The 72,089-nt window shown below is 42.1% G+C and overlaps 1 protein-coding gene across 1 annotated transcript; it reads right to left on the bottom strand.

Annotated features, from left to right (window-relative positions):
• Nucleotides 1-20,321: 20,321 nt before the first annotated feature.
• LOC147863218 (uncharacterized) lies at nt 20,322-51,841 on the bottom strand. The gene is made up of 24 exons (XM_087321448.1): nt 51,513-51,841; nt 36,392-36,794; nt 36,166-36,317; nt 35,856-36,065; nt 34,433-34,542; nt 34,270-34,347; nt 34,079-34,185; nt 33,771-33,865; nt 33,573-33,691; nt 33,393-33,496; nt 33,214-33,315; nt 33,054-33,132; nt 32,747-32,912; nt 32,606-32,676; nt 32,440-32,520; nt 32,285-32,355; nt 32,094-32,190; nt 31,957-32,016; nt 31,814-31,868; nt 24,185-24,612; nt 22,051-24,072; nt 21,391-21,975; nt 21,225-21,283; nt 20,322-21,140 (listed from the first exon to the last, which is right to left on the bottom strand). The coding sequence occupies exons 2-24, from the start codon at nt 36,766-36,768 to the stop codon at nt 20,954-20,956; spliced, it is 5,415 nt and encodes a 1,804-aa protein (XP_087177574.1). The 5' UTR covers nt 36,769-36,794; nt 51,513-51,841; the 3' UTR covers nt 20,322-20,953.
• Between the last annotated feature and the right edge of the window lie 20,248 nt (nt 51,842-72,089).

Raw genomic sequence — 72,089 nt, 5'->3', positions numbered from 1 at the left:
AAACATATTCACAAATATGTCCCCGCATCCGGATCTCTCTCCGGGTACATTCATCATCCGGCTCCGTAGCCGGGTCTTCATCATCCGGCTCCGTAGCCGGGGTCTTCATCATCCGGCTCCGTAGCCGGGGTCTACATCATCCGACTCCGTAGCCGGGTACTCTTCATCCGGCTTCATGCCGGGTACTCTTCATCCTCCGGTTCCGTAACCGCAACCGGGCTTGCCGTCATTCATCTCCGGACATCCCATCCGGAGGGACCGAAAATCCCAACAATCATAACATGGCTGGTTCTCCAGAAAATATTCATAAAAGAAGGATGAAGCTTCTTCACTTATGGAGGAAGGTGCCTCTCTTTGTAATGAAAAACCAAAGACCTCAATGGAATTATCATCTTCCATGGACCTTTTCTTGATATAAAACCAACATGTTAATGTATCGTTTAAGGCTCAACAACCCTATATAAGCTATTTTTGTATGTACAAGTTTAGGTGTACATACATTATGTTGTAAACCTAGGGGCACATAACTTTCCCTTGTACTTTCTCGATGTTTTAATACTATTGAAGAAAATCTTTCAAGGAAAAAAAAAAGGTGCACCAGTACCTGCTCGAACACGGTTACTGGAGTTATGTTGACAGAACTAATGATATGACAGCGGATGCGGCACAGAGGGACTTCCCGGCTTGGGAACAAGCGACAAGAAGGGTAATGTACTACCATATCCGGGACGCCAAGACGCCAAACGAAGCTTGGGGAAACCTGAAAAAGTTCTTTGCCACAAGCACCACGGCCCGTAAGTTACAACTCCAATAGGAATTGAGCAATGTCCGATAGAAGGACATGTCGGTAGCTGACTACACGGCCCGGATCAAAGACATCTGTGATTCACTTGCCTCTATCAACGTGACCATCGAGGAAGATGAGATGATGCAGGTCTGTCTCGAGGGCCTGACGTCGAACTTCGTAGCATTCCAGACAGTGGTTTTTACAAGGGAGAATACGCCCTCATTTTTCGACTTACAATCGATGCTCCTAATAGAGGAGAACGACGCAGGTGTGTCAACAAGCATAGATACCAACAACAAGATGTTGTACACAGAGGAGGATCAGCCCCGTGGTCGTGGCGGCGGATCAGCCAACAAGAACCAAACCGAAGGCACCAACATGGTTCTAACAACAGTTCCAAATCCTCCAAAACCAGGGGGAGTCATAGCGGTACCGGAAACTGGCAAGAGAAGACCACAACGGAATGTTGGTACTGTGGCCGGAAGGGCCACCAAGAGAGCGAGTGTTGGAAAAGCGCGCTGATTCAAACAAGTCTAGATCCAACAATGCCAAACGAAGAAGCTGACAAAGCTCGCACTACACGGAAGAAGTAGAAGGATCCGGTTCCGGAAATGGATCGGGCCCAGCCTTTGTGATGAAACACAAGCCTAACTCGATAAAGAAAAACATATCAAAACCGAACAAGGTATGGTACGTTGATTCCAGAGCATCATACCATATGACAAGCCACATAGAGTGACTTTCTTATCTAGAAAAACCGGAACAACTAGGGGTGGTCGAAACCGGAAATGACACCCCGCATACTATCGAGCACATCGGTGATATCCCCCTCAACCATGTCGAGCAAAAGGGAAATCTGATGAACGTCCTCCACATCCCGACAATCACGAAGAATTTGGTGTCAGTTGGATAGATTGTCAACCAAGGGATGGAGGTCTGGTTCACACATCTCGGATGCTTCATCGAAGAATAAGGCAAAGTCATCGCACAAGGGTGTTGTGGCGGGAGGATGTTTATCCTCACGACGAATGATGTTGGCACCGCTATGTTCGTGAAAGGGTAGAAGGTCAAGTCGGACATCGACTTATGGCATAAGCGGGTCAGCCACATCTATTTCCGGAATCTTCAAGATATGCAATCCGAACATGTTGTTTCTGGATTGCCGAAGTTCAATGGCTGGAAAGGCCAAATTTGTGAAGCTTGCCAGCTTGGGAAACAACATACGCTTCCCTTCCCCAATGAGAAGAATTGGAGCTGGATTCGGCTTGATCTCATCCATTCGGATATGTGGGAACCAGCACAAAATGTGAGTATCGGCGAGAGTCGGTATTTCGTCTCCTTCATCAACAATTTCAGTTGACGCACTTGGATCTATTTGATCAAGAAGTACAGTGAAGTCTTCACATGCTTCCGGAACCTAAAGAATCATGTTGAACGCTAGACCAAAAGAAAGATCAATTGTGTGAGATTGGATTGGGGAAAAGAATACTTTTCCAACCAATTCACGACTTATCTACAGACAAAGGGAATTCACCAGGAGCTCTCCTACAGATACACGTTGGAGTAGAACGGTGTGGCCGAATGTTGGAATAGGACGTTGGTAGAAGCGGCAAGGGCGATGCTTGAGGAGAAAAGCATGCCCAAATTTCATTGAGCCGAAGCAATTCGGACAACCGTCTACATCCAAAATTGGATATCTGCCTTAGGGACAAAGGTGTCGCCACACGAACTGTATTTCGAGTGGAAGCCAAATTTGGCACACCTTCGGGTGTTTGGTAGCATTTCCTTATGTGCATCTACCGAAGGAAAAATGGAGGAAGTTAGATGCAAAAGCTGAGAAGATCATTGGTTACTCGGATGAACAAAAGGGTTATAAGTGTTATAACCCCTGATCGAAAGCATTCTGAATTAGCCGAGATGTCGTTTTCGATGAATCGGCATCCTGGTAGTTCTCTCCACCCGAATCCAAGCGGATTGTTGTTGATGATACGGTGGGATCCATATCAGAAAGAAGCGTCACAGATCGTACTCCGCAATAGTGAGAACCAGTAGGGCGTTGGAGCCTACGGTTCGAGCCTAGTGCGTAGGCATATTCCTTGGAGTTAGTATCAGTCACTCGTATGAGCATTGCAGTACATGTCAGTACTTTTGTTAGTGCTTTTAAGGACTTGTATAAAAAGTGTTTTGTAGGATATTTGTATACACAGAGTGTAATTATTTTGAATTGACTTTACTGTTCTGCTCTGTGTGTGTCTCTCCCGTGTATTCAAGCTTTCCTTTGAACCTCTGTTCTGTGTTCTAGTGTTATCCGGACTAGTCGGTTTGTCTTAGATTCCGCACATTATCTTTTACAATGTAACACCAATAATCATGCCCAAGCTGGTACTTGTGTATCTTGTATTCCCAAGATGCGTAGTCGTTTCTGTCCAACTTCTTTGTCCGAAGAGCACGACCCATTCCTCTTTCCATGTTCCTGTCTTCTTCTATTTGGAAGGCGTTTTCTTGGTCAGTGTTAGAAGCTTTGTTGGATGCAGAGGACTCTTCTAACCCTCAGGCTCTGATACTATTTAAAGAAATAGATGTTAAAGCTCAACATAGTATCACAGAAAATTATATTACCACAGAGATGGAGGAATGAGAGGGAGAGAGCATACACAAAATAATTGAGAGTACTACATTAAAAAAGAAGTCAACATATACAATGTGCACACAGAGCACCATACATACAAATAGTACAGACACAGTACTAAAATGCTCATTCATGAGCCCCGGCATCTGACTATCCTAAGATATGCCAAGGACTATGCTAAGAAGACTAGGTCCTAAAGACTCTATGGCCTTTCGGCATGTCAGCCCTTACAACTTCTAGCCAATCTGGCTTTCGGCTTCTTCAACCGATCTTCCTAGCTGATCTGGCTATCGCCTTCTTCAATTGGTCCAGCTTTAAGTTAAGCTTGTCTCTCAGCAATAACCCCAACATATTGTATATCCATGTAGAGTAGTCCTTTTACGGGGGCGTTTGTTGGCATAAAAGGCCAAACCCACCCAATTTGTATCCTTAGTGTGAATACGTTGTCGCGAAGATTCGCGCGTGCGTGTGCTACTCGAGCGACCACCGGGGTCTTGGACTGGGGAGGATGTTCGCGGAATTGTCGAAGAGATGACGATCAATGTAAGATTAGATGAAATTGGTTTACTTGAGAAGAAGAAAGATTGTACACTTGAGAAGTAGAAAAATAAGAAGAAGATAAAGACAAATATAATTATATTGATGATAATGGTGTTGGTGATATCACATATTGAGCCCCCCCTTACACAAGCCCAACTAGAGGCTTTTATAGGTCTTTCCATGCTCGTGACATGCACAAAACTATGGGCTAAAACCATGGTTTTGTGCACACGGTTTTGCTTATGTCATGCACAAACCATGGGTTTAAAACCATGGTTTTGTGCACATGGTTTTCTATGGTTGTTTCGTCTATAATTTGTATATGAAAAGGAAATACATAAAATTTACACTATATGATAGTTGTCCTAGTGGTAAGGCAATTGTCTTGTATCTTAGAGGTGCAAGGTTCAAACCTTGCTTGCACCCCTCTATATGAACTCAAGTGCCACTAGGCCTTAGGAGGCTTATTTGCTAAGTGTATGTGCACATCCTTGGTTTATTCATCTCACTCGGTTTCACACCGTAGCCGAAAATCGTCACGACATCCACCCCCACCAAACCCGCACATCCTCCGGTATGTGCCGAGAAAGGTGAAGAGGTGAGATCTTTGGCAACGGTGATCAACCGAGTTCCTCTACACGCTCGTCGACTTCGTCTTCCACTTCGAGTATGCGCAATCTTTCCAACCGAACCACCGTAGCCACCCGATCCACCATATCCGGCGCTCACACCTTCTTCCCCGATCGGTTGTAGTAGATCTACCGAACGATGTCGTCGATACGACCGCTCTTCCTTCGTCCACCGCGCGTGTCCTTCGATTGGACTCCTGGCCACTCCTCACGCTCACCATCTTCAACTGGGTATTGTAGATCGTTCGTGTCGATCTCCGATTAGGCCGGGTTTGCCCTTGTCCGGATCGGTCTCCACCGATCGCTTCTTGGCTTGGTTGGCCTTCGTCTGCATTCACATTTCCCCGAGTCGGGCTCGACCGATTGATTCTGGCTGGGTCGGCCTCCTTTTGGATCGGAATCGTCCGATCGATTTTCGCCGAATCAGGTTTCGGCCGGGTCGGCCCCGGTCGATCGGCTCCCATGTGGATCTTCCTTCGTTCGGGTCGGAATCCCGGCCGGATCGTCTTCCGGTTCAACCGGTTCTCGACTCTTCCTTCCTTCCCGCATGCAACCTCTCCATCGAACTCAACCGCAGCTTCATCCTTGGCCTCCACGTCGGCCATATCCTTCCCTCCGTGTATGCTCGCCTCGAGCCATATTGTCTCCTCTTCGCCACCTCCTTTATCTTCGGTCTTATGTCGACACACGGTCTCGACTGCCGAAGTCTCCGGAACCAGTGTGAAGGAATCCCTTCGTTCATTTACATTTACCTTGTCTTCTTCATCGCCCTTCCGGTCGTCCTCTTTTTTGTCCACACATTCTGTCTCTCCGGTCTCACGTTGGCGCACATGCACAACCGCCGAAGTCTCTAGAATAGGTGTGGGGATATCCTTTCTTCCTCGATCTTCTTCCTCCTTGTGTTGGGCCTTCGTCTTCCCGTCACCACCTTCCGTCTCTCCGGTCTCACGTTGGCACATGGGCGCAACCGCCGAAGTCTCTGGAACAAGCGTGAAGAAAGTCTTGACATGGCTATCCGTTGTCGACTCGTCCATAGCCACCTCCGACTCGATGTCGTTTGTCATGGCTACCTCCTCAATCTCTTCAGACTCAAACACTTTTTCTCCCTCGATCATGCAAGCTTTTCTCATGCTTGCGCCGTCATCACCCGATGTTTCATACACAATGCGTGTTCCGAAACATTTATCCTCCCTCGAAGTGGCGTTCGCCGTCCTCGAGTCATCGGCCTCCTCCTTCGCCGTCGTTTCTTTGTAAGACAAGAAGGTGACTTGTTTCACACCTTCTCTCTCGGTACCGTCATACCGAACTAGAGCCTTTGTATCGGCCACTTCATTAACCCACATTTGTTGGGAGGTCTCTTCTTCCTCGATCACCATTCGCCTCGGTTTTGTCTCCCTTCTAAGCTTCATTTCTTTTGTTGGTGGTGCGTTGTTGCATCTCGTCCCTCTTCGATCGTCCCTCATGGGCCGTCTTGTTGTCATCGATATTCTCGCTTGCCCCTTATCGTGTAGTCGGCATACACTTTCCACTTTGCTCCAATCCTCGATGAGTCCATTTGCACCATCATCTTCTTCGAGTTTGAGGCCGATCGCCATCCTTTCCATTCGATCGATTGACTTCACGAACATAAGGACCTTATCGACCCCCACCAATCTTTGTTCCCGCTCCGACAATTGAGAAAAATGATGCTCGAAGTCTACGAATGCTTGTGTTGCGCCTTGGTGGGTCTTCGCTGATGCCACCCATTGGTCGAAGTTGCGTCGATCTTGTCCCTTTAGTCTCTCATAGTCATATTCCTCCAATAGAGCCTTCTCGAAAGTCGCCCACGAATCATGAGCTTCTAGAAGCTCTTTTACATCTTTGAAGATCGGTTGAGACAACACCCGACAAAAGTACTCTAGCCTCATAGCTTTGTCCACACCTCTTGAATCCATCTCCGCATTGTAGACTTTTAGGAAACTTTGGACTTCGGCACCGTTGAAATAGCTCATTCGTTCGACTACCTTGTCGACGGCTTGTTGGGCTTCATTTCTTCTTTTCCCTTCTATCAGAAACTCCATCATCCTTTTTGACATTGCCTCCATGAGATATTCGACATCCATCTTCGTCCTCCCCTGCTGCTCTTCACGTCGGGTTCACCAAATAATGTCGCGAAGATTCGCGCGTGCGTGTGCTACTCGAGCGACCACCGGGGTCTTGGACTGGGGAGGATGTTCGCGGAATTGTCGAAGAGATGACGATCAATGTAAGATTAGATGAAATTGGTTTACTTGAGAAGAAGAAAGATTGTACACTTGAGAAGTAGAAAAATAAGAAGAAGATAAAGACAAATATAATTATATTGATGATAATGGTGTTGGTGATATCACATATTGAGCCCCCCCTTACACAAGCCCAACTAGAGGCTTTTATAGGTCTTTCCATGCTCGTGACATGCACAAAACTATGGGCTAAAACCATGGTTTTGTGCACACGGTTTTGCTTATGTCATGCACAAACCATGGGTTTAAAACCATGGTTTTGTGCACATGGTTTTCTATGGTTGTTTCGTCTATAATTTGTATATGAAAAGGAAATACATAAAATTTACACTATATGATAGTTGTCCTAGTGGTAAGGCAATTGTCTTGTATCTTAGAGGTGCAAGGTTCAAACCTTGCTTGCACCCCTCTATATGAACTCAAGTGCCACTAGGCCTTAGGAGGCTTATTTGCTAAGTGTATGTGCACATCCTTGGTTTATTCATCTCACTCGGTTTCACACCGTAGCCGAAAATCGTCACGACAACGTTACCTAGTTAGGGCTTTACAAGATAAACCCAACTAAGACATTGTAACGAGAGAGACGGAGTTTTGGAGAAAATAAATTGAGTCTACCATTGAAGCTCAACTATGTTTTCAACTACGTTTTTCTTGCCTATTGTACATACCCTACTTTCTTAGTTTATTTGTGGTGTTTGTCAGACACGATTCCTGGTCTAATGGTACTGACAGATTTTATTGCATTTCTAGATGGCATATTCGGGGTCTCCATGGCATTTTCTACACAATGTTGGGTACGAGTGCTATGTACGGAAACGTGTATGGATCTGTAGTCGGTATTGGACAGCAAACAACACATACAGAAAATAGAATAGGCGTGAAGACTTACGCAGATGGAGCTTTAATGGAAAGCTTCTTATTACTTCGTTCTTTCTCAGATACGATACTCTGTTCGTCATCACTCATTACAATGTTAGGTATTCGCTTATATACTAAGCCCTAACTTATTAAAGAGTTCACACTCGAACGGTTACAATTTGGAAGGAGTCGGCCTTTTATGCCAACAAAATCCCCTGTAAAAGGACTACTCTTTCTTGCATGTACAAGTGCTTGGGGTTATCTCCCCCGTAAACCTAGATTACAAATTTAACTAGATCTTATGTTACAAGTCTGTCGGCAAGTAGTCGAGTCGGTAGAGGTATAGTATGAGTGTCGGTCAGCTCTTACCTTCTGCTCCTTGTTCGGCTTTCTTATGCTCGGTCGCTTGTCGTAGCCCCATCTTCATCCTTAGCGTTCCGAAGCGTTGATCTAGGAGTGGCTTCGTCAAGCAATCGGCGATGTTCACCTCGGTGTCGATCTTCCGGACTTCGCGTTTCTTCTCGGTCATGAGCTCCCGGATATGATGATATTGCACCTCAATGTGCTTCAACTGAGATTGTCAGTCCGAAAGTCAGTTGTGCATCCGTGGTTCCTTTTAGATACCTAAGGATGTGCTTGATGGCCTCCCAATGCTTCTTTCCTCAGTTTGACATGTACTGGTTGACCACCCCTACGGCATCGGCTAGGTCGGGTCGGGTCGCCACCATTGCGTACATGATACTTCCTACTGTCGATGCATAGGGTATCTTTCCATTAAGCTCTCTCTCCTTGTTCGTTGTTGGAGAGTCTCTATGCGATAGTCAGATCAACATCAGAAGCGGTGTCGGTGTTTGCTTCGTGGTCTCCATGTTGAAGCGCTTCAGCACCTTGCGGATGTATTCAGACTAGGAGAGTCGGGGAGTTTTGGTCGTCCGATTTTGCTCTATCCTCATGCCCAGTATGTGTCGGGCTTCTCCGAGTTTTTTCATCGCGAACTTTGCGTGAAGGCTCCATTTTAGCTTACCGATCTCTACTTGATTGCTCCCTGCAATCAGCATGTCATCGACGTATAGGATCAGATAGATCCTTGACTCGTCGGCCCGTTGCCGAACATACATGCATGGGTCAGAGTATGATCTGTTGTATCCAAGTTGTCGTATGTAGGAGTCAAACTTCTGGTACCACATTCTTGGCGCTTGTTTTAGGCCATATAGACTTTTCTTTTGTCGACATAGGAGGTGATTGTCGTCCCCCATCGCCTCGAAACCTGCCGGTTGACACATGTATATGTCTTCTTCTAGATCTCTGTGTAGGAATGTCGTCTTTACGTCCATTTGCTCGAGCTCTAGATTTTCTATCTCCACAACTCCTAGTAGGAGTCAAAGGGTGGTCATCTTGACTACTGGTGAGAATATCTCGTCGTAGTTGACCCTATATTCCTGTTTGAATCCTTTCACAACAAGCTGAGCTTTGTACTTGGGTTTCTCTGAGTCGGATACATACTTGTATCGGAACACCCATTTGCAAGGTAGCGGCTTTCTTCCTGCTGATAGCTCGACCAGCTCCCATGTCTGATTCTGATCAATCGAGTCCATTTCGGATTTCATGGCCTGTAGCCATGTTTTGGCGTCCAATGCGGCCATAGCTTCTTCATACGTGCTTGGTTCACTTGCATCCGTGTATTTGACGTAGTCGAGGCCCAGTTGATAAAACTCAGTTTGCCTTCGAGCTCATCCAGATCTCCTATGGTTGTTGTCGACTCTTTTCTGACTTGTCCCTTGTTGACTCTGCCTTGATCGACCGTCATCAATTCGGCTTTGTCTTTGATGACTTTGTCTTTGAGTTCGACATTGGGACTTATTGCTAATTCGGTGTCAGCAGGAATGTTGTAGGTTGGTTGGAGTTCAACTATCCGTTGACTCTTTGATTCGGCCCGGTGGGTCGATCTTTCTACGATGTCGTTGTCATCTTCAAATGATACCTTCTTGCCCACTATTTTCTACTGGTTCCTCTAAGAGAAGATAGAGTCTTCATTGAAGACCACGTCACTGCTCCGGATTAATTTCCAATTCTCAAGGTCCCATAGCCTATAGTCGAAATCCCCATCAGTTCCATAACCGAAAAATATGCACTTCGTTGCATGGGGTGCCAACTTTGTCCTTTTCTCCCTAGGGATGAACGCGTAGGCTTCGCATTCGAATATATGAAGCCTATCGTAGGTCGGTTGTTTGTCGGACCAGCTCACTACAAAATTAGTGGGAACTAATGATCAATCCACCACTGTGTAAGAGAGTGGATTATATTCTCTATTTTGTTTGAGTGTAACATTAAATGTGCATGTCAGTTGATAGTAGTGGAGATATTCCATTTCTATCAACTGACTTGTCATTTAATATGACCCAACTCCCTAGATACAGGCTAGTGTTAGATAGTATTTATCTTGAAGTCAATGGCACATACTTCAAGACTAAGTACATTGTAACTTGCCCACATAAATTTCTAGTTGACTTGATTAGCCAATCCTATTAACTATTTCGCTCTTTCCTAAATCCATTGTGTCCTACGCATTTACGATTTCCTAGATTAACACCTTATCGACCCATATGGTCGAGTTGCACACTAGCCGCTCCTCATTTGGGGGCTATCACAAAATGTGCACTCTAAGAGCATATATGGGGATAGATTTACAACTTGGGGCTAATCATTGATTATATCTAACAAATGTGACATATTACATATTTCAAATGTCCCGGTGTTTTTGACAGTTTTGACTTGTGAATTGTGAATTTTGAATAGTCTACATTTTTAGAATTGTGAATTTATCAAAATTGTTTATGAATATTGTCTACAGTTTTGGATTTGTGAATTTATGGATGTTGATGAGCACTAAATTTATAGATGTTCATGACATTCAAGATTAGAGTGTTACCTCTTATACATAAAATATTTTCACTAACAATAGATGTCACTTCCACATCTAGAACCTACATCTCCTGAAGATGGTGAAACCATTAATCTTAACTTCTACTTTCAGTTAACCATTGTGATTTGCTTGAAGTTAACTACATTTCATATATGTAGGCCATCAACGTTTAAACATTTATCTTAAAACTAATACAATTTTAGAAAGTATCGTTTTGACACTTGTTAAATCTCAAAAAATCAGCAAATTTTATATGCTTTTAAAAATATGTGATAGTGGTACATCAAGTTTCTGAAAATTGCCTAAAACCGCAAGGTTATAAAAAGAATCTACAAGTGGAATGCACGATCCTTCCACTTGTGAACGCGAACATGTTTAAAGAGGAAAGTAAGATTTCCTCTTAAAAACTTGAAGCCAACTAACAAAACGAAAAAGACCATCAAAGACTGACAACATGTGACTAGTGACAAAGGTAGATATGTCTAGAAATGTTGGTGTTCGATGTACTTAGAAGCATTGATGGTGAAAGATAAGAAGCTAAGTATGAGCTCCTCAAAATTTTGTTCTACCCTCTAACAAAAATTTGCCCATTTTCCTCCCTTTTCTCACTTTTAAAAAGTTAGTATAGATATGTACATTGTATGAAAAATAATAACATTTGGGCGTCCATGGCCCATCTACACACCTTGATAGTGTGGCCAGAAATAACAATAATGTCTACTATCAAACATGAAAGAAATGCACATTTTGACCAATTCTTAATATAATCTTTTCTCTCTCTCTCTCTCTCTCTCTTTGGTGAAAACACATAATTATATTAATAAATGTGTGTAAAAGACACTACTTACAATAGGTGTGACAATGGAGTATGGTCACCCATTAACTACACTACACGGGTAGTGGAACATGTTGAATTGCCAATAGGCAAGACGAACACTCCACCGAGGAAAGAATTTCCACTTTCTCCAATAAAGAAAATTGCCACATTAGTAGTCCCTTCAAATTTCGTATATATGCTTTCACTCCATGTCTACCGTCGAATACAAAAGTGTTGCGCATATTCCAATTATGACACAATCCCCAATATCTCAAAAATAGAAAAACAATCTCCATCTCTGATTTTGGGCCAACCTGTGTAAATTGTGCAAACACCCACTGTCTAGGTGTCAAATAATACCGTGATAAAACTTGCCAAATTTGAGAAATGTAACTCTAAATCTGACAAGCAATCAAACATTGCATAAATCGATGAGTACTATCTTCCATTTGAATAGTGCAAAAGAAACAATTACATGTTGCTAATCCACGACGCTTTAGAGCTAATCCCAAAGGCAATCCTCCAATCAAAACTCTCCAAATGAAGACCTTTACTACACGTGGCAATTTAGAATGCCAACTACGTTGTAAGATCTGCCACCACCCATAATCATATTTGTGTAATCTCCATTCTTCTTCAACCTTAGATGATAGTCATCCAAGAGACTCAACAAAGCAATGATACAAAAGATTAGTAGTCACTTGTAACAATGACGTTTGACCCTTTAAACACCAATCAAGCCATGGTTGTTCTCCCGTTTGTAGAGGTATGGGACCTTGCATCAATGCAATCTTTTGTAGTTGTTGCCAAATAAACCCATAATTAGGCGGAATGCATAATAATTGTCGCGCTTCATCAAACTCCAAAATTCTTTGAGATGGAGCCTCAACTATATCTCCCACCTCTTTGACCTCAAAACGAAACAAACGATTAAATTGAGAGCGCAATCTCTCCTTTCCTGGCCAACATAATAACCGAGAAGACACAAGTAACTCTTTGTGCAAAGAATTACAATGCTCTCTACTAGATGATGGTTTCCATGCACATAACAAGAGTGCTTCTTGCCATGAGGTAACCAAGTGTGAAACACATGTAGAGCCCGAAATCCTAAGTGAAATACATCCATTCAATAATTGCCACCATGAAGCCTTAATCGTTGTCCTCCCATGTGTTAAACCCTTGTTCTCATTGAAATATTGAACAATAGATATCCATGGTTGTGAGTTTGAACACATATCTTGTAGTAATGAAAATCTACGAGCCATCATATGCTTAGATAAGTTCAATATTACTCTCTCTCTCTCTCTCTCTCTCTCTCTCTCTCTCTCTCTCTCTCTCTCTCTCTGGTGAGAACACATAGTTAAATTAATATATGTGCATGAAAAAACATTGGAATGGTACCACAATTTAGTGTCATCAGCACTTCAAGCGTAATGGGATATAATGAATCACTAATAGGAAAGATGAACACTCCACGAAGAAAACAATTTTTACTGCCCCAAAAAAGAAAATTTTCACATTAATACTCCCTCCAACTTTCGTGTTTATGCTTTGCATCAAATACAAAAGCATTGTGCATATATCAGTTATGACGTGATCAACACTATCTCAATAAAAGGAAAATGATCTCCATCTCCGATTTTGGGTCAACCTATATGAAATGTGTAAATGCCCACTATCTTGGCATCAAATAATGTGTGCCAAATCTAAGAAATGTAGCTCCAAATCTGACGAACAATCAAACTTGTACGAATCAATGAATATTATCTTTCACTTGAACAATGCAAAAGAAGTGAGTGCTTGTTGTGAGTCTATGTTGCTTTAGAGGTGTTGAGATATTAAGCTCAACTAGGTTTAGTTATTTAATCAACCATGTAACTTACTAGTTACATAATTAGAATCTAGTTAGAAGTGTTGACCTTAAAGCCTTAAATAAGATTTTGTACTTAAGTGAGGATACATTTTAGATACTCCACTAGCAAGTTCATTGAATATAGGACTTAGATCCTTGTACCTATATTCTCCTCACACATGTGCACCCTTGCACATGAGATGTATATATAGAGAAAGGTCTTTGGCTACACTCTTGTTAATCATCCCCCATTTATCTTATTGTTCATAAGTGTAACTTCCTCTGTCTCTTTCCCTCTCACATAGGCACACACACATCACATAATCTTCCGTTGCTTAATCATATATGTGATCAACTACTTACAAAATTAGACACTAATTAACCCTTAGTTAATTACCTAATTATTAACATAGTAGTTGAGCGTGTAGTTTAGCATATTCACTAAGCCCACCCAACTCATTGTGATTGTGTGTTCGATAAGCCGACGACAAATTCGGTTATTCGCAACCATAGTGCTGCTACGTAGCACATGTATGTGACCAAAGGAAGAAAAATAAAAAAGGAAGACACTACATGAACATGAACACACAAATGGGTAGCTCACTCCCTAGTGAAAAGCGAGATCAGAGCAATTCCTAGTCAGCCAAGGGTATTGGAGCTACATCAACGGTGCACTCGAAAATAAACCCGACATCACAAATGCCAACTACCCAACATGGGAGCAAGGAGCAAGTCAGGTAATGTATTGTTTGGCAATATGTGTCCATGATCACATGCTTAGCCACATTCGAGACTCCAAGACACCTAAAGAAGCGTGGGAAAAACTTGAAGAAAACCTTCGCCGCTAACACACCCGCTCGCAAGCTTCTGAAGAAAATATGCAGAATAATCTTCGGCCACAACCTAGACTTAGATCACTTAATGATAATCAAACACAGAAGAAGTGAGAAATGGAAGTAAGTACACAAATAGAAGAGAATGCACAAGATGTTAACGTGGAAACCCTAAACGGGAAAAACCATGGGAGCCCCAAGACTCCGAACTATCACTATGTAAGGAGAATACAACAAGGGAACATAGAGGCAATGACCTCATGTTCACAATCTTCGCTTGGCGGCGGTTACAACAAAGACTCTCTCTCTCTCTCTCTCTCTCTCTCTCTCTCTCTCTCTCCCTCTACAACGCTCTATACAGCAGTTACACCAATAACTCTATACAAAATAATAACAACGCACACACACACACACAGATCACTGTTTTCCCTAGGTCATATTTATACTAATATGACTTTCGGGCTATTTACAAATATAGCCACAATGGGCTAACAAAAGCATATTTACATATATGTCCCTTCATCTGGTGAGAGGTTCTCACCGGGCCTTCATCATCCCATCCGGAGGGACCGAGATCCTAACAAACTCCCCCTTCACTCCGGCATGGGATGTCTGGTTAGTCCAATTCGCTTCCGGCATGCGTCTAGCTTGTCGGGCGTCAGCACCTTGGTCAGCATATCTGACCCATTCTCCTCCGTGTGGATCTTCGTCTGTACGAACTCTCGATCTTCCACTCGCTCCCGAATAAAGTGGTACCTCCGCTGGATGTGTTTCGTCCTGGAATGATACGCTACATTCTTCGCAAGGTGGATGGCACTTTGACTGTTGCAATAGAGCCGGTATTCCTCTTGTCGGATCCCTAGCTCTTCGATGAAGTCCTTCATCCATAGTATTTCCTTGCCGGCTTCCATAGCCGCCATGTACTCCGCCTCCGTGGTTGACAACGCAAATGTCTTCTGCAGCCTCGACTACCACAAAACAGCTCCCCTTGCATATGTCATAACATATCCCGATGTTGACCAGCTGGTATCCGCAGCAGCCGACATATCTGAATTGGTGAAACCATCAAGTTGGGGTTTACCAGAGCCGAATCGGAGACACATACTTGAGGTGTCTTTCAAGTACAAGAGTATCCATTTTATCGCATTCCAACGCTCCTTGCCGGGATTGCTCATAAACCGGCTCACCACTCCGACTGCGTATCCGATATCCGATCGGGTACACACCATTGCGTACATTAAGCTCCCGACGGCAGAGGCATATGGTATCTTCACCATATCCGCCTTCTCTGCCTTCGTCTTCGGGCTTTGCTTACCTTATAGCTTGCAGTTTGCCGAAAGTGTCAATCCGACCGGTTTCACGTCTGACATGTTGAACCGCTGAAGCACCTTTGTCAAGTATTTCTCCTATGACAGCCACAATTGCTTCTTTGACCGGTCCCGGATGATATGCATCCCCAGTATCTGTCTTGTCGGACCCAAGTCTTTCATTGAGAAGGTCCGGTTCAGAGCCTTCTTCAACGTCCATATCTTGACTTGGTCTTGTCCAACGATCAACATGTCGTCCACGTACAGGAGGAGTATCAAGAAGTCTCCACCTTCAAACTTCTTCACAAACACGCAGTGATCGTCCTGCGTCTTGTGGTATCCTTGATCCATCATGAAGGAGTCAAACTTCCTGTACCATTATCGGGGAGCCTGCTTCAAACCGTAGAGGCTCTTCTTCAACCGGCAAACCAGGTGCTCCTTCCCTTTCTTCACAAATCCCTCTGGTTGCTGCATGTAGATCTCCTCTTCGAGGTCGCCATGGAGGAACGTCATCTTCACGTCTAACTGCTCTACCTCGAGGTCCATGCTTGCCGCTATGCTCAGCACCGTCCGGATGGAAGTCATTTCACTACCGGGGCAAATATCTCGTCGAAGTCCACTCCCTTCTTCTGCTGGAACCCCTTCACCACAATCCTGGCTTTGTACCTTGGGGGGTTGCCTGCATCTCCCAGTTTCAGCTTGTACACCCACTTGTTTCGGAGTGCTCGCTTTCCTTTCGGCAACTCCATCAATTACTACGTGTCGTTCTCATGTAGGGAATCCATCTCGTCCTGCATGGCACTCAACCACTTGCAGCTATGGGTGTCATCCTTCGCTTCTTCGAAGCTTTCTGGCTCCCCCTCATCGGTTAGCAACACGCACTCTGCATCCGGAAATCTCTAGGGGGCCCTTCTCTCTCTGAGAGGATATCTGTTTCTTTGGTTTTCAGCAACCGGCTCCTCTGTTTGTTCTTCATCCGAATCTGATTCGGGGTCTTGGCCGGTTCCGGTTTCAGCTTCCTCTTCTTCTTCTTCGGTCAGTTCGGTTTCGTCTCCGTAACCGGCCGGTTCTTAGAGTGTTAACCGGCTCTTAGCCAGGTAGGTTCGTATCTCATCGAACCGATCCTTACCGGTCGACTCGGAGTTCATTATCTTCTTCTCCGACTACCAGTCGGCAAGGGTCTTGTCCTCCATGAAGATAATATCTCATCTCCAGAAAACCTTCTTGTCGACGGGATCCCACACTCGGTAACCGAACTCATCAGTGCCGTATCCGAGGAATATGCAAGGCCGGGACTTTGGATACAACTTTTCTCTCCGGTCCTTTGTAACATGGAGATAAGAGAGACACCCGAACACCTTCAGGTGCCGGTAAGACACTTCCTTACCGGTCCATACTCTCTGCGGCGTGTCTCCGTCCAAGGGCACCGAGGGTGATCTGTTTATCACGTACGTCGTTGTCGCCAGCGCCTCAGTCCAAAACGTCTTGGATAACCTTGCATGTGTCAGCATACTCCGGACCCTCTCCATTATGGTCTGGTTCATCCTCTCGATCAGCCCCTTTAGTTCCGGTGTCTTCGGCACAATAAATTCGAGCCGGATTCCCTTCGAGCGGCAGTACTCCTCGAACTGCCCCCGGTATTCTCCTCCATTATCTGCTTGAACCACCTTCAACTTCCGGCCGGTTTCTCTTTCCACTCTCGCGTGGAGCTCCTTGAAGACGAACAACACCTGATCCTTCGTCTTCAACGGTGAGACCCACAGCCTCCGGCTGTGGTCATCTATGAATGTCACGAAGTACTGCGATCCGGCATGTGACTTCATGTCCACTTGACACACATCGGTATGCACCAATTCCAATGGTGCACTACATCTCATCAGTGGCCTTGATCGGAAGGAGGTTCGGTTTTGCTTACCGGCCAAGCAGTCGGTGCACCTCTCAAGATGCACGTCCTTCACCGGAATGAGGTTTTCATCGGCAAGCCTCCTCATCCCCTTCTCGCTCATATGACACAGTCTCTTATGCCACAGCTCACCGACAGTGTCGGATGCCACGTTCACGTCTTCCCGGCATAACCAGGCATTCATTAGGTACAGACTGTTGACTTTTCGGGCCCTAGCCACTATTAGGCTCCCCTTGTTGAACTTCATGACACCGTTCCGGATGCTACCCATGAAGCCTTCATCATCTAGCCAACCGGCTGATATCAAGTTCAGTCGAACCTCCGGAACATGTTGGACATCCTTCAGCAGCAACTTGCATCCGGTTGATGTCATCAACAACACATCTCCTATGCCGATAATTCAGCATGTCCCTTCATTCCCCATCTGGACACAACCATGCTCACCGGCTGTGTAGGATGAGAAGCATTTCTGGTCCAGGGTGAGGTGGAACGATGCTCCAAAGTCAACAACCACGTTTTCTCATCAATGGCAAGGTTCAACTCACTCTCCTCGGTGATGAGCATCAACTCTTCTTCACTTGCAGCGATTGTCGTCGTTCCCTTCCGGTCCGGTCCTCGCCGATCCGATCCGTTTTGGTCCGGTGACTTCTTCGAATCGGTATTGTCGGTTCCCTTGTCTTTCCGGAAATGCCGACAGTTCTTCTGGAAGTGCCCCGGCTTGCCGCAATAGAAGCAAATGGGCCTTCCCCTTAACTTTGATCGTGTCCCCGACTTTTCCTAGTTCTGGGGACTCCGGTTCCTTTGTCTTCCGCATTCTGATTCGGTAAGGAGTGCTTTGGAGTTGGAGCTCGTATCCTTGTCTTTCCGACGCACCTCCTCATCTAGCAAGCTCGACTTGACTCTTGCTAGGGATAATTGTTTCCCTTCCGGCCCGGCGTTGCCCAGAGTGACAACCAACGTCTCCCAGCTATCCGGGAGGGAACCGAGCAGGAGTAGTGCTAGTACCTCATTGCAAGAGGTACTTCCAATGAGGTTGCTTGATGTATCAGCCCCTGGAAAGCATTCATGTGCTCCGCCATACTGGAGCTGTCTTGGTATCGGAGCCTCACTAGCTTCCAGAATACCGAAGCCCGATTCACAACATTTTTGTTTTGAAACATAATGATGATCTTCTCCCATAGCTCATGAGCCTTACTCTCTTCATTGAAGTTGTTGTACAGGCTCATGTCGATGAAGCACCGTATGTACGTCGTTGTCTTCATGTGCATCACCTCCCATATCGTGGCGTCGATCTTGTCCGGTCTCTTGTTCCCGAACTGAACCGGCAACCAGAGATCTTTGACCACGAGCCTATCCCTCATCTTCGACTTCCACACTGAGTAGTTGGAGCCGGTGAGCTTCAACATGCCACCCAACGAATCTTCCATTTATTTTTGTGTCGTTTCGCTTTGATACCAGATTGAAGAAAATATGCAGAATAATCTTCGGCCACAACCGAGACTTAGATCACTTAATGATAATCAAACACAGAAGAAGTGAGAAATGGAAGTGAGAATGCACAAGATGTTAACGTGGAAACCCTAAACGGGAAAAACCACGGGAACCCCCAGACTCCAAACTATCACTATGTAAGGAGAATACAACAAGGGAACACAGAGGCAACGACCTCATGTTCACAATCTTCGCCTGGCGGCGGTTAAAGCAGAGACTCTCTCTCTCTCTCTCTCTCTCTCTCTCTCTCTCTCTCTCTACAACGCTCTATACAGCAATTACACCAATAACTCTATACAAAATAATAACAACGCACACACACACATAGATCACTGTTTGCCCTAGGTCATATTTATACTAATATGAATTTCGGGCTATTTACAAATATAGCCACAATGGGCTAACAAAAACATATTTACATATATGTCCCTTCATCCGGTGAGAGGTTCTCACCGAGCCTTCATCATCCCATCCGGAGGGACCAAGATCCTAACAACTTCAACTCTAGCAAGAGTTGAACAACAACATACACCATCAAGATCAAGAGCATTTGCAACCTCTACGCCGCTAAGCCTCTTTAGCCAAACGGTTTAGGCTTGAGCCGAGTTGTTGCTGATCCCTAGTATGAACCTGATTCAACTCCATCCAGCCCGACTGAGGAAGAGTCAGACGTCAACTCGTATGACGATATTCAGCCAAGTCCTTTACGAAAGGATAGTCCAAGCTCTACCGAGCTAAGTGGACCACACGAGCCTTCAAGCATTCTAAGCACGTCTCAACCATGGGCCAGATCGGACGAAGGCAAAGGTAAGATGCCCAAGTATGAAGTTGACCACCACGACGAAAGTGACATTGAAGCAATGATACAATATATTAGTTGCACTTGTAAAAACCACATTGGAAGTGACATTTTGCAAATGTTGTCTAGTAAATCCACAATTGGGTGAGACTCCAAGCATTTACGGGTTTCTAAATGGTTGCCGATAACCCGTTTGATTCCACTTTTTCCCTCTTCCTCCACAATAAATATCAAAGGTTGAAAACGAAATTTGTTTGTGGTAGCAATACTAGATAATATAATATCACGGCTTCCATAATATATTGTACAACCTTGAAGCATACAAGAAACGGCCATGATTGTGACTTCCTAATACATGACTCAGCCCTTAACTTGCTGGTCATACATTTAATCAATTGGACATTTGTAACATTTACTCCCATCGGTCATTGTTTAACAAATGATTTTCAGATAGGTTTATCATGAGAAATCAGTGGAAGAATTTCAATGCACACTAGCATTTCTCTCTACTGCATATATTAGTGGATTTCATCTTTCATAATACTATCACAGGCAGAACTTCAATGACCATTTGAAAAGTCATGTTATGAGGTAACTCAAAAGAACAGGACCTTAAGGATTCAAACCAATAAAGAAACATTAAATAATTTTACTTTATATATATTTTTGATAACCAGGTTACTTTATATACATTTTTGAAAGAAATAAAATGCTATATTAAAAAAATCAAAGAAGAAAAGTCTGTTATACAATGATATCCATTTGCAGAAATTCGTGTAATGTAAAATACTGATTGTGAAGTTGAAACTATAAAAGGAAAAGATGTGGTTCAACTGACTTTAAATGTTTCTCTGAAGTGTACACAGAAGCATAAAATATAATGCAGTGTTCTAAGCCACAGAGGGGAGAGCAAGGTGTAAACTTATTTTTCTGCATGGCTTATTTGTTATGAGACGAGTCTCCTGCACTGATCAATGATTCAACAGCTGTATTCTCATGTCATAAAGTGCAACCTTCACTTCACCATTTGTAACTCCATGTGACTCTCAATGCTCTATACAATTGTCAATATTATAGAAGAGCACCCTTGGAATGCCAAGTGCTGATGAAATCTTTAGGAGCACATAGACATCGAAGGAAGTTCCTTATTGCCATTGGCCACAATCCCAGTTTTTTGAGATATAGGCAGAAATCCTGATTATAGTATGGCTTTTCATAAAGTATGCAGTGTTTAGTAGCTCTCTACAAAACTGCGGAGCTTCAATGAAGAAGCTTCCGTGCAGGAACACGTAAAAATTCCATGGTAAGTTCAGGTTATTTGAACTCACCTTTCTTCTAAAATCCAATCAGCTAACCTTTGAACTTTAGTTGTAAGTTCATTTTCATGGGAAAGATAGTTTTCCACATTAGCGGCCAAAAGCTGGACATCATGCTGCAACGCAGCAAAGCTGCGGTAGTAATTGCTATTTACCCGATCTCTGATTGTGTCCAATGACACTGGAACAAGCGTTCTGCACATGAATTTAAGATGTGGTCAGTCAGATATCATATTTTCTCAAGGATACTTTCTTATATGAAGGGACGAGAATACTTACTTGCTTAAAAAATCTACCTTATGAAGCAGTCTGTTCAACGCATGGACGCCATAGTCATCCTTACAAAACAACAGAATCTATCATGTTAACCATGTTGAAGTGCTAATATCATCATTAAGTACACATGTCCGACACAGAAAGCCCAAACAGAAAATCTACTATATACCTGGCTTGATACCTCAACTTTCTCGAGGATAGAAAGAATTCTTGATTTGTTTTCCTCATCTATGCAAGAATGTGATGGCTCAACACTATCAATATCAAACAGCTCCCATGGACTATGCCTATGTGGTCCTGTAGAATCACCTTTGTACTGAACAATACATTCTTCCCAAGGGCTATCAGGAAATTGAGGTGATTTTGCCTCCACAGCAACAACTCTCCCAGGATACCATTCTCCTGTTTTTGTCTCTCCATTTTCATCAACAGTGTTTGTTCTCCACCATACTTTGCATCTATCTCTTTTTGTCCAGTTTCTATTTATGCCAGCTTCATATCTACTCCTCTCAATTATAAAATCTGGGAAATCTGTGAGCTCTGGAAAACTCAACTTAAAAGTCTTTCCAAAGGCTCTGCAATCTGGACTTATTAACCTTAATGTTAGCTTGCAAGTTACACTACTGAATCCTGGGATCGTTGCGTACTCAATTGCGACAACCTGACATAATTCTACTGCACGCAATCTTGACCTCAAACTCTTTGGGGTCCCTTGGTCTTCTAATCGTTCTAAATCAGGGAATTCATCCTGTCCCTGTATAGAAAATAGCTATTACAGTGGATGTAAAGGAAAATAATATATGAGCATTTGAAATGCATAGAGGTATACCTGTATTACATATGCGACTTCATCACCCAATTGAGGAATATAACGAGCTCCATCCTCCACCTTCGTTAGCATCAACCAAGAAACTCTGTTCTTGTTACGCCTTTTCCCCTTCCAGGAGACATCATCTATGATTCTGCTGTGTTCGGCATGGCAGGTTGTGCTCCTTGGTCGTACTGAACACCTCAAACCCTCTCGTTTTTCAATTCTATTGTCATTATGATTACCCTCATTAGATTTTTTCTCTTGGTCTTCAACCACATTACGTCTTGTCCTGACATATGTCAAAGTTACTGGCATTGCACATGAGAGTTCATTATTCCCTACTCCATTTAAAAACTCTGGCACAGTGAGTTCTGGTATGACTTCAACCTCAGAAACAGGATCAGCAACCATATCCAGCTTCTGCCTGGGTTTTATCATTTTCCTCTTGCCCCTCTTGAAAGTAAGAGTTAAATGACAATCTTGACTCTCCTCAACATGCTCTTCAAGGACCTCATTAGTGTCATTATCTGAGCTTTTATCCTCCGATGAAGAACAATCCCTAGCCCTAGTATCTGTATTGCATTGTCTTAACCAGAGACATGTTGGAGAATTATTTTTCCAGCTCATTCCCATTGATTGGTGCTTTCGAGAACTCGCTGTGACTTTTGGCCTTCCCTGTGAGCTAAGCAAGGACTCGAGATGAACATCTTCCTTAGTCTCTTTATCACTGTTGATCATGTCATCATCAACACTTCCTTCTTCAGGATGATGTTTCAGGTAGTCTTCATCAATTCGTGTTACACCCTTATTGGTTGAAGGGTCATTGTCTGACTGATTTACTCGGATGTTATCACAGATATCGTATCTTGTAGAGATATGGTTCTCTTCAAAATTCTTCAATGCGTTTGTATTATTTAGCATCTTCGCAGAGCTCAACTCTTGCTCATCACCTTCTTGGTCTTGCCAGGAGTGGCTTGAAGTTTCTCTTTCAGCAGTCCTCTCTACATTAGAGATATTTCTACTACTAGACTTGCTTTCTCTCACCACATATTCAATATTATTATCTGGTTCTGATTCATCTAAATTTCTGTCCAAATCACCTCTCTGTCCATCGAAACTTGCATATACACGATCACTCTGTGGCATATAAATGATTGCTCTATCATCTCCAGTTCCATTCCTTTCTTGATGAGAACCAAGGTGTAGCCTCTTGTCTTCTGAACCAATAGGACCAAGACAAGCATCATTTGATTTAACTTCCATGGAATCCTGAACATTTACTACTTTCCCACCATGTTTCTGGTTTGCATCACTTTGAGCAATGTTGCCATGTTGATCCAATTGGAGCACTAAGTCCTCCATACTTACGGAATTATATGCATTTACAGTTTTCCCTTTCTGCCTCTGTTTGGCATCAAGGGAAGAAACCTCATCAACCTCCACCCTTCCTTGTATATCACCTGATTTCTGTTCTCTAATAGTAACCTGAGTGGAGCTGTTTTGCCTGCTATTGACAGTTTCAGCAAACTCCTCTCGGCAAACAGATTCATCATCTAGTTTTTTGCCTCCAGAGGGAGAGGAATATCTACGCTCCTCCAGGTGAACTGCCTCTTCTGTATTATATAGAGGTCTTCTTGATGGAACACGAAACATTTCTGACCGATGTGACCGGGTCAGGCGAATCTGACTAACCATAGATGGACTGTCCTCCAACTTTTCCATCAATTTATCCTCTTCTTCACTGTGAAGACTTTCCCTTGAAGACAACAGCTCTTCTGTGTCACTCTCCACTTTCTCTGATGAATATGGATCACTTTGATCTTCTTCTTCCTCTGCACTAATGCGTGAAAAGATGAGGCGGGCATTTTTGGCAGCCAACCTCTTTGGTCTCCTCTGAGGCAGTTCCCCTTCAACTGATCGTTTTGATGATCTTGATGAGACTCTATTCTTTCGGTGACGCTTGGAACTTCTTAAGGAATAATCTCTACTTCCAATGCTGTGCTTCCTCTTATTGGGCCTTCCACTAGATGTGCCAGCTTCCTGGAAAGATAGTCAAGAGTACAATTAGAGAAAAAGAAATTGTCCACCTAATTACAATGCATTTTCGGAAACGGTCTCTCCAACGCATGAATGGTTGAGTTAGAGTGTGAACCTCTTCTTTTTTCTTGTTCCTTTCTGAGCGGCGTAGGCTTGCTCTTTGATCATCACATGAATCTTCTTCCTCAAGACTGTCCATAAGTTCTTCAGAAGAGGTGAGACCGCCCTCTCTTTCTTCTTCATCACCTGGATTATCAAAACTAAGGGTGTAGTCTGAACCAGCATCATCAACTGAATCTTGTTCCCACTCCATCACATCATCATCAACAGGTTGTTCCACCCATCGGGTACCTCCTTGCGGAGCTTCTGCTATGTCCTCTTCGTCTGGTGGTAATAACAATGGGAATCCATTGTCTAAGTAACTACTATCTTCAAATGAGCGAGCTGCCCACTGTGGAGGTGGCGGTGTCCAATTGATTCCTATTGCTCCAAGACGCCTTTGTTGGTACATTGTTTGGTAAGGCTCCGCATAAGGTATCATGTCTGCAAATTCAATTGAGAATGTTAACATAAGAAAAAAATATGTCTTAAAGGATCACATATTTGATTTAATTTTCAAGTTAACATACTTCACAATGTTAGCATAAAAAAAATAAGTTTAGCTTAGGGCTGACTATAGTAACAATACCTTAAAGGGTCACATACTTCATTTGATTTTCAACAATCACATTGACTTTTACAGGTGAATTTAGAGTGATCCTGTATGGATTGAATTATCAGACCAGTCTGTAACGTTTTCTTCAGTTGTGTTAGCATTACATGTAAAAGATACAAAGTTGTGATTGTTCTCTGTTGATGAGTTGTCATATTGTTGTCCTTCAACAACGTCTCTGTATGTCTCTTAAGAAAATTCTATGCATTAGAAAAAATAAGATATAAAAATAGCAACAAACTTATTGCTCTGAATCTATTGTGCTAGTGACGATAGATCTGGTATTTGTTTGCAGCTCCATGTAGAAAGACAGGAAAAACGCTATAGTTTCACATGATTGTTATCTCATAAGAGGGGTTAGATATGTGATTATCCCTAGGATTAAGCCAATACGATGTGTTTGAAACTTCAGTGTGAACATGCTACTTAAATGTGTGTGTGTGTGTGTGTGTGTGTGAACAGAGTCCACTGATCGTCATGGTGATTGGACTTTAAGGACCTACATGCAACATGCATGTTTGCTTGGACTAATGTTGGGGGTGATGGCATGAATACATTTTGAAATAGATTCATGTGAACCCCAGTGATAAAGTTTAATGAGGACATTTATATCATGGGTAATCACATTAATAATTAGAAGCTACTGAAAGGTGTCAATAATTCAACATCTCATGCTGTGGAGGCTATTTTGGGAGTTCAGTGGAAGACATTTGAGGGCAAAACAGGCTAATGAGAAAAATGTCTCGAGAAGAGAATACCAAGATCGATCATGTATCTCCTTCCAAATTACATAAATTAGGTATTCTGTGATCAAAAAAAAATTAGGGTTACTGAGATGTTCATCACATATTTCAGAAATTCCTTAGAACCTTTATGGTTTCTGATATTAAGATTGAAGGTGTTGGGGGTGAAGATTCCACGGACTCTCCTCATATGCACTTTAACCTTTCCTCCTCATAGCTATACTCCAGAGATTTCTAGGATATTTTTTGTACAAGCATTATACTTCGATTGTTTGGCCTTTGGGCCATTGTTACAGTTTTAACCTGTTCACTGTCCACGTGGCCATAGTATCCATCTTAATAAATTATAATCCAAAACCCTAGATTTTGGGCTAAAAACTTGCTTGAGCTGTCTGTCTTTCACAGCTTGCCTCAGGATCAAGAACTTGCAACCCTTTCAATATTGTACCCCTCTCAGAAATGATGAAAGGAACAAGGTATTGCCACAAGATCTATGGCAGCTCTATACCCAAAAGACTCGGTTCACACCAAGTCACTTCCCTTATAGAAAAACTTGTATGAGCCATTTTGACCTCTTAAAAAACATTAATATATCTTTCTTCTTTCTTTCAGCTTGCCTCAGCATCAAGAACTTGCCAACCTTTAAATATTGTACCCCTCTCCAAGATGATCAAAGAAACAAGCTATTGCAGCAAGATCTATGGCAGCTCCATACTGACACGATGGGATTCACACACAAGACGAGCCACTTCCCATATAGAAGGCCTACTACAAAGATAATTTCATGAATTTTCCAGATGGATTCATACAGAGACCCAGGTACATGGATGTCTATATGCCCAATACTGCTCACAAAGCAGTAGGCCAACTCAGAGTTTCTTCCCACCAACTAGAGATTGGGGGAAGCCCAGCACTCTGCATACCTAAAGCTGAAACATTCTGCAACTATGTGAAAAACAGATCAGAAGCAAGGAACATTTTGTAAGTAGATGCCCAGCTTTCAACCACATAAGAAAGAAGTATGTACCCTCTACATGGACTCCATAGCCATTCAATAAATGATGAAGAAAGCTGACACACAACAGTTTGACCAAATGTTGCCCAAGCTTCAAAAGCATAGGGAATCAACCCTTACACGACCATGTGGGATGCAATGACAATCACACATCACTGATTTCGTTCATAACTCTTTACCTCCATTAACAATGTGCTGAGTCGTCAAATTAGAACGAGCAGATGAGTGCCAATGACAAAGGAGATTGAAAATATCAGGATATACAGCATGTGGTCATACCATCGCCAAATCATGGAGATAACTGCTCGCCATATCCAATCCATATGAGAACATCCAGATGCAGTTGTTAATTTTCATCATAGCATCACTTCTCCGCACCAACCAACCTTGAATACAAAAGTCTACACCTCTACTCTCATACATAATAGCTATGCACTTCATGCTTGTAAAGCATCTCAAAAAATCATTCCACAGCATGCATTCAGATAATGATCATGGAGCTTTAGGGAACCTAGACCTTTTATTTTTTTAGTATGGATAACATGAATTCACCAGTATTTGTAATCATGATTTGTCTCTTTGACTAATTTTAGCCTCTAATAGACAAAGACCAATCTCATCACCCTTTTCATCGACAGATAAAAGGCCATTATCTCCTGCCATCACTGGTGCTTCCCTTGCTTCAGAAATCTCTCCATTCTGGATTGGCTTATGCAACAGAACTTTCGGAGACAAAAATTACAATCTAACTTCAGAATCATACATGCATAGACAACAGGATTCTTTAATTACTATATTTCATTTACTTTTTTTATTAAATTACATTTATTGCCATTTGTTCTCAACGAGACAAAATTTAAAATGTTATCTCTTGTTTGGTCTAATAGGACATTTTCGCCACTTAAATGATGTTAATATATCTTTCTCTCAGATGCACTTGTTAAACTTCATCATTGCCTCACTTCGTCATAGCCTCACTTCACCACACCAATCAACATCAGATACGAAGTCCAATCACCACTACTCTCATAAATATTAATTATGCACTTCATGCTCGTAAACCATCTCCAAAACAATTCCACCACATGCATTAAGATCATGTTCATGGAGCTTTAGGAAATCTAGCGGTTTTATTTTTGGTTCAGTATGTATGACATGAATTAGCCCATATTGGCCTCTTGTTGACATTAATATATGTTTCTTTCTTTCTTTCCCCCCAAACTCGGTAGAGTAATACAAAATAGTTGGTATGATGAGGAATGCCGTGATACAAGGAGATGCTTGCAGCGTGATGTAACTCAGGGCATTTATACACACAACCAAGCGAGAGCAACCTTCCAACGCCTCGTGAGGAAGAAGAAGAGATTGTATTTGGCTAAATTTGAAGATCATTTGTATTGCTTGTTTCTAGGACAAGAGAGTAAAAGAGCATGGAAAATGTTTAATGAGAGGCAACCCACCACACAACTGACCTCACCTCAGGTGTGGCAGGAATATGCAAAGGTTCTATATGATATCCCGGGCCAACCTCCTCTTCCTCACCCGAATGCCCCACGCCCACATGAATCAACCTTCTTTACACCACAATATGTAAGAAACGCCATTGATCGGCTACAATTTGGGAAGGCCCAAGATCATGATGGATTGGTGGGTGAGCACTTTATCTATGCCAGTGACACCTTGCTCCCATTGCTAGCACACATCTTTAATAGAGCCATGTGTGAAGGTTTTCCTACTAGATGGACTCAACATACCATTGTGCCAATCCTCTAGAGTAGAGACCCCCTGATGGCAAGCAACTATAGGACAATCATGATTGGCCATTACTTGGCTAAACTATATGGCTCGAATCTAGAATCAGAATTGAGTATATGGGCAGAGCAAAATGGCTGCCGTTCAATTGGACAAGCAGGCTTTCAGAAGGGGGTTCACAACTTTGGATCACATATTCACCCTCCGGGCCCTTATTGAGGAGGGCAGAGCCCACAATAAGAGGATTTATTGCTGCTTTTTGGATTTCCGAAAAGCCTTTGACACTGTGCCACGTGCTCAGCTTATGCAACAGCTGGTGTTCCTATAGATATGCAATGGGGAATCTATGCACTCTATGAATATGTGTCAGGAAAAGTGCGGTCTTCTAAGGGCTTGTCAGAGGCGGTGGCTAGCACAATTGGCGTCAAGCAAGGATGCCCACTATTTCCCACACTCTTCGGTCTCTATATAGATGAGGTATCACACTACATACAAAGATTTGGGGGTTCCGGAGCACACCTAGCAGGTATAGCTATACAAATATTACTATATGCTGATGATATTGTTCTGATTTCTGACTATCCGGAGGGACTACAAAGACATCTAAATGCCTTAAAACTATTTTGTCGGGGCAAAGGTTTGTCAATCAACATGAATAAAACTAAAGTGATGGTGTTTAACACCACCCAAGCATGGGTAACAAGATCAGAACCCAAATTCTTCTTGGGAGAGGACAAGGTGGAATACACACACTCCTACACATACCTAGGAGTAACATTTACAGGACTTAGGTTCTCCTTACAGGAGGCCGCTTGTGCCCGACTTTCTCATGCATATGCAACCCTTGGTGCTCTCGAGAGACAATGTGCACATTTGCAGCTCCAAGAGCCACGGACTAAGCTATGGTTATTTGATACACTTGTCACACCAACTCTTCTCTATGGAGTAGAGACATGGGGACCGAGTCTTAATAAGCCAAATCATTGGAAAGATTTAGAGAGACCTTTAGTGTCAATGATTGCTCGCATGATAAGGAGCAAAGCATCGGTGCCCCACGATATAATCCGGGCAGAGATGGGAGCAGCACCTGTAATAACCGAGGCGTTGTTCCGATCAGTGACATTTATCCAACGTCTTTGGGAGCTCCCTAAACGAAGGTACCCAAGGTTGGCACTTATGTCATCAAAACAACTCGCTGAAAATGGAGACACTCATTGCTGGTATGCTGAAATGCAGCAATGGTTCGAGTCACATGGCATGAGTATAAATGCACTACCCCCGTTCCAATATAGCTTGGACTGTCCCCATCTTTGTACCAAGTGGTATTTTGGGGCTGATCCATATTATCTTGTTTTCCAAGTTAATAATATTAGTTCGGATCACTCTATTCTTTTCCACTTTGTTCATATTTACATGGCATGAGTATAAATGCACTACCCCCGTTCCAATATAGCTTGGACTGTCCCCATCTAAATATGACCAAAGTGGAAAAGAATAGAGTGATCCGAACTAATATTATTAACTTGGAAAACAAGATAATATGGATCAGCCCCAAAATACCACTTGGTACAAAGATGGCCCACTATAAGACACACTTCTTACATACATCGGAGGATGGATTTGTCATTAGGCCACCTTATATGGACATACGTCTATCCTATGCGTTGCGTAGTGTGATAGGGCAGCTGCGAACTTCAACACATCAGCTACAAATTGAGGTAGGCAGATATACACGACTACCTCTAGAAGAGAGAATCTGCCAATTATGTCATCAAGGAGTGGAATCTGAAGAACACTATATTTGTCATGCCTAGGACTTTTCTTGCTAGAGCTCAAGAGACATCGGGAAAAGTTGTTGAAGAATACAGCCACACAAGCTCATCCACAAAGAACAATCACAACTTTCTTTAGCCCCATCACTCCTAATGCTAGAAGTCAACCCCGGGATACACAAATGGGCTTCAGACCAGGACATAACAAAGGGGTTACAATTGATCGGGCAATGGCAATTTGCCGTGCACCTAGGCCTCGGCCCCATGGACCACGACCTCGACACCCTTGCCATCGACAGATAAAAGCCATTATCTCCCACCATCGTAGGTGCTTCCCTCGCTTCGGAGACATTTCCATTTTGGATCGACCTATGCTAGACATCTTTCGAAGACAAAAGCTACAATATACCTAACTTGAGGATCTCACATGTGCCAAAAACCAGATTCCCTCATTTCTTTTATTTTCATGTTATTTACTTTTATATTTACTATGTAATATTTATTTTATTTTGATTTGTTCTCAAAGACAAGAGAACACTTGAGATGTAATCTCTTATTTGGTCTTATAGGCCATTTTGGCCTCTTAAAAGACGTTAATATATCTTTCTTTCTCACTAACCTTTGGTCACTAAAAATCTATCTTACCTACACCTGGTTTGTTTGGTCTCACCATTTTCTTTTAAAAGTTCAGTGAGGAAACTCCTGCCGCTTGTGTTTACCAGGACTCTCGTTGATTGGATGAAACACTTTTTCCTTAAAATCTTTTGATTCTGGCTGGGTTTCTAAGGAAATGCCTCTACGAACGCCAACCTTGGGGCAATTGGTATGAATTTCCTAAACTCTTACTATCTTAAGAACATTTTTTAATGATTATTGATTGGGAGAAAGATCATTTGTAGGCTAAGAAGCTAACTACCACCCTCAGATTATTCAGGCTGATTTCAATAGTGATGAAGAAAACAAATTGGCAGGGATATGCTGTAGTGGAAGAAATAAGGCGACAAGAATAGTGTGGAGAGAGATCTGACAGGAAAAATTAGAGAGATAAAGACGAAAGGAAGTTATTTTTACGCCTACTGGGTGCCTTAAAGCCAATGGTACCAAAGTTGATTAAACCAAATTGCAAAACATAGTTGTAATCACTTTAGTTTTAGCTCTGATGCATATGATAGTAAACAAAGAAAGAAATACTGTAATAATATGTTTGACAAATCAAAACTAGCTGTGAGATCCCAAAAAGTTAAGAAGCCTTAATATCACATCATAGTTTTTCACCAAACAACAAACGAAAACAAATCAACTTGCAGCTTGCCCACAAGACAAGCAGATGTGTGAAATTGAAGATATGCACATCAAATGAAATGTGAAATGACTGTGAAAATAACATGATATAAACTCAAGTCAGAAATCCCGAAGGCTATTGAAGAAAGAAAAGGAAAAAGGGCATAACAGCTTAAAGATGGCATAAAATGTCAAGTGAAGCAACAGGAAGTTTATTATCTACCATTTGTTACAGGCTGAATCTCTCCATGAAAAAATTTTGCTACCCAATGTGAACTCAGTGCAAAATAATACAAAAGAAATTAGATGAACTAAAAATTGACAATTCTAGACTACATATAGCCCACAAAAGATATAAATGTCTTCTAAAGGAAACTTTTGCCAATAAGACACTGGCATCAATTGAATTATAAATGCAAGCCTGAAAAAGTATTTTACAATAAGTGAGAAAAATGAAATGTTTCCTTACTTGAATCACAGAGCAAATCCTGCAAATTCCTTTGGTGTGGAGAAAGTTGTGTTTCCTAATAAAAAAAGCTTTCAGATACCACAAACCACAGAAGCACGTGATGTAAACATGAATAGAAGCAAAACAGAAGCATGTTATTCTACCGGATCTAGGACATTTCCATGGACATCTCGTACCAAAGGCCGATAATCACCTAAGAAGAACTGCATAAGTGCATGTGAAGCATCAGTAAGAAAATAAAATCAGCATTAGTTGCTCCATAAATGTATTAAGCATGTACCTGGTCATATTTAGCATCTTTTTGTGACCTCCCCTCTCCAGTAGCAAGCAAATAAATTTGCCCCACTTCATCTGAAATCACAATGGAAGTGCCATCCCTACGGAAATGACCATATTTAAGTTTAAAAAACATTAGGACATCAAGAATTTATGCATTCCCAGTACTAACACTAGTTAAGGATTGACATTTACGGTGAAAATTTCCCATCAACAAGATGAAAATCGCCTATTTGATAAAAATGGATCGAGCATCCTTCCCAAATCTGCAAACAATATTCTAATCACTTATCCCATTCAATGGCATTACATAGATAAAATTTCTGTTTGAATCTTCCTATAATACTCACATCCCATATAATAACACGACCATCATATCCTGCACTCATCGCTATCCTTGGGTCATAAGGATGCACATCCAAGACATATGTCTAAAGGAGATTGAAAAAACACATCATAAAACAAAACGTCTTTGATTATCATACATGATAGGACTCAGAAATTGTCTTTACATACTGATTTCGTATGTCCTGTTAAGGAATGAACTAGACTTCCATCCATAGCATTCCAAACACAAATACTGCAATCTGAACAATTGAAAACATATTAGACCTACATCGAGACACTGGAAACAGAATTCACATGCTCAATAGTTACCCATAATTGCAGCCAGCACATAACGATTGTCCAAGCTCCAAACAATCATGTTCACAGTTTGAGGGGTTGGTGGCAACCGTTGGCGTGGAACACCTCTAGGTGGTGGTGGTGGCGTTGGTGGTGGTGGCACACGCAGATGATATGCCTTCACCCATCTATTCTTGCCCTATAATGCAAAGTTTGCCAACCTCATAAGGAGTTAAAAATGAAAAGTAAACTACCCTAGAAGGAAACATTACCCTAGTGGACACCCAAGATGTGAAATCCATTGATTTTTCATCTATCAAGTAAAAGCAAAGATACCCACATGGTATTTCCGAGGTCGAAAAACCCAAATTATTGCACTGCCATCATGGGAGCAAGATACTATGCTCTCATATCCAAACCTAGCAAAATAAAGGAGAATGCTGATGATTTCTTTGATCTGCTTTAGGTATTAGAATATGCCATTACAACACTCCACCAACCAGGAATTCCCGAACCTTGAGAACCGGTCATTCTTTGTTAACCCACACATATGTACTGACCGCATATCGACATTTACAGGCCGTGACGGAGCTGCACAACCACTTGTCAAAGAAAATTTTGAAATTAGCTTTACAGTACAATGTATAACATTCAATGGCTCAAAGTCAATGTCTTTTACCTAAACTGTACATAATTCACAACATCTTCATGACCTTGTAAACGGTCAATTTCATGGTTAGGTGCCCCATGCATTTCATCTGACCATTTGCAAGCATCCCAAACCTGTGAAAATTTGCCAGTAAGAACTGAGCGAAATTTAAATCACACTTCTCTACCGACTTAAATAAGATGGGCGCACCCTTGCAAGCTTGTCAGCACTTCCAGTGACAAAAACAGTGCCACTAGGATTGAATGCACAGCAAAGGATTTGTGTTTTGGTCTGATCATTTGCTTGGCCATGATCAGGAATATTTGTTCCTGTTCAGAAAGCCTCAACTCATAAATATTGATGGTTCATAGTTGCTAACATTTTGTAGAGATCAACACAAATACTTGCCAGTTTCTTGGATTTCCAATTTTGGTGCATAAATACGAGCATTAATTGTGGAATCTCGAGCATCCCATATACGACAAGTTCCATCATCAGAAGCCCTGTAAGGGAACACGAAAATAAAAACCCATCTATGCAAATAACAATGCCTATGGCAGGCAAATCTAGCAAGTTGACAAATAATATCTCTCACCTGTAGCAGAAGAGATTATAGGGCATACAAAACAAGGCATTTCATCTTTTATCTATGAATGAAAACTACAAGGGATAACCAGTCCTAAATATGTCAGAATTTTCTTCAATGCAGCACTCACGATAAAAGATGATGCTCGCAGCCATGACGAGGACTAAACGCAATTGCTGTAACTGCACCTGTGTGACCCTTCAGAACTGACACAGGTAGCCCATCCGGGAAGCGCCACTACAAAGGAACATGTAAATGATATCACTTATACCATTTCCAAAAGAATGTGAAATCAAATTGGCAATATCTGATCGTGCGTACAACGCGAATAAAGAAGTCATTGGAAGCAGACGCCATTAGCAGATTGTTTGCACTCACTGCAAGATCAGTAATGTCTCCCTACAGTAATATTGCAAATGCAAGAAAACATTTAGAACACTTGAATAATCAAACCCATATGTCAGCCAACACCATGTAGACATACTTCATGCCCACGACAACTGCAAAGGCAAAACCCTGTTGTTGTAGACCATATTTTGACAAGGCGATCATCTGATCCTGTAATAATGTGATCTCCAGATTTATCGAAGATTGCTGCAAGAAAATAGAGCCGAAATCAACACATATAGGTTAGAACATAATAAAAGAAGCTTTGACCTGCTAATATGCATTATTACAGGACAGTTTCTAATTTTATTTTGAACTTTGTGACATATTATTCAAAAGCAAGACTTATTCAAGCAAAACACTAATATTAGATTACATATAACTACAAATTATATAAGGAAGCAGATAAATTAACTGCTTGAAAGAGAAAACCCCTTCAAAAAATTATCTCTGTTCCAAAAGTCATGAGCTGGGGTAGTCTTTCACTGGGCCAATGAGCTTGTATAGTCATTCAGTTCTAGTATAAAGTGAAACCCCTTCAATTTTTCACTCTTTTCCAAATATGATGAGCTCAGATAGTTTTTCATTGGGCCAATAAGCTTGTATTGCCCATTTAGTTCTAGTAAAATAAAGGGGAAACCCATTCAATTTTTCACTCTTTTCCATATATGATGAGCTGGGGTAGTGTTTTATTCGGTCAATGAGTTTATCTAGCCCATTCAGTTCTCGTGGAATAAAAACCTGACTTCCAAATGAAGGATAAACCCATAAGAGGCTATGTTGAAAGTTACTTGTTATACAACCTCAGAATAATCATATCTATATCTACAAAGCTTCTCCTATGGAATGATTGACTGCAACTTATAGGAACCATTTTCAGGAACAGTTTGATTTGTACTCAACTGCATAACATTGACAAGATAAAAAGCTGATGCCAAAATCCTTAAGAGTAGCTTGATGGCCAGATTTCCAAGAAAAACACATCAAGGAAGATACCCACTTGTATATCCAATATAATTATCCCTCCTTAACCTAAAAAGGAGCATATTACCATATCCATTGCAGAAGATTAATCTAACAGATACATTCAATTAACATCTGCGAAAATTAAACATTTACAGATAGTATCTTCTTGTTGATAGGCATTATGATTTGCATGCACGATGCACCATATTTAATTTATGCATGGGGTCATGCAAACATGCATGATACACTAAATTACACCAGAGGACGTCTGACTAGCTAAATTTTCTACATTCCTGGTATCTTGTGCTTGAGATATAAACCTCATATAGAAGGAACTCATATATAGATAACTGAAAGCATGTGGTTTAGTTAAGAAGTCTTGTATTATCACGGAGAGGAAAAATACAAAGAGCTTTATAAATACATTAAATGATTTGGAGTACACATTTAGTTCTTTTCCTGTCCTAGTTCATTGTTGATTGAATGATAACATCGGTGCATATATTTTACTGATTTTGCCACCTTTGGCTACACTATAGATTAAGGGAAATTACCGCAGTATACAGCATTGCGATGCCCTCTCAAAGTTTTAATCATCTGTATCCTATTCACTAGTACTGACGGCTTAACAATATGATAATTAGCCCCACGAATGGATGGTGCTCGATGATGATGAGGCAGTCCTGCTCCCATTTCTCTTACAGTTAATCCATACATCTGCCCTTGACTTCTGAATCCCTGTGTTTTTTTTGTCACAAAACTGCCTGTTACAGAAACATAACATTTTAATCAATATTTGTGCTAATCAACATAGATTTATAGACAACGGAATACAAGCACCACAAGAAAGTAAGAGGTTCATACTCTTTAACAGAGAGACAGAACCAGTTCCCAATATTGTAGATGCATCAGCTGCAGTAGGATTTTTCGCATCACCATTAGGCCCACCTTCAGAGTTCCTATTAACCAACTCTTCCAGCAATTTTACCAAGTGGTTTTTCTCAATCAAGGAAAACCTGGTCAAATGTGAATCAAACAAGGGTAAATAATTTGAACATTCAAATGTTATCAATAATCTGCAGTATCATACCTCTGAAGTAATTCTGGGTAGCTCAATGGTACTGAAATACCATCATCTTCCTTGTCACCACTACATAATCCTTCCCTCGAGTACCACGCATGATATCTTCGAGGAAGTAGTTTGTATTCTTCAAGTTCTTCCCTAAGCTGGGCAAATGTCTTACGACAGGGCCCATCTGATAGAAAATGCATGATCAAGAAGTAAACTTCCTTGACATCAATATCTACCTGTGTCTTTTTATTAGAAGGGCCACAAACATCCCCATGTTCTCCTTCACAATTCATTGTGCTCATTGGAACATGCTGAGTATTATCATTACAATGTATTTCTGAGACGTTTGACACCACAAGCCCTGAAACAGATGTTTTTGTGCACTCCAATGCCATTTCTTCTTCTCACATAGTAAATATTCCTGTTAGATTCCAAACCTTAGAATTGAGGAATATATATATATATACATACGTGTATGTATGTATGTATGTATGTATGTAAGTATGTATGTATGTATGCAATATAATATATTGGATATATAAATTGCAATATGAAAACACAGATAGAGAAAGAAAGCTAAATTGATGTCCTTTCAGAGCCAAAAATGGCCTAAGAAAAGAACAAAATATGATAAATTAAAATGTTCTTGTCTATGAAAGCAAAAAAACAAAATAAATATAACTAAATAGAGTGTATAAAACACTCTAGTTATCTAAGTACTTAAGATTCTGAAATTCAATATTGAAATTTCTGCCTTAAAAAAATCTCTAACATGGGCCTCTCCAAGATGGAAAGATCTCTGAAGAGAGGGACATACCTTCCTTCCAGGGTGGCAATGGCCTTTATTTTTCCATGAAGAAGGCGGCAGGGCCATGGTTCAGATCATCGTGGCCTATGTGCATTACACATTGCTAATATCCAATCTATCATAACCTATCTCAAGTGTCTTGATCGAGACCTCACTTGTGTAGCCCTTGATTGACTTGTAGCATAATGGATCTAAAGAAACTCGTGATTGTTCTCTATTAATGAGCTGTTGTATTTGTATTGCTGTCCTTCAACAACATCTCTCTCTATCTCTTCTGTCGTGACGAGAATACCCCCAAAAAACATTGTTTGTCATATTCCATTACCTTATTTGAAGAGGTAATGGCATCTCCCTCTTATTTCACAAAAACATCATGATGGAAAATATAGTCTTCTTCCAATGGCATAATTGGCAAATCCCCTCTTCCATAGATTTGATTGCATCTCTCCCAATGTCCATTTCTAACTGATGTGAAGACTTCCTGAGCTGCTCGATCACGATAAGGAGCATGTGAGATAAATATGTATCCATATGAGAATGCCTAATAATAAACCGATCTTACAAGAGTAAAAAGAGCGCCTCATAGTGGTCATTACTACCAACAAATGTTGTGGGACTAATCCATGCTCTTTCACTACCCAATTTAATGATATTGGCTCAGATCACTCTAATCTTTTTCACATTAGTCATGTTCATGTGTGGACCCCCAAATACATTGGATACTAATCATTAATGCCTTGGTCACTATTGGGGCTGCTTTCATCACAGCCCGAATCATCTAGTGGGCCACCATTGCTTTGATCTTTCTCATGCAGGCAATCCAGACTAAAGTTCTCTCCAAATTTGTCCAGTTACATGCCTGTTGGCTTCCCAAATTCCTACTCTGCAAAAGAACAATTTGGGTTGAGTAACAAGACCTTAGTTCGTGGTTTCTTGAAGCTGGATATGTACACATGGTTTTCCAAGGGCACCAAGGGGCTGCATGTCCACTAGAAATTCGAGCACAAACACCTCCTATAGGGAGAATTGAGGACTTGTGAATGCATAGGATCATGCCAAGAAGAAATTCAGTTCTAATCTCATTAACCATGCCTTGAGTGGTGTAGAACCCCATCATTTTAGTTTCAAGGTTCCCTTTGTCAAGAAAGGCTCAAATGTTTTTGAAAGTTTTGTGGCTCAAAGGGTCAAAATGTCATCCAAACTCATGAACCCCTAGACTCTTTGTACCCAAGATAGCGTGCATCTCTCTCTCTCCCTTTGTGTCTCACTCAGACTCTCTCCCTCTCTGTTTTTGACCTAAACCCTAATCCTCGTGTTGCCTTCAAACTGGTATCAGAGCCAAGTTTAGGGTTTTTTGCAAAGCAGGTCACATTTTCTACAGAGCAAGTTTGGTCCTCCATTTGGGCTAAGAAATCATGACTAGCAGCAGTGACAGTAGCCACCTTATGCACATCCAGAAGCTTGAGGGTGCACATAACTTTGCAGTTTGGAAAAAGCAGTGCTACAACATCCTGTTGCAGAAGAAGCATGCAAAGCCTATTAAAGTCAAAGTGGTAAAGCCTACAAATATGGACCAAGATGATTGGCAAGAGTTGAACGAGCTTGAACGCTCGACTATTGACTTGTCGATTTCTGATGCCTTGCTGTTTAATATTGAAGGTTTGGACTGTGCCTATTCTATATGGACTAGACTACAGGAACTGTATGCCCAGAAGACGGCAGCTAGCAAAGTTTATTGCCTTAAGAAACTTATGGATTTGCGTATGACAGAGGGCACACCCATGTCAACTCACCTGAGTGAGTTCAATTCCATTTTCAGCCAGCTGGTTGCCTTGAAATTCATCATTGATGATGAGTTTAAGGCCATGTTTTTACTTTGCACCCAGCCAGCTGATACTTTCAGGACTGCTATGAGCAATTCAAATGCGATGCTTCTTTATGCCGATGTAGAGAGTTCTCTACTCAGGAAGAGATGAGTCGGCAAAACAATGCATCCAATAAGTACTCTACTGCGTTGCATATGGGGTAGGTCACAACAGAGGCAAATCTAATAGTTATGGCCATAGTAAATCACATGGTAAAGATGTAGAATGCCATCACTGTGGCAAAAAGGGTCACTTTAAACGTGATTGTTTCAAATGGAAGAAAGAGAAAGGAAAGGGCAAGAAGATAGATGATTTCATAGAAGAAAAGAGAGACATTCAACCGAAGAAAAGGCAATACTAAAATTGAAGAGGTGAATGTAGTCACTCATGATAGTGACAGTGGAAATGATGCACTCTTTGTTTCATCATGCCATAGAGAACATGCTTTACTGGCAGATACGGATGATGACATGCACACTTGGATACTCAATTCCGGTGCTTCTTTTCATGTCACCCCTCATCGTGAGTGGTTTTCGGATTACACAGGGGGTCGACATGGTGTTGCCCATCTTGGGGACAACTATGCATGTGAAATTGCAGTTATTGGCACTGTGCAATTACAGTTTCAGCATGGTTCTGCTTTCACACTTCAGCATGTACGGCATGTACCTCAGCTCAAGAAGAGCTTGATTAGCACAGGACAGCTAGATGATGATGGATTTCACACAACCTTTGGTGATGGGAAATGGAAGATTTGTAAGGGATCTACAGTTATTGCCAAGGGTAGTAAAAGTGATACTTTGTATCCTCTCCATGTGTCTAGTGTGAGTGACCATGTTGTTGCCATAACCGAGCAGCCTAGTGTTTCTTTGTGGCATGGCCGGTTGGGACACATGAGTGAAACTGGTATAAAAATCGTCTCGTTTGGGTTACTTGCCATGTCTTTGTTATGCTGATTTTGAACATTGTGATCATTGCATTTATGGTAAACATTTACAAACATCTCATAAAAAGTCTCTTTTGCTGAAGTCGTCCCCACTTGAGTTAGTACATTCAGATGTATGCAGTTCAGCTTTCTACATACTTGGACTTAGCTGACTTTCTTTTTCTTTTCTTTTTTCTTCTCATGGCACATTGCCTTTTGGTGGGAGGTTGTTGGGAATAAAGGGCCATCGTGCCTTTTATTAGTGCACGAGTGTGAACGCACTCATAGCACACTTTTGACTTGTATATACATAATATCTAAAAACCAAAAAAGAGGTACACTCTTTGTACCCAAGACAGCGTGCATTGCTCTCTCTCCCTTTGTCTCTGACTCAGACTCTCTCCCTCTATGTTTTTGACCGAAACCCTAATCCTCGTGCTGCCTTCAACCCATGATGCCAAACAACTATAGGACAATCATGATTGGCCATTCCTTGACTAAACCTATATGGGCTTGATTCTAGAATCAGGATTGAGTATATGGGCAGAGCAGAATGGCTTCCGTTCAGCGGGACAGGCAGGCTTTCAGAAGGGGTTCACAACCTTCGATCACATATTGACCCTCTGGGCCGTTATTGAGGAGGGCAAAGCCCACAATAAGAGGATTTATTGCTGCTTTTTGGATTTCCAAAAAGCCTGACATTGTGCCACGTGCTCGGCTTATGCAACGGCTAGAAGCCCTTGGTGTTCCTACAGATATGCAATGGGGAATCTATGCACTCTATGAATCCATGTCAAGAAAAGTGTGGTATTCCAAGAGTTTATCAGAGGCGGTGGCTAGCACCATCGGAGTGAAGCAAGGATGCCCACTATCTCCCACTCTCTTTGGTTTCTATATAGATGAGGTATCACATTACATACAAAGATTCGAGGGTTCAGGAGCATGCCTAGCAGGTATAGCTATACAAATATTACTATATGCTGATGATATTGTGCTGATTTCTGACTCTCTGGAGGGACTACTAAAACATCTAAATGCCTTGCAACTATTTTGTACGGACAAAGGTTTGTCGATAAACATGGATAAAACTAAAGTGATGGTGTTTAACACCACTCAAGCATGGGTAACAAGATCAGAACTGGAATTTTTCTTGGGAGAGGAAAAGGTGGAATACACACACTCCTACACATACCTAGGAGTAATATTTACAGGGCCTAGGTTCTCCTTACGGGAGGCTGCTTCTGCCCAACTTCCTCGTGGATATGCAGCCCTTGGTGTTCTCGACAGACAATGTGCACATTTGTAGTTCCAAGGGCCACAAACTAAGTTGTGGTTATTTGATACACTTGTCACACCAACTCTTCTCTATGGAGTAGAAACGTGGGGAGCTAGTCTTAACAAGGCAAATCATTGGAAAGATTTAGAGAGACCTTTAGTGTCAGTGATTGCCCGAATGATAAGGAAAAAAGCATCGGTGCCTCATGATATAATCGGGCAGAAATGGGAGCAACACCTATAATCACCGAGGCATTGTTCCAATCAGCGACATTTATCCAATTCCTTTGGGAGCTCCCTAAACGAAGGTACCCAAGGTTGGCACTTATGTCATCAAGACAATTGGCTGAAAATGGAGACATTCATTGTTGGTATGCTGAAATGCAGCAATGGTTCGAGTCACATGGCATGAGTATAAATGCACTACCCCCGTTCCAATATAGCTTGGACTGTCCCCATCTAAATATGACCAAAGTGGAAAAGAATAGAGTGATCCGAACTGATATTATTAACTTGAAAAACAAGATAACATGGATCAGCCCCAAAATACCACTGATACGAAGATGGCCCACTATAAGACACACTTCTTACACACATCGGCAGATGGATTCATCACCAGGCCACCTTATATGGACATACATCTATCCTATGTGTTGCGCAATGTGATAGGGCAGCTGCGAACTTCATCACATCAGTTACAAATTGAGTTAGGCAGATATACACGAATACCTCTAGAAGAAAGAATTTGCCAATTGTGTCATCATGGAGTGGAATCCGAAGAACACTATGTTTGTCACTATAGTGCCCTTTATGAAATCAAAGGGAGATACCATTGCCTCTTTAAAAAAGGCTTTGACAGCTACGCAAAGTAATAGAATATGAGGACCAACGGTGGCTAGGACTTTTCTTGCTAGAGCTCAAGAGACATCGAGAAAAGTTGTTGAAGAATACAGCCGCACAAGCTCATCCACAAAGAACAATCACAACTTTCTTTAGCCTCATGACTCCTACTAATGCTACAAGTCAATCAAGGGATACAGAAATGGGTTCCCGCCCAGGACATAACAAAGGAGTTACAATAGATCGAGCGATAGCAATTTGTCGTGCACGAAGGCCCTAGCCCCATGGACCACAACCTCAACACCCTTGTCATCGACAATTTAAGGCCATTATCTCCTGCCATCGCAGGTGCTTTCCTCAGTTCGGAGACATTTCCATTCTGGATCGACCTATGCTAGAGATCTTTCAAAGACAAAAGCTACAATATATCTAACTTGAGAATCTCACATGTGCTGCAAACCAGATTCCCTCGTCTCTTTTTATCTTATTTACTGAATAATATTTATTTTATTTTGATTTAATATTTATTTTATTTTGATTTGTTGTTCTCAAAGACGAGACAACACCGAAGATGTAATCTCCTGTTTGGTCTTATAGGCCATTTTGGCCTCTTAAAAGACGTTAATATATCTTTCTTTCTTTCTTTAGCATGGAGCCACTCCCTCACATAATGATAATTCACCTCAATGTGTTTTGTACGTGCATTGAAGACGGCATTCCTTGCAATAACCAAGGCACTTTGACTATCTATAAATATACAAGTAGGAGATGTATGTTTGTTCAAGTGACGAATCAGACAATAATCTCTTGACCCAAACACACTCTATTGTATAGCTGTACTATAGCCTGAATGTTGTTCTAAATTCGGCTTCACAACTTGATGTTGCCAATATTGACCGCTTCTTGTTGATCCAGGAAATACAAGAATTGTCAATAGTGAAACAAGTGCCACTGCGTGACACACGAGTACCATAGCAGCCACTCTGATCACCATCATTGAAGGCTATTAAAGTAGACAAATTGCCTTCTCCATAGAAGAGGCTGAATCCATAGTGCCTTTGAGGTAACAGGAAACCCACTTGGCTGGTTGCCAATGCTATATTCCAGGGCTGTGCATAAACCTACTTGATTGCAAAACTGCACATTGAATGTCAGGTCGCATGTTGCACAAAAATAACAAAAAACCTACAACTTATTGGTATAAGAGTGCATCGGCTAGTTTTCCTTTGTCTTGATATGAGAATATGAAACCTGCTTCTACATGAGTGGGGATTGGCTTGCACTCTTCAAATCTGAATCGTTGTAGGAACTTTTCGATGTACTTCCGTTGATTCAAGAAAATGCCCCCCTCAACGGTAATGAGTTGAATGCTGAGGTAGTAATGGAGATGACCAAGTTCTGTGCATTCAAATGTCTTACTAAGATCAGCCTTGAAATCTGCAATTTCTTGCTCATTAGCTACTGTAATTAGCCAATCATCAGCATAAACCACAACAATTAGTGATTTTTCTCCATCCTTTTGAACATAGAGAGTGCTTTCAGTTGGGCTATTCACAAACCGAGTTGAAGAAGATGAGCATGGGCCTTTGCATTCCTCACAAAGTGCTTGTATCAAGCCATACAAAGCTTAAAGTATCCTGCAAACTTTAGTTTTGTACCTTTAATGAAAAAACCGGGAGGTTGAGTTAGATAAACCTCTTCTTCTAAATCTCCATCTAAGAAGGCGGTTTTAATGTCCAATCGGTGAGCCTCCCACCCTTTATTTGTGGCTGCAACAACTGTTAGCTCTTATTGTAGCTATCCTTGAAGTGAGGGCAAAGGTTCATAGTGTATCCCCTCGTTTTGGGAGCAACCTTTTGCTGCAAGTCTTGCTTTAAAACGATCAACACTATCATCCGCATTACGCTTGACTTCGTAAATCCACTTGATGGCAACTACTTTTCTACCTTTAGGTAGATCACATAATTCCCAAGTGTTTTTCTTGTAGATGGACTCAAGTTCTGATTTCATGGCTTCAACCCAATAGGCATGTGCTAATGCATCCTCAAGAGAAAGTGGCTCCTCATTACAAATTTCAGCAATAAGAGCATGATGCACATAATGCAGTTCAGCTTGCTGATTGGCTGACCCAATTTTACCTTGAAGAGGAAATGTGAGTTTGCGTCCATAAGAGTGTTAATCAGCCATTTAGGGATTGTTCTTGCTTGCTTAGAAGAGGCTTGTTCTTCCTCCAATTCCATGTCAGCATCATGTTGATTAATGACTGTAAATCAGCATTATTGTCCACAATGTTTGGTTGCTCATGTTCAACTATAGTGAACTGTTGCAAGAGATCAATTTGAGCATTGTTTGGCAACTCTACATCCTTGTTTGGAGCATGTTGATGCTGACGCAAAACCTGCACATTACCTCTATGAGGTTGGGTTAGTTGTTGATTACCTTAAAACACGGCATTTTGGAGCAATGGTAACGAAGTATCAAATGCATTTGGTTGATCAAGAATGGGCTCTTTGGAGCAATCCACAAGTGGTTGAGCTGCATTTTCAGCAAATATCACATCCCAGCTGATGATGACCTTACCAGTGGTAGGCTGAAACAACTGATAACCTTTGCTTTATTTGTTGTAGCCAACGAAATTGAACTTGGTTGTTTTGTCTTGACGCTTATGGCACTGTTGTGCTGGCACAAATGCATAAGCCAAGCTTCCAAATATTCTGATGTGACCAACAGTTGTTTTGTCACCACTCCAAGCCTCATATAGAGTGAGTGTTAAGTGCTTTTGTGGGAAATCTATTTGACACTTAGTTTGCACACATTAAATCTTTCAACCAAAACTTATGAGGTAGGTTCTTACCAGCGTGCATGCATCTTGCCATCTCCATGAGAGATTTATTCTCTCTCAGCCAAACCATTTTGTTGTGGTGTGTATGGAGTGATGCTTTGATGGATAATATCGGTGTCCCTCAATAAAGCATTGAACTCTTGAGACATGTATTCACCCCCTCTATCAGTGCAAAGAGTAATGAGTTTATGACGACTAAGATTTTCAACAAGGTGTAAGAATTCTTTGAAGCATGAAAAAATGTTGGATTTCTCCTTCAAAGGATATACCCAAGTGTGTCGGGTAGCATCATCAATGAATGTAAGAAAATAAAGATATTCTCCAGTCGATAATGTTCTCATTTGGCCGCATACATCACTATGTACAAGTTGAAGCTTGTGTGTTGCCAAAACATTTGCATCTTTTGGAAATCAAAGTTTTTGCATCTTTCCTAGAATAGCGCCCTCACAAACACAATTAGATGGTACATGAATGGAAGACTGCATACCATATCATGCTTATTAAACTGTGCAAGGTCGTTGAAAATTAAATGGTCGAACCAAGTGTTCCCTAGTTTGGAATTTCTTTGTGTTTAGGCATCCACCATTAATGCATTTTAGTCATCAAATCTCTTATATATGTCGAGCTTGTAAAGGCTGTTGAACAAGATATTTGTTGTGATAATGATATCACTCTTCGTATGATCCTATATTGTACATTTGTCATAGAGAAATTAAACAAGATATCCATGCATAGAAATGGTGGAAACCAAAAGAAGGTTTTCCTTTATGCTAGGGACATAGAGAACGTTGTTCAAGGTGACTACATCCCCATTGACGACTATAATATGAACTTGACCAATGGCTTTGATAATGTAAGCAACATTATTGCGCACAAGTAATTGTGTCTGCCTTATAACAAGCATCTTCAAGTGTGACAAAGAAATTTTTGCAAGAGGTTAAACATGTGTCATCCTTCGAGGGATCATACACCGTGTATATGGAGAATGCCTACTCATGTTGAGCTATGTGTGCTCAAACCAGCTCATTTTTTATTTTCTTCACTAGTTTCCTCTTTCAAAATTCACTAATGTCATCACCTTGTTTATGATAGTAATTGCACCTTTTCTTCTTGACCTCATGGAAAGTCCAAACATCATTGCCTTTAGAAGGAAGGTTTTTGTTTTTTCCTTCTTGACTTTTGAACTTAGAAGAGGTAACAAAAGTTTGATCATCACTGTCAAGAACATCTAGATTTGCTTGAGACTAAGATTCCTATAAGAGAAGGGAGATTAGCACATCAAAGCTAAATCTCTCTTTACCTCTTGTAAGAAGCCTTGTTATAGTGACGAAACCTTAATATGAATCTAGAAGAGTTGTAGAAGCTAATTGCTTGTCAAAAATCACTTTATCAATGTTGAGTAGATGTTCTTTGAAGTCTTTGATCTTGGTCACAAATACATCCATGGAATCACCTTCTTCCATCTTCAAGTTGTTGCTTGAGCATAACTCTTGGTTCGTTCCTTTGAGCATATAAATTCTTTAACACATCCCAACTACCTTTGGAGATGGTGCAACATCAGATATGTGGAACAATGTATCGTTTTACTGACAATGCAATAAGAGCATGGGCTTGAACATCCTTACCTTCCCACTTAAGTTGGGTTGTTGAGGAATAGAGCTTGAAGCATTATTTGCGTCGGTTGTTCTTGAAGGGGAGGGGAAGTTTGGATAAGAACTTGAAGTTGACATTCATTAGACCCGATAACAATGTCACTTAGCTACTTGCAACCAATACATGTCCCATCATGTATGCCGGCATAGGATAGTTAAAATCTTCCAACTTGTCTTAAGCGTTAAATGCCAAAAATATTAGTTTCCCCGGCCATTGCAAAAAAACAAATCCAACAAGAAATATAGATGAGATATTGCAATACTTGGTGGTTTTGTTCACCAAGATGTATTAAGGCAATGCAATATTGAAGAATAGTATATGCATTGGTCTGAAAGAAATAGAAAAGAGTTACTATGCTGTGCTGAAAACTGGTCATTGCAATTGTTGTGCAGTTAGGGTTTGAGACTACTACAGAACTTGTTTTCACGGTATCTCCAAAACAAAAGTTCGATTTGGGTGAGTAAGTAGTCGAAAGAATCAGCTCAAAATCTTTCTGAAATTTGAAAATAGAGAAAAATAGCCTCTAGTGTAGTTTTCTGTTGTTCAAACTTTTCATCTTTGTAGATGGAGATCTTCAACATCTCTTTAGAGGAAAGAGATGATGAGAAAGATCTCTGCATGCCTATCAGGAAGAATAGGATAGAGAAAGTAACCTAAACCTGCTCTAATACCATTTGTAGAAAATGTAGGGATCTTAGACTACAAACTCACACAACAAGATCACTTAGAAGACTTAAGAAAGAGTCAATAGATTAAGAAAAACAAGCTTATGATTACAAAGAAGCAAAAAATTGTTTATATAACCAAGATTTGCAGGTAGCTAGAAATCCAACAGTCATCTAACTATGTTCACACCAAAGTTGGATTTACCATGTACATGTGCATTGCCCATGGGGAAAGGTATTTATTGTAGCATAATGCAATGACTTTGACAACCCTTGTGTGACTACTTCTAGAAATCCACAAATCAGGCATGCCATTATATGCTTCACAATTATATGCACCAAATTTGTCTCGAGAAAATTGGTATTTAGCATGCATAGTCCCATTCTTAGCATATGCATCCTTTTGGCATTCAAGCTTCACCTTAAAACATAGATATGCATGATCTGCTGCCAAATGGGTCTACTAGAGATAGTGAAATCTGTTATCGTGGGTAGACGGGATAGAGATCCCATCAAGTAATCACTCCATGCTTGGATTTTCCTTGAGGTTCCAACATGTCAAAGCATCTTATCTTGGCCATTGTGACAAAACCATTGGATATCACCAATCCATATGTACTACCAATGGCTAGAAAGTGTTTGCCATTTTCTGTTCACGCTGTATCTTGAATTTGTCACTCTAGGCCAACTTCTATTGCTACAAAATTTCCATACATGGTCTCGCTTGTGTCAAATGAAGTTTGTTCATTCTTACTGCATGCAGTGAATTTCCCTAATAGCATTATATCCCCCATATTAGTGAATCTTACAATATTACAAACTAGTAAATAGAGATGAAAATTGTGCATAAGCAAGAGGCGTGGCAAATTGCAATACAACTCATTGTGCTCCCACCTTTGGATCCATAACCACGTATAACCTACATCTACATCATTATGCATTTCGTTGTGCTCTTCTTTGTACAACACAGCCACTCTACCAGAGCCTCTAGCACTTCCTCGCATGCATGGTTGGGGACAGCATACTAACTCCTAGCATATAATCATGCATAAGACCTCATGGGCCATACACTATCATGCGGCTCTCTTTTATCATCTTTTAAGAGGCCAGAATGTCCTATGTGACCAGATGAGAGATTATATCAGGTTCAAAACATGCACTACAACTTCCAACAAGATTATTAATGAACCTGATTTAGTTCAGATGAGGTTTTTCTCCATTCAAGGATTGAACACATTCCTCTACCTTAGGGCCATTCCCATTCCCCTACTCAAGACATCCAATTCTTGCATCCATCCTGTCCCATGTGACTATGTTTGCATTTGCTAATCTCTCAAATATTATTTCACAGAACCTTTTCTCTATCATATCAGAGCACAAGAGGTTTACAACTTTTATGGAACCAAAGTTTCTTAAGCACTTCAATAATCTTAACAAAGTATCTATCTTGTCATCAACATTCTCTTCCATGATGTCACAACAGCTCTTCAAGAGCCTCAGAGCTGGGGGTATAAGTTCCTCAAAGGTTAGAAATTTAAGGACTTTAACATCTGGTTGGATAGGTGAGATGAAATTTATATACCATGCTAAATAGGTGGGTCCATATAAATTCGTTATAGGTAAAACTCATGTCCTAGGACCTATTTTTAGATTCTATTCATCAAAAATCCATGGAGAAACAGAAATGCCATGATTTTAAGATAATGTCCATGCCACTCCTTTTTGTGTCCAGTGCGCCATCATTGCACATACAATTGTATATACAATTCTACAATGATTCTCAAAAACAATCTCATATCTTTAAACTTGAAATTGCATACATTACAAAATGCTAAAACTTGCTTTGAATAAGATCAACTTGCATTGAACACAGCAGAATAAACAGTTCTCTACATCAGCATCCCTCCCACATATATCCATCTAGGATTGTCAGTGATGGCAAGCTTTAGAAATCCATTAGGGCAGAGATGGTTATCTTACAATATTGTTCTTTGAGAATACATAATTGAGGTAATATTTACAACACTTTTCATGCATTTATTACAAAAAGGCAATTTTCCAGAACTGTATATAAAATCTGCAAAATCCCACTAGACTTTTTGTGTGTCTTTAGTATGAGGATAGTAAAAGCGTGGTATATGCAAGATAGGTCTCCCAGTCATGATGAGGGAAGCCCCAGACAAGAAACCATTTTGGGAGCATATGCTGCAAAGCAATGTCACTTATATTGAATTCAATTGGAAGGCAAGTGTGTCCTCAGCCTATGAGGAAAGCTTGCCTTCTTTAGTGTGTGCAAGCACCCTGCCAATTCTTCAGGATATGAACCAATTCACATGCTCAGTGCAATCAATATAAGTAGCTGTTCCAGATACACCACAAGTTGAAGCTGGAAATTGTACTGAATGCAATATACAGTTAACGGTCATCCAAACCATGAAAAGGCAAGGCAAAAGGTCCAAAGTGTATTTGCAGTATCCTGAAGTTATTAGCCTAAAGAAAATGTTTGGCAGAACCCCATCATATCCAATCTATCCTGCGAACAGAGGACTACTCCCCAAGATTTGCAAGCCAGGATGTTGATAGAATTACTACCATACAGCATAAGCATGGATGCAAATCTATGAGAAATGAATGTGTGATTTGGTGTACAGTCATCAAAACGTCTAAATTCCGTGATTCATTTATGTGTGCCTTCCCTGAGAAACTCTGATATTTATTTAATCTCTTCTAAGCAGAGATGGGTCTCGAATAATCATCAAAATAGAAGAACAGAACTCTGAAAATAGAGTGCACTTAAGATAGGAATACAGGAATGTATTCTCTATTGGTCTACTGGACTTAATTGATTCATTATAGATAGATATGTCAATTTTGATGAACTTCTAAAACTCATTCAGAGACTAGTTTATAACAATAAAATTTGACATGGATGAAACCATATCCAACTTGCAAAGTTATAGGGAGTAGAGCAGAATTATCAAATAACTACATTTAAAATTCATTCCATATTTCGCAAAGTTATAAGGGGTAGAGCAGAATTATGAAATGACTACATTTAAAATTTGTTTCATATTTCTAGACCTTGCAATTTGGTAGGACACTTGAAGAAATACATTGCATGTCATCCTTACAATTTCTTAGTCTCTATACCTCAATGTTTATGCATTTAATCCTGGTTTTTGTGTGGAAATAGTGGCATTAATTGCTTTCTCCTTGTGGTTTGACAATCAAATTTCTTTGTTTCTCAACTTTGACCTAAATTAGTCACACTATTGGTTTCAATGATTGTCTACTAACTACGTTTTCCAGTCAGTTTTTTATTGAAATTGCAAGCACCTGTGGGGATTACAGTCTCTTCAAGGCGTGAGAGATGTCTTGCAATTTTTTTTTATATCTCTCAAACCCCAGGATTCTTCATGCATCCTAGCTTAATCTCTAAATCTTGAGATAACACTCAAATGGAGATATGAGTACTCAAGTTCATAGATACATTACACTTCAATGTGGATTATTATGCCTATCTATTTCTCACCAGTTTTTACACCCAAACAGAAAATAAGACTCTAATGGGAAAGAGAATTCTTTGATGAAGACAATATATTCTGTCTTTATATGTCCAACTTTAAGCCCATCTATAGTCCTCTGCTTTTGAGGATCAAACAGCATTGTGATGGAAAACTCATTTCCTATAGTTAAATGTCAAACGCTAAGCATATACATAGTCCACCTAGTTTTTGTGCTCATAAGCAAATATCAATATGAGGGAAATTTATTTATTTGGCCAAGTTCATAAACATTTGGTTTGGATGTTCCAACATTAACTTAATGTATGGTACACTGTTGTTTAAAATCAATAGACTGCACAGGTATAACCCATATTTGTATGGTTTATGGGAATCTCTTCTATCAAACATCATGGAAGGACATCCTTGACGTTTCTCAATGGGTGCCATTACTTTTGGGATGTGGACCCATGACCATATTATAACTGAAATTATATGAGATCTCTCTTTACCCTTGGTCAACCACATGCGATTATCAAATAACATCTGCATATATATAATATTATTATTGAGTAGAAAGATTTTAAGTTTAAGGTACAAGACCAAATTTGAATATACACATCGCTCATTTTTTAATGAAAACTCTCTCTCTCATCTCTTTGTTGCAATCAATGCAAAACTCAAAGATTTCACGATCCGGAAATGACATTTAAAGGAAAACACTTCAAATAAAAGCGCAGAGAAAGAAGGAAGAAAGACCTACTTGACAGAATTGTCCTCGAACGATCTTAACCAAAGAAGCATCTGAGCAGATTCATCGATTTTTTCAATGCACGATTTAGAACCTTATAAAGAGATCCGGATCGTTCTAATATAGAAACCGCAATGTAAACCAAGCGGTAGTCGAACCAGATGTGACCTATCTTTGAGGCAGAGGGAGGGAGTTATCCGTTCTTTGTCCTTTGTTTCCCCTCCGCGTGAGTCTCTTCCTTTTGTCTGTTTGTCAGATGATTTTTCGTCGTTTGAGCTCTGATGACGGAGGAGGAGGAGGAGGAGGAGGATGAAGAACTGATGATATGTGTGAAGCTGTGTTGCGGAACTGAAGCTTCTGTTTCTTCAATTCGCTTCATCCGGGCCGCTTTGGCGTCCGGACTCTCCAAAAACCAAACTTTGTGATTATTTACGTTTCTAGCCTCCCTCGTTCCATCCAAATTTGTTCTTCTTTCTTGCTCACGATGTAAACCTTCCTCCTCATTTGCCTCTTGTAAAACCCTCTTAATTATTTGACGTTTAATGACATGGAGAACATCGGCCTCCATTCCCATTCTCGATTGTGACGATGAAAACACCTATCTTCTCAGCTCTTGGTCGTTGGTCAAAATCTTGGATCTTGTCTGATAGCCGCTTCTACCAGACCTCTAAATCACCCCTACACACAATCATATCCCTACACGGGAATTGCCTACATGCAACGCCATGTGATCATTTCTTCGACAAATAGGTAATATCGATCTATGTTAATCATTTTTCTCTTTTTGTGTAAACGGGTTTTTGAAGCTTTGGATCTTGTTTGCTTGCTTTGTGACTTCTCTCTCGCTCGTCAATCTAAAGTCCTCCCCATCTAATCTCATTACACCGTGGGCTATATGAGAGAGTGATGACCAACATCACCATGTTCATTTCGTCGCGCACTTCAGCATCCCCATCTATATATGTGCAGTATTTCTCTTAATTTATCCATAAAAAGTGTTTGTTCTAAGCTCGAAAGAATTGGTGGGAACTTGTAGATCTTTCAATGGTTTAATACCTCTTCATTAATCCAATGAACATCCTCCCCCTTATGATATTATTGACGTCCTACATGAAATGAGTGGTATGCATCAAGTATTTGAATGTCAACAATAGAAGCCAAACAATAATTTCACTTTATATAACATACACTCCACTTATTTATCAATGTCATAACATCATGAAAGGTTAGAGATTTCTTGGGGTTCTTGAACCCACGATCTCGATTATACATGTCTAATCACATAATATTTATTATGACTTCATAACTAAACAAGATCATATACATAGTATTATGATATGTCTTCACTTTACACAAGCTAATGCACGATTGCCAAATGGCATGCTTGCATGAATGCAAAGTGCCATCATCTATGGTTGAGGGGTGATGAGCATGCATTTGTCCAGTCATATGTTATATAAGGAGGTGTTGTCGTCATTCTAGAATCATTCTAATTCAATGCCAATCTTTCAACATATACTTGTAAATCTTGTTCCAGTTGTCGCAATATAAGATCAATTTTTCTTCTTAACTTTCTTATATGATTCGATCTAGTTTTCGATTCAAGTTATCACAATTTGAACCAAAACTAGTTTTTTCTACCATTTGAAGTTGTTCTCAATATTTACCATCAAGATGGAGTTGTTTATTATATCTTAACTTATTATCTAAATTCATAGTATTAGAGAAAGAAAGTTAGAGATTTCTGGGATCTACGACAACTAAGTGTTACGAAGTCTCAACAATAAGATAAGCTAATGAAACATGTTTTGCAACCTCAAACAACTCTGTTATCTTTGTGTCAACAAGATCAAGATTTCCAAAGCCCCACAGGGAACCAAATATTAGCCCATGAGGAAAATTTGATCGTGCTCGATCTCAGTTTGAGGATTTGCAAAGCAAGTGCACCTTGTCATTTATTGGATGTGATTCTGTGTAGCGGAAGAGATGTGTGTTATGTGTGTGTGTAAGAGAGAGGAGAGGAGAGAAACACAAGTTAGATTAGATAGAATGAAGAAATTGAATACTCAAGAAGAAGATGTATATTAACAAGGAATATGAGATACAAAAAATGTAGCATTACAAGGGAGGACAACCGACACCTTATGAAGTAGGAGGAGGGTACTTTATATAAGGTCACCCTCTCTCTTTATTAACTCCACTACAACAATCACTCTCTCTGGGGGAATGTGAAGACTCATTAGTCATGGGGAATATGGAATTCATTAGTTATGTGTCATAGAATATGATTCTATGACACATAGTTAATGTGTAGAGAGTAATGGTGTGACTTTTGACCTTTGAGTGCTCATAGATTCTCAAAGGGTGTGTTTGTTACCCCGTACGAGATGTACGGAGAGTCAAGTGTGATGAGCGAGGGTCGAATGTTATCATGATGTTGTTGTGTATGTGTAAGGGGCATAAATGTAATTGTGAGTCTAAACGTATGTGAACACATGCACACGTATGTGCATGTGGATGGATACGAGGAGGTGTGAGTGAGTTTCCAGTATGAATGCTCGAGGGGGCTTACAACCCTATGTATCTATCCCCTCTTGTACTATTTAACCCCTTATGGGGAATGAATGAAACATGAATAACCATTTCTCTCTTTCTCTCTCCATCTCTCTCTCTCTCCCCTTAACGTTGAACCCCCTTGGGAGGGGGGTGGAGCCATTCTAGCCACCACCCCCCACCCCACAATGCTTCTCAACATCCTCATGATCTCTCACCATCATACCATTCATCATCTCCACCATTACACCATGTCTATGTTCATCATCAATCATTATCATTCTCATTCTCATTAACCCTAACCCTAAAATCCTACAACACCTTTTGGCGACCACTAAGGCGACCCCCTTTGGAGACGGAGTCAAAGAATGATACGCGGATGTGCAAGCCATAGCGACTAAGTGCAAGAAATGGCGAAACGCAAAAATGACGGTGAAGATGTTGGAGGAAGTCTATGGAGGAATGCATGAATGGCAACAATGTTTTTGCGAGGTTGCGATTAGTGTCCATGTGCGTGTTTCTGAAAGCAGTTAGCAACAATGTGTGTGTTCTCAAAAGCGTGGTGCAAGATGCACGACTGGACAAACAGCAATGCAGAGGGAACCGGTGCCAGCACAACCGGAAAGAGAAGCCCACCAGGAGACTGCGGAGAAAGTCGTAGTGTGTGGAGCCGAGACCGACAAGATGTGCCGAGAATGCACGGGCAATGGTCCCAGAAGAAGAAATGCGCAGAGAGTCGGAACCGAAATCGGAACCAGAACCCGAGTCGGTTAACACCGAAGGGTCAAAGAAGACGGAGATGGAGATGCAGACGCAAACCAGACATCAACCAACAACGCCGGAAAGTTATGGATAGATGCACTAGACAAAGGCGACCAAAAAGACACAAGACACAATAGGATGGGACAAATGGGACGAATAGGCGACCACACAGACGGACGGACCGGACACGCGACCAGAAGACAACAGGACGATGGCCGGACAGAGATGAAGAGTGACGGAGACGATATCCGAAATGCACAGCTATGGCAACGGCAACGACAACGGCCAGACGATGGGACATGGACACTGAAAAGCGACAGAGCCGGCGACGAGGATAGAGCCGCCGAAAAGCGAAGGAGACAATGACAACGATGGACAACAGGTCGATGGGCGGAATGGTAAAACATCGGTCAGAGTGGCCGAACAACACTGGAACGGAGGCGGCTGGATTGGACAAATGGACGACGTCGGACAACGACTAAGATGGAGATGGCCAGACATCGACCGAACCAACGACCGGAGTGGTTGGACGGATGAACGGGACGACGGCGAGAGAAACAGACAAATGAAGAGTCGAAACGAACGGACAATCAGATAAATGACCGACAGAGACTTACCGTGGCCGAATAGACAGCCAGTTCAACAGCGGCCAAACCGACGACCAGAAGGCATAGAGGCAGTCGGACAAGGCCGAAACTGTGCGGTGGAAAGCGGCCGAACAACAGAAATGCAGTAGCCGGATAGTAGAACGACAACAGAGATGGACGACGACGACGACAGCGACGGACAACAACAGTGACAAAGACAAAAGAAACATGGATATATAGAGAAGAGACAGAGGCAGAAGGAGAAGGAGAAAGAGAAGAAGCAGAGAAGGAAGAGGAAGGAAAAGCACCATTAGCAGTGGAAGAACAAAGAAAAGGAAAAGAAAGACAGGAAGATTACCCAAATCTATCACCAAAACAAAAGAAGAGAAAGAGACGTTGAAGAAGAAGAAGAAGAAGAAGAAGAAGAAGGAAGGAAGGAAGGAATCAGAGGAGACACATATAGAAAGGAGGGAAACAACAGAAGCAAGAAGGAGAAGGAGAAGGAGAAGGAGAAGGGATCGTGAAAGAGAAGGACGCAGAAGAGAGAGAAGCAAAAACTGACACAGACAAGACAAGATCCGCAGACAGGAAGAGAAAGACAGGAAAAAGATGGACAGACAAAGAAAAGAGCGGGAGAGGCAAAACATAAAAAAGGAATGAAGAAATGTAGAAAGAAGAAGAGGGGAAAAAGAGATGATAAGGGCATATGCGATAATTTCAATTACGTAGGGGTATTGAACAGAATTTTTAAAAAAAATTTATGAGGACGTAACGAGAAAATTTCATCAACATAAGGGTACATATCAAAAATTTTAAAAACAAGAGGGCACCACCAAAATTTTGAAAATCCCCAAGACTACTCACACACACTCAAAACAAAGGAAGAACATACATATACACGACATGATTTTGGACCCATGACGAAGTTCGTAAGTCGACAGAACAAGAATGTTCGTGTCGCGGAAAGATTTGCTGACTGACAAAGATGTTCGAGTCAAGCACTCCGATCGAGGGAGTCGATCGTTGAAAGGACCGATGGAAGTCCCGATCAAAGAAATATCATCATCAAGGCATGTGGGATCGACGTGCAAGGCACTCTCCCACGGGCGTGCCATATTGTGTTACCCCGTACAAGATGTATGGAGAGTCAAGTGTGATGAGCGAGGGTCGAATGTTATCATGATGTTGTTGTGTATGTGTAGGGGGGCATAAATGTAATTGTGAGTCTAAACGTATGTGAACACATGCACACGTATATGCATGTGGATGGATACGAGGAGTTGTGAGTGAGTGTCCAGTATGAATGCTCGAGGGGGCTTATTGTCAGGAACTCTATTAAGGCAGAGAAGGAATTAGTACTAAAAGAAGGATTAGTACTATTGTTGGGGAATAGTACTAAGACAGAGAAGGATTAGTACTATGAGAGGTGTCGAACTTTGAGAGAAGGAATGAGTGAGTGAGAGAGAGAGAGAGAGAGAGAGAATGATGATGCGAAAGATATATGTATTATATGACGGAAGATATACAACAGTAGTTAGAAGGCTTAAGACTGGCGTTGAACCGATTTGGTTCGAACTAATGCCTTGCGCCTCCTTTTATAGTGTCTTCAGGAATACTCCTGAAGTTTCTAGAATGTTCCAGAGAAATCTGGAATATACATCAATTTCCTAATAAAACCTAAATGAAAATAATATCCTTCAAATTACAACTCATAACCTAATGGTAAAGTCTCGACCCGTGTAACAAAAGGTTATGGGTTCGAGTCTAGTTATGACACTATCCCCCCTTTAAAACGACGAGTTTCACGAGTCGTTTTGGATTGAGGACCCGGTTTCTCGGGATATCGTCGATGGAAGTCTTCTAGAAGAGCACGAGCATTGGTCACATTCTCGATCGGTTCCCAAGTACGCTCGCTGGGACTATATCCTAGCCAATCGACTAGATAGTAGAGCTTGTTGCGAACAATCTTGGAATCGAGGATGGCAGCGACCTCATACTCAGGTCCATCTTCGAGCTCGATAGGAGGTGGAGGTTGTATAGTACGTCCTGGGATAGTGCTCTCGTGATAGGGTTCGAGGAGAGAACTATGAAACACCGGGTGTATCCGAAGTTGCGGAGGTAGCTCGAGACGAAAAGCGACATCATTAATCTTCCCGATAATACGGAAAGGACCTAATCGTCGATAATCCAACTTCTCACATGGGCGAGTAGTCTTGATGTGTCGTCGTAGCAGCCACACCCGATCTCCAATGTTAAAACTGGATGGAAGTCGATGACGATCTGCGTAGTCCTTGTGTGATTGTTGAGCTTGCTGGAGTTGAGTAGATAAATCCGCTTGTATCTTGCGTAACCGCTCCAAACGATCCTCCGCGCAAGGATTTGTGGACACTTCTGGGGTTTCAAGGACACACCACCGGGGATGATATCCCGTATAAGCGTAGAATGGCGTGACTTTAGTCGATGCGTGGATAGCGTTATTATAGGCAAATTCGGCGAACTGAAGAATATCTGCCCAGTCATTCTGATGATAGTTGAGAAAGCACCGCAGATACTGCTCCAGTGTTTGATTTGTTCGTTCGGCTTGACCGTCGGTTTGTGGGTGGTAGCCGGAGGAGAGGTTACAAGTGACCTTCAGCATTTTAAAAAGGTGCTTCCAGAATTTTGACACAAACTGGGGTCCACGATCGCTGATGATATTATCAGGGAGTCCATGATGCCGACATACTTCCCGCATGACAATTTCGGCGGTGTCTTCACTAGATATTTCTTTAGTACATGGTAAGAAATGAGCCATCTTCGTATATCGATCCACCACTGTGAGAATCGCACTGAATCCCTTAGAGACTGGAAGATCTGTAATGAAGTCAAGAGCAATGGATTGCCATGGCTTGCTTGGAATTGGTAATGGTTCTAATAAACCATATGGATGATGTCTTGGCATTTTCGCTCTGCAGCATGTATCGCAAGTCCGAACAAAATCTTCGACAAATTGTCGCATACGGGGCCACCAGAATGATCGTTGTACTAAATCTAATGTTTTAGTACTACCAAAATGTCCTGCTGTATATGTGTCATGGCAGTTTTGTACTACTCGAAGGCGGCAAGAACCATTAGGAACATACAAAAGTTCTTTAAAGAAGAGTAATCCATCACAGTATTTGAATTGCCGATAATCCGTACCTGGTGATTGTGATTGTGAACATGACGCTCGAGAGGGGTCAATTTGTGCTAGTATAGCTTGGGCGAAAGCGTCAGTCTTCAAGTCCTCACGTATAGTATTGGTAATGTCGGAATCCACGGGCATGTCAAAGATCTGTGCTGCTTGCAGTCGTGCTGGACCCAAGATTACTTGCTTCTGGTTATCGAAAGCTGGCTCACCGGGACGTGGTGTTAGATACGAACGCCGTGATAATGCATCTGCCTTCCCTTGGTGCTTCCCCGGACGATATGTAATTTTGAAGTCGAAGCGTGTGAGGAAGTGGGCCCACCGAGCTTGACGTCGATTCAGTACACGAGCATCTTGAAAGTAGGCAAGGTTCTTGTGGTCACTGAATACAGTGACCTGATGAGGAGATCCCTCTAGGAAATGCCTCCATTGCATAAAAGAATCAACTATTGCTAATAGCTCTTTATCATGAATTTCGTAGTTGATTTCGGCGGCGTCAAACTTACGGGAGTGGAAAGCCACAGGATGTAGCTTCTCGTCGTTACCCTGTTGTGACAGAATGCTCCCCAATGCGAAATCCGATGCATCAGCTTCGATAATGAATGGTTTTTCCGGATCCACATGACCTAAAATTGGAGCTGATGTAAACGCCTTCTTAAGACTCTCGAAAGCCATGTCCGTCTCTTTAGACCAAATGAATGATTGTCCCTTCCTGGTGAGCTGTGTGAGAGGCAGCACAATTTTTGAGTAATTTTGTATGAACTTCCGGTAGAAATTTGCAAAGCCTAGGAAGCATTGCACATCCCGCACCGAACGCGGAGTGTGCCATTCTATCACCGTTTTGACCTTGGCTGGATCCATAGATATGCCTTCTGAGGAGATGACATAGCCGAGAAACTCCACTTGGTTGCACCCGAAACTACATTTCTCTAACTTTGCATACAGACCATGTTCTCGAAGTCGTTTTAGTACTAATAGTACATGAGAATCATGTTCTTCTTGGGTCTTTGAATAAACCAGTAGATCATCCAAATAGATGATCAAAAAATCATCCAAGAGATCTCGAAATATATCATTCGCCATGTGCTGGAAGACTGCCGGCGCATTAGTGAGTCCGAACGGCATGACCGTATACTCGAAGTGCCCATATCTGGTGCGAAACGCGGTCTTCCATTCATCTCCTGGTCGGATCCGTACGAGGTTATAGGCTCCTCGTAAGTCGATCTTCGTGAAGAACCTGGCACCGTTGATCCGTTCTAAAAGACTTGAGATAAGGGGAAGAGCATACCTATTTCTTACTGTGACCTTATTCAAGCCACGGTAATCTACAACGAGTCGAAGCGAGCCATCTTTTTTCTTGACGAAGAAAATGGGTGCGCCGGCTGGAGATTTCGAATGCCGAATGAAACCGTTCTCCAAATTCTCCTCTATATAGGCTCGAAGGACTTCTAGCTCGGTTGGTGACAAATTGTAGATCGGCCCCCATGGCGGCTCTTTTCCCGGTTGTAAGTCGATGGCGCAGTCGTACGGCCGATGATGCGGAAGTGTGTTGGCTTGTACTTTATCGAACACATCAGCATACTGACGATACTTCTCGGGAAGTTGAACGGTGGACTCCTCTTTGGTGGTGCTGGAGGGTTGTACTGATATTGCAAAGAGAAACATTTCCTCCTTGCGCCCTTCCTCACGCAACTGGCGTAGCGAAATGGTTGCAACCTTCTGGGTAGATCCTTGGGTTTGTCGCAACCGGATTTCCCTTGTCCTCCAATCTATGTCTGGGTCATGTAACTCGAACCATGGTAATCCTAAAACTATGGGATGTTCTGGAATACTAATAATATTAAATGATACTACACATGTTAAGTTATCTAGGACAATATTAACGGGTTCCGACTCTTCTATGATATTACCAGAAGCAATGGGACGACCATCAATGACTACTACTGAGGCTGGACATGGGAGCTTTCTGAGAGATATCTGATGAGCTCGGGCAAAATTCCTATCCATGAAGCAAGAATTAGCTCCAGAATCTAGAAGGGCTAAGGTATGTACTGGAGGGGTACTTTTAGTACTAACTGCTACTTGGACTACGAACACATCACTAACTTGCTTAGAGGGAATGGAACCACTAATGGGCTGCACAGATCTAGGGCTGTCCAACCAAACGGCTCCTATTTTGGCTGGACTTAGTCGTTTAACTCTTCTTCTAATTGGCTAAGGACATCAAATTTGTTTGCGAGATTCGGACTATTAGTACTATTAGGACTATTATGACTATGAGGATTATCAGAGATTCCTACTGACATAGACTCGGGTTTAGTATAGTCAGAACTAACAATGACTTGGTTTACCTGCCTTCTTGGTCTATGGGGACAGTTTATCGCGATATGCCCTGGTCCACCGCAATAAAGGCATAATCGGTTTGTTCGGCGTCGTTGCTTTTCCTCCTCCGATAGCGGCCCACGACGACGTGTAGTGTCAATTTCCATTGGAGTTGGAGTACTTACTGGAGGCGCATTATGTGACTCCCTTTGAAAAGGTTTCGCTACCACTGAGGCATAGGTAGGCTCGGATCTTGCCCTCGGCATCTGAAATTGTCGTTCCGAACGTCGCTCGAAGAGGCGGTTGTCACATCTGACCGCTCGACTGATTGCTTCTGTTAATGATTTTGGCTCTTCAGGGAAAGTCAAGAGTAAATCCTTGACATCGTTGCGTAGACCATAGCGGAACTGCTCCATCAATGCTTGATCATCCCAGGGGATATCGGCGGCGAGTAGGCGGAAATCTGCAGCATATGCGGAGGCTGGACGGTCACCTTGGCGTAATCGCCGGATTTTGTTGATTGCAGTCCTTATGCTGTCAGTATCTCCAAAACATGCTTTAAACTCACTTATGAATTCTTCAAAATTATTTAGTACTGGAGATTCCTTTTCTAGTAGCGGAGCGAACCATGCTAATGCTGAGCCATTTAACAACGTGCCTACTAAACCCACTCGTGATGCATCGGTGGGATATCGGGACGGATGCATTTGAATAACTAACCGTACCTGGTTAAGAAACCCTCTAAACTGCGATCGCGTTCCATCGAACTTCGTGGGAAGGCCAATCTTGGGTTCTTTATGAATCCCTTGTGCTCCGTGCCCTTGTTGTTGCATTGCTACGATGGTTGCTTCGAGTTGTTGCACGCGTAACGCAAGTTCCCCATGCTGTTGTTGCGTTTGCTGCTTTTCTAAGGAAATTTGCTGAAGATCCCCCAACAAGCGTTGATTTTCTTGTTCCAAAGCATGAAACTTCTCTTTCAAGCATTGAAATTCCGAGAAAACAGATTGATACTCTTCAGCACTAACGGTGGCCATGGGATGAAGGAAAAGGGAAATAAGAGACTAGTAGGAAAGGAGAGAGACAGAAGGAAGAGGGAGACTAGTAGGGAAAATCGGTTCAAACTGTCAGGAACTCTATTAAGGCAGAGAAGGAATTAGTACTAAAAGAAGGATTAGTACTATTGTTGGGGAATAGTACTAAGACAGAGAAGGATTAGTACTATGAGAGGTGTCGAACTTTGAGAGAAGGAATGAGTGAGTGAGAGAGAGAGAGAGAGAGAGAGAATGATGATGCGAAAGATATATGTATTATATGACGGAAGATATACAACAGTAGTTAGAAGGCTTAAGACTGGCGTTGAACCGATTTGGTTCGAACTAATGCCTTGCGCCTCCTTTTATAGTGTCTTCAGGAATACTCCTGAAGTTTCTAGAATGTTCCAGAGAAATCTGGAATATACATCAATTTCCTAATAAAACCTAAATGAAAATAATATCCTTCAAATTACAACTCATAACCTAATGGTAAAGTCTCGACCCGTGTAACAAAAGGTTATGGGTTCGAGTCTAGTTATGACACTTATACCCCTATGTATCTACCCCCTCTTGTACTATTTAACCCCTTATGGGGAATGAATGAAACATGAATAACCATTTCTCTCTTTCTCTCTCAATCTCTCTCTCTCTCCCCTTAACGTTGAACCCCCTTGGGAGGGGGGTGGAGCCATTCTAGCCACCACCCCCCACCCCACAATGCTTCTCAACATCCTCATGATCTCTCACCATCATACCATTCATCATCTCCACCATTACACCATGTCTATGTTCATCATCAATCATTATCATTCTCATTCTCATTAACCCTAACCCTAAAATCCTACAACAGTGTTCACACACAATGCAAGGTTTGAGCTTGATTCTCAACACGCACGCCCCCTCAAGCTCAACTTAGGGTCTGTTCCTTTTGGTCGATTTTCGCTTCGGCTAATATCCGGTTCAGACGATATACAGTGTCTGCTTCAGTTGGTACCCGGTTTGGATGGTATCCGGTTCACTCTTGTACTCCCCCTCAAGCCTGGCAAGTCAAGGATCGTCAATCCAAGGTCTGACATGAATTGCCGAAGCTTGTTGACTCCTAGGGCTTTGGTGAAGATGTCGATTGTCTGAAGATTCGTGTTGATGTGTTGAAGGTCGACATCTCCATCCTGAACATGATCTCGAATGAAGTCATAGTGCACTTCAATATGCTTCGTGCGTGCGTGGAACACTGAGTTCTGAGCCAGATAAATACTGCTCATGCTATCGCAATTAAGGGGATTCGGATCCTTGATGGGAACAACCAGATCCTTCAAAATCCTCTTAAGCCATACAACTTCACATGCAGCCACAACTGCACACCTGTATTCAGCCTCTGTGCTTGAAAGTGCAATAGTCGACTGCTTCTTGCTACTCCATGAAATTCCTCCGTTGTCGAGCGAGAAAACAAATCCAGAGGTCGATCGTCGATCGGCTCTGTAGCCGGCCCAGTCGGCATCTATGTACCCTTAGAGTCGAATTGGTGTGGCCGATTCGTAGAGAATACCACAATCCATTGTGCTGCTCAGGTATCGTAATGCTTGCTTAGCACAATCCAAGTGAATGTCTCGTGGTTTTTGCATGAATTTCCTGAGGGGACCGATCGGGTAGCTAAGGTTGGGTCGAGTGATCATGAGATAGATGAGGCTCACGATCAGTTGTCGATACTGATTCGGCTTGCACTCTTTTGTGCCGGAGTTAGCATCAAGTTTGAGATGTCGATCGAGAGGGGTTGCCACAGGTTTACACTCAGTCATCCCGAACTTGTATAACAAGTTAATGATTTAGTGTTGTTGAGAGATCATAATGCTGGCTGGAGTCTGAATTACCTCGATGCCAAGGAAGTAATGAAGCTCCTTCATGTTCGTCATCTCGAATTTGCTGGAGAGGAGGAACTTGACCTTGTTGATGTCGACTAGACTTTCACCTCCAATGACCAGATCATCCACATATAGAATGATGACAATTGGACTTCCTGAATTGCTTCTTGTGTAGAGGAAGTTGTCGGATTTTGATATTTGGAAGCCAATTTGATGAAGATATTGTGTTATATTCGAATGCCAAGCACGTGGTGCTTGCTTAAGGCCATAGAGATGCTTCTTGAGTCGGTAGACGACTTTCGAATGAATGTTGGATTCGAAGCCATGTGGTTGTACCATGTCCACCTCCTCTTCTAATTCGCCTTGAAGAAAGGTGTTCTTGATGTCCATCTGATGGAGGTGCCACCCTTTCACTGCAGCAAGTGCTATCATGGTCCACACGGTTGTCATCTTTGCCACCGGGGCAAACATCTCTTCATAGTCAACTCCATGTGTTTGTGTGTATCCTTTTGCTACGAGTCGAGCTTTGTAGCAATTGACGGAAACGTTGGCATTATACTTCACTTTGTATATCCGTCTGCAGTTGATTGCCTTCTTGTGCAGTGAGTGGGGGACGAGATCCCGTGTCTCGTTTTTGCATAGTGCATGCATATCCTCATTCATTGCTTCGACCCATCGTGTATCCTTGGTTGCCTCAGAATTTTTTTTCGGTTCACGAACTGTTGCCACCTTCATCATAAAGGCATAGTGATATGACATGTAGTCGTTGTAGCTGAATTGGCTAACTGGATTCTTCTCATGGGTGGAGCGATGGAGTTTCTCATTTGCCAATGTGAGTGCTTTCTTAACTCCGGGTGACCTCATAAGAAGCACATCAAAGCTAGGGAACTCACTATCGAGTGAGTGAGTCGCTTCGTTGCCGTCGAATTGATCGTCTTCGTATTCCGACATTTTGGCCTTGCCTTTGTCCATCTTCGGAGTTGGCCGAGATGTGTTTTGGTCGTTCGGGGGCTCTTGTGGCCCATTGAGCCTTATTGTAATTGGACTTTCTTCGAACATATGCCTCAGTTGATCTTCGTCTTCTGTGTTGTCGAGGTTGTTCATAAATGGTTCGAAAGGAGTCGCCTCATGTTCGTACCATGATGCTGATTCGTCAAAGACGACGTCTCGACTTACACGAACCTTCCGAGTAGAGGGGTTATAACACGTGTACCACTTTTGCTCTAGTGAGTATCCTACGAGGTTAGTCGTTTAGGTGCATTTGAATTTGATTATACCTGTTAAAGCCGTCCAGAAAACTATATATTGCATGTCCTGCAACCGCATCTAGTACCCCATCCGTAAATGGAAGTGGGAAGGCATCCATAACTGTTGCTGTGTTTAGTTTTCTATAATCGACGCATACTCTAATTTTCCCATTCTTTTTCGGCACGACGACGATTGGGTTGATCCACGTAGCTTGCTTGACTGGTCTGATGAATCTGACCCTTAGTAACTTGCCAATTTCCTCTTTCACCTTGACTGCGTAATTAGGGTTCATCCGGTAGTGTCGTTGTGCTACTAGTTTGGCATCCTTGCTCAAATGTATTTGGTGCTGATAAAATTGAGGATCCATCACCTTCATGTCTTCATATAAATAGGTGAAGACATCCTTATATTCTTTTAGCAATTCGACCATTGCCATCTTCTCCTCTGGTTGCATTTCTTTGGCCACGCTCACTGGCTGCGGTTCCTCATCCGTTCCTAAATTCACTTCCTCGAGTGTGGACGCCTTCACATGCTGGGATATTGCTAGTTCCTTATCCAATGCCTCCTAGGCATGTCAGAGTTCCTGGGTGGCTTCCCAATCTGGTTCGGCAATGTCTTCATCTTTTGCTAGTTACTGTCACATCTAGGATGTGACTCGAACCTCTTCATCTAAGATGAGCTTGAGTTATGGGTCGCAACTGAAGAAGTTTGTTCTTCAGTTGACACTCAAGTTGTCGACGACTCTTGGATTCTCGATAGTGGAGCATCCCGACATATGACCAGTAATCGTGACTGGTACAACTCTTGGATACCTCTACAAGAGCCTATCAATGTTGTGGTTGGGAACAAGGCTTGATGTCCAACCAAAGGAACCGGAACCGTCTCCCTCAAAGCAACGACTGGCAGGACAAAGCATCTCTCTCAAGTGTTGTACGTGCCAGATCTCAAGAAGAATCTATTGTCCATTTCTGCACTGATTGACAAGGGTCTGAGAGCGATAGAGAGAGAGAGGAGATACAGAGTGATACTCTGTTGTAACCGCCGGCTGGTGAAGTAACAGAGCTCGAGGCCATTGCCTTCGAGTCTTTGATTATACCTTTCTCATATAGAGATAGTTTGGAGTTTGTGGGCTCTCGTGGTTTTTCCCTATTAGGGTTTTCCACATAAACATCCTGTGTATTTCCTTTGTGTACTCTCCACTTCCCATTTTTGTGATTCAAGGCTCGGTTGTGGCCGAGCAATATTCCGCGTTATTCTCTTCACATGATGTTTTTCCGAGTGAACTACCACATGGGTTACCCCCTAAATGTAATATAGACCATTGTATAGATATTGTACTTGGTGTTGCACCAAAAAGTATACCTCCCTATCGCTTAAGTCTATTCGAAGAGGATGATGTATCTAAGCAACTCAAGGACTATTATTAATGGGTTATATATGTTATAGTAAATCTCCATGGTGTGCACATGTTCTCTTGGTAAAAAAATAAAGCGAGCACATGGTGTATGTGTATTAATTACTGACGCTTGAATAAAGTGACGATCAAGAATTCATATCCATTGCCTCGTGCTGACGATCTAATTGACCGTCTCCCGAGAGCTCGATATTTTACGAAACTTGATCTCCGTACAGGCTACCATCAAATTTGTATAAGTGAGGAGGATGTTCCTAAAATGACATTTCATATGAGCTATGGCCATTGTGAGTTTTTGGTCATGCATTTTGGTTTGATCAATGCTCCGGCCACATTTCAACAAGAAATGAATGACATTTTCGGAGATCAACTTGGAAAATTTGCCGTTATTTTCTTGGATGATATTCTAGTTTATAGTTGTACATTAGAAGAACATGCTAAACATGTCCTCTTTTTTTTACAAACATTGCATGATAAACAATTCTACGTGAAGATCTCAAAATGTGAGTTCTGCAAGAAATGATTTACTTATCTAAGACATCTCATAACCGAACGAGGAGTTTAAATTGATCCTTCTCGCATCGAGAAAGTCAAACTTTGGGCCACTCTTCGGAATATTCAAGAAGTTCGATCATTCCTTGGTTTTGTAGGGTTTTTGCAAAAATCTCTTCGCAATTATTCCCAATTGACGACGTCGTTTATTGATCTTCTAAAAGGTCAAACACGTAAGTCTACAAAACCTATTGTATAGAATGCTACACTAGACCTCACCTTTAAGGAACTCAAGGACCTGGTTCTTCAAGCACTCTAGAAGTTTCCTAGCTTACATGCATATCTCCACATTCTTGTACAAATACTTGGGTGCACCTTGATTACAATCAAGGTGAACAACAACAGTTACAAAAGCTTAATTCAGTTCTCTCTCTCCTCGTAATTAGCTTACCCTAGTGGTAAGTTATTAACACTACAAGCACTACGTCATGGGTTCGAAACCCAATATCCTCACCTCCCTATTATATACTTCACATACTCTTAATTCTCTAGATGCCATTGTGGAATGTAGGGGTTGAACTCGTGACCACCTAGTCTCCATTGGGCAACCTTACCAACTGAGCTACATCCATGCCATCTTGGAACAACTTCAACTAGAAAATGAAAACCTTCCTCAATCATTACGAGAGATTCAAAATGGCACATCCAACAACCCCCCACTCGTTGAGCCTCACCCTCTGTCAACACCTAGCCCAACCCTTTCCTCTCCCCCTTCATATGTCCTCGAACCTAGCGTCAACCTACTTGACAAATTCAATGGCTTGAGGGCGCATCTTCGCGGCTTCATCAATCAAATTTGTCTTATCATCCGCTTACAACCCCAATGTTATGCTATCGATTTCTCTTGGGTCGGCCTCATTGGCAGCCTTCTCTCTAGGATGACACAAGCGTGGTTTGCACCATTGATTGAGACCTCATCCCCACTCTTAGAAAACTTTCTTGCCTTCCTTGTGGAGATTGAAGCCACATTCAGAGAGACAGACCGACGACGAACGACATTGACGAAGCTCTATTCCTTAGAACAGGGCTCTCGTCTAGTTTCCGTCTATGCTTCAGAGTTTCGTCAGATCGCGTGCGATGTCAGCTGGGATGACCAAGCCTTATGCGACTAGTTTCGTCGAGGCCTTCGAAATGATGTCAAGACTCTTCTCATAAACTTTCTGGATCCCACATCATTGTCTCAGGTAATCTCCCAAGATGTTCAATGTGATAATCTTCTTTTTGAGCTTCGACCGGAGGAAGGGAGGATTCGATGTTTCCTGTCTTCCTCCTACAATGGTCCACTCACAAGGCCATATATATCAGTTTCGCCAAGCACGCGACGGTTGCCATCCTCCAATGATACTCATACCCTGATGGAAGTCGACCCCCATACCCCAATGGAGATCGATCATGCTCGGTTGCAACCATTAACGGATGGCCAATGACAACATTGATGTGACAATGGCCTCTGCCTCTATTGTGGTACCTCCGGCCATGTCATCTGCCACTATCCAATTTTGTGGCCCTTGTCATCAATCCCACCGTGCACATCTTGCAGAGGTTTCTCGACAACAGGAAAACGACCAAGTCTGGTTGTAGTAGGAGCCATGTTGCTGGACACTTTTAGTTGCCCTACTTCCTCGTGCTCCTACAATTCAGCCACGCCATCAGGAGGTTTTACTTTGCAAGTAAGTCTTTGTTTTGGGTCTACTTCAATACAATCCCATGCCTTGCTCAATTCTGGTGCATCTACTTGTTTCATCGATATCGCGTTCGTCCGAGCACATAAAATCCTCATCGTCCACACAACACAACCCATATCCGTTGAAGCTATCGACATACAAGTTCTCTCTTCGGGGGCGGTTATTGAAGCCACTGTCCCGTTGGTACTTCAAGTTGGGTTCCAGAAGGAGGTATTAACATTTTACCTCATTGCAACCCCTCAACATCCGATTCTTTTAGGGATGTCTTGGTTGGAAACACACAATCCGATGGTGGATTGGTGCAGCCACTCCATCACTTTTCCACAAACACCAGCACGGGTCACAACTCCCCACCCTGTTACTTGTGTGAGGGATGCTTTCCGCTTGGGTCCACATTCTTCTAATTTCAACTTAGTCTCCGACACTGTTGATTCTGTTGTGGCCGATTCTAGCTTGGTCGCTAATGTGCCCATTGTGTCACAGGACGTCTCTGTTCCCGTCACCAATTTTCCTGCAAGATATAGTGACTTTTTGGATGTGTTCGAAAAGCGAAATGCAGACTAGTTACCAGCACATTGCCCCTATGATTGCCCAATCAAACTCCGAGATGGTGCACATCCACCATTTGGGCCCATCTATGGGCTATCTGAACCCGAACTTGAGGCTCTTTGCACATATCTGGATGAAAACCTCGCCAAGGGCTTCATTCAACCCTCCAAATCACCACTTGGGGCCCCAATCGTATTTGCCAAGAAGAAGGACGGCTCATTACAACTATGTGTGGATTATCGGGGTCTCAAAAATATTATGGTACGTAATCGTTATCTCTTGCCTTTAATTCCAACACTCCTCAACCGACTTCGAACCAGGTGTATCTTCTCCAAAATTGACCTTCGGGGAGCCTACAATCTGGTGCGTATCAAGCCTGGAGACGAGTGAAAAATGGCCTTCCGGACACGCTATGGACATTTCGAGTACAAGGTGATGCCTTTCGGCCTTACCAACGCCCCCATAGTCTTCCAACATATGATGAACAATATATTTCGGGAGTATCTTGATCACTTCGTGGTGATCTACCTTGACGACATTCTAGTTTTTTCTTCCAACATAGAGGAGCACACACAACCCGTTCGCTTGGTTCTATCCAAACTTCAGGAACATGAGCTTTACGCCAACAGTGAGAAATGTAAATTCGATCGGACCTTTGTCGAATTCCTCGACTACGTGATTTCACCTTTTGGGATCACAATGGATGCATGCAAGGTGGCGGCAATCACCGATTGGCCTGTCCCTACTTGGTTGAAAGAGGTACAATCATTTCTTGGTTTTGCAAATTTCTATTGACGATTTATCAATGGTTTTTCCTCTTTAGTGTAACCTCTAATCATCCTTACTAGAAAAGATACTCCATTTCTTTGGACCTCCACGGCACAAAGTGCTTTTGATGCCCTCAAGGCAGATTTTCTCACAACCCAAGTGTTGGTCCACCCCAAACCCACAAGGCCCTTCCAAGTTGAAACTGACGCCTTTGACTTTGACATTGGAGTTGTCCTATCCCAACCAGATGACGAGGACACACTACATCATGTTGTCTTATACTCTCGGAAGTGTTGAGAGACAAGCTCAACATTCGTGCGTAATACGATGCGTAACCTAGTGCGTAGATTGGGTGCGTAAATCGGTACACATAACATGGCCGTATCGATGTGTAAACCGAAAGGCCGTTAGTATGATATTCCTCGTAAGGAATAAATTTGGGAGTTAGTGTAGTAGGCTCATTTATGAGCATTCAAGTATTGACAATACTTGTGTCAACCCTATTGTCAGGGCTTGTATAAAAGGTGCTCACTGAGCACGGTGTATATATAGAGTGAGTATTTTTTGAATTGAGTTTCTGTGTGTTCTCTCTCTCTGTCTCTCCCGCATACTGTGTATATTCAAGCTCTCCGTTAAACCTGCGTATTTTCCGTGTTTAGTTCTCTATTGGTTCCACACATAATCTTCTTCATGGTATCAAAGTGCGAGGGTTGAGAACCTCTGCAGCCGACATAGCTTGAAAAGAAAACTAACCAAGAAGAACAGGAAAAACAAAATGGATAGAGGCATGGCTAGCTCGCTTCCTACCGAGAAACTCGATAGAAACAATTACGCGTCTTCGTCCTACAAGATGCACTAGTACCTGCTCGGGCATGGTTACTGGAGCTATGTCGATGGAGCAAATGACACAGCACCTGAATTGACACACAGAGATTTCCCAGCGTGGGAACATTCGGCGAACAGAGTACTGTACTGCTTCGCGTCTTGTGTGGGCGAACAACTCCTAAGCTACATTTGGGATGCAAAAATGCCGAAAGATGCTTGGGGAAATTTGAAGAAGATTTTCGCCGCAAGCACTACAACCAGAAAGCTTCAACTCCAACAAGTGTTGAGCAACCTACGACAACGCATTTTGTCGGTGGCTGATTACACCTCGAAGATCAAAGATATATGTGACTCCTTAACCTCCATCGATGTGAACGTTGAGGAAGGCGAGATGGTGCAGATCTGTCTAAGGGGACTAGCGTCGAAGTTTGGAGCATTCTGAACTGCTCTGTGTACACGAGAGAATACGCCGTCGTTTTTCGACCTACAGTTGATGCTCCTTATAGAGGAGAACCACGCGAGTGCGTCGACGAGCATGCATGTCGACAACAAGATGTTGTACATGGAGGGAGATATGCCCCGTGGTCGTGGCGGACGAGGCGAGTTGGTGCACAATGGAGGCGGCCGACGGGATCAAGGAAGAAGGCACCGAAGTGATGCCGATAGCAATTCGAGACCCTCCGAAAACAGGGGGAGTCGAGGCGACGAGAACCGGCAAGGGAAATCCGTTGCGGAATGTTGGTACTGTGGCAAGAAAGGCAACAAGGAGAGCGAGTGCTGGAAGAAGCGCACCGATTCAGAGAGGACCGGATCCGGATTAGGCTCCGAACAAACCAACAAAGGAAATTGGTAGCAATCGCACTATGCCACAGGGTCCGGAAAAGCCGGAAAAGGGTCAGCCTTCGTGACGAGACACAAAGCAAACTCGATGAAGATGTCCACCCCGAAATCGGACAAGGTGTGGTGCGTCGACTCCGGTGCGTCAAACCACATGACGTGCCACGAGGAGTGGTTCTCATACCTTGAGAAACCGATGCAACCGGGAGTAGTCGCAACCGGAGACGACACTCCGCATCCGATCGCGAATGTCGGTGAAGTTCCCCTGAGCCATGTCGAGCAGAAAGGGAAACTCATGAACGTGTTACACGTCCCCACAATCACGAAGAATTTGGTGTCGGTCGGGCAGATCGTCGACCAGGGGATGCAAGTCAGGTTCACGCATCTCGGGTGCTTCATCGAAGAAGAAGGTCGAGTTATTGCACAAG

This window comes from Azolla caroliniana, unplaced genomic scaffold (genome assembly GCF_043228905.1).
Source record: "Azolla caroliniana isolate FFs.n. ecotype wild unplaced genomic scaffold, voAzoCaro1.0.p SCAF_6, whole genome shotgun sequence".
NCBI classification, from domain to species: Eukaryota; Viridiplantae; Streptophyta; class Polypodiopsida; order Salviniales; family Salviniaceae; genus Azolla; species Azolla caroliniana.
Note: the sequence above shows the minus strand (reverse complement) of the source record. Positions and strands in the feature narration are given on the sequence as shown.

Excerpts from the sequence above, each read along its gene's own strand:
- LOC147863218 (XM_087321448.1), bottom strand. The coding sequence starts at position 36,768 with ATGGCATTGGAGTGCACAAAAACATCTGTTTCAGGGCTTGTGGTGTCA. Across the intron at positions 34,543-35,855 it reads TCGCAATGCTGTATACTGCG|CAATCTTCGATAAATCTGGA; the intron begins GTAATTTCCCTT and ends ATTTTCTTGCAG. Across the intron at positions 32,356-32,439 it reads GTCGTGTTATTATATGGGAT|ATTTGGGAAGGATGCTCGAT; the intron begins GTGAGTATTATA and ends TATTGTTTGCAG.